The sequence below is a fragment of the Oncorhynchus tshawytscha genome, unplaced genomic scaffold (assembly GCF_018296145.1).
Source record: "Oncorhynchus tshawytscha isolate Ot180627B unplaced genomic scaffold, Otsh_v2.0 Un_contig_993_pilon_pilon, whole genome shotgun sequence".
Classification (NCBI taxonomy): Eukaryota; Metazoa; Chordata; class Actinopteri; order Salmoniformes; family Salmonidae; genus Oncorhynchus; species Oncorhynchus tshawytscha.
Genome location: NW_024609715.1, coordinates 35998 through 98357, shown reverse-complemented (window position 1 = coordinate 98357; position 62360 = coordinate 35998). Strand labels below are relative to the sequence as shown.

The 62360-nt window shown below is 45.2% G+C and overlaps 1 long non-coding RNA gene, 1 other non-coding gene and 1 pseudogene across 2 annotated transcripts; 1 reads left to right on the top strand and 2 right to left on the bottom strand.

Annotated features, from left to right (window-relative positions):
• Positions 1–2064: 2064 nt before the first annotated feature.
• LOC112242481 lies at positions 2065–39842 on the bottom strand (annotated as a pseudogene).
• Positions 39843–51781: 11939 nt separating this feature from the next.
• LOC112240324 lies at positions 51782–55905 on the bottom strand. The gene is made up of 2 exons (XR_002952007.2): positions 55212–55905; positions 51782–54180 (listed from the first exon to the last, which is right to left on the bottom strand). It is a non-coding gene; the product is annotated as an uncharacterized LOC112240324 (long non-coding RNA).
• On the top strand, positions 55790–55861 carry trnat-cgu. Its single transcript has one exon. It is a non-coding gene; the product is annotated as a tRNA-Thr (tRNA).
• Positions 55906–62360: the final 6455 nt, after the last annotated feature.

Here is a 62360-nt window from a genome sequence, read left to right as displayed (position 1 = left end):
CACTGACCGTGCCCAAATTACTCCAACATAGTAAGAGTACGTCCCAAATGGCACCCTATTCCCTATAAGTAGTGCACTACCCTGTGGACCCTGGTCAAAAGTAGTATACTATATAGGGAGCCATTCGGGACACTGCCCAAAAGCAGTGAGTGGATGCGGGTGCTGCACGGTTTCAGCTTGATGATGAATGTGGTCATACAGTGTAACTGAACCTTGACCTAATGACCTGACAACCTCAAAAAGGTTACAGATGACTGCGATCTGTGCTCGCTGAGGGCCTGAATCATCTGTCTAGTAGCACCATTGGATCCGGACTGACTTGAGTGCTAACCAGACCCGAGTTCAAATACTCGATCTGTGCTTGATTGAGCTTGCCTGGCTTAAATGGACCTAAAGACTAGTCCCAAAACTGCAACTCCCCTCCCATCTAGCACTCCAGGCAGGCTAGAGCAAACGTTAAAGACTCCAAATAGTATTTAAACAGAGGTCTGACAGCAATACACATTTAGTTTAGGATGGATGGGGGGGGGCAAAGGGATGTTTCTACCCTGAGCCAGACACCTTCTAGTCCAACAACACTGTTTCCAAGAGCTAGACTTCAGACCAGCGTACCGTCCCTCAAGGTTAGCCTCAAAATGGCCCCCATAGTAATAAACATAACTATCAAATGTTGAAATTCAGAATGCATCATCATTACAACCAACCATTCCCCTTAAATAACAATACAGCAGAGTCTGTCCGTCATCAGGGTTGTATTCATTAGTGCACACTGTAGCAAAAACGTTTAGCAAAAGAAAACGAAAACAAACGTTTATATTGTTCAGGTAGTCCATCCCAAGTGAAGTCTTTTCCTCTATAATCTTTTATATATATATATATATATATATATATATATATATTTTTTTTTTTTAAACGGTTTGTCCCAAATCAAATATCCCAAATGGCACCTTATTTCCTATCTAGTGCACAGACGCCAAGGAAATAAGCTTTAAAATCTGCAACATTTTAGGGGTGTGAACCGTTTGTGTCATGAACAGTGCTTGTGCCCATAGAAATGAATGTTCCCCAATGCTGGAAGAGGGACCTGAGTGAAACAGTTTGGGAACCACTGATCTATACAGGACCCTATGGGCCTCGGACTAGAGTACTAAAGCCTTGTAACAGCCAGAACGGCCCAGAGGGCAGGAGCCCACCTCCTGCTTCTGTAGTGAGGCAGCTTGATGTACAAGTACACCTCCTGGACAGAATGCTAGTCTATAGCAGACAGCTTGATGTACAAGTACACCTCCTGGACAGAATGCTAGTCTATAGCATGATGTGCAAGTACACCTCCTGGACAGAATGCTAGTCTATAGCAGACAGCTTGATGTACAAGTACACCCCTGGACAGAATGCTAGTCTATAGCAGACAGCTTGATGTACAAGTACACCTCCTGGACAGAATGCTAGTCTATAGCAGACAGCTTGATGTACAAGTACACCTCCTGGACAGAATGCTAGTCTATAGCAGACAGCTTGATGTACAAGTACACCCCCTTGTCTATAGTAGACAGCTTGATGTACAAGTACATCTCCTGGACAGAATGCTAATCTATAGCAGACAGCTTGATGTACAAGTACACCTCCTGGACAGAATGCTAGTCTATAGCAGACAGCTTGATGTACAAGTACACCTCCTGGACAGAATGCTAGTCTATAGCAGACAGCTTGATGTACAAGTACACCCCCTTGTCTATAGTAGACAGCTTGATGTACAAGTACACCTCCTGGACAGAATGCTAATCTATAGCAGACAGCTTGATGTACAAGTACATCCCCTAGTCTATAGCAGACAGCTTGATGTACAAGTACATCCCCTAGTCTATAGCAGGGCCTGGTAAAAAGTAGTGCACACTAGTATAAAGGAATATGGTGCCAGTTGGGACTAAGTTATTGCTAAAGTGATGTGTTTACAGACCTCATGGTCACTGTAACATCAGTCTAATGACATCAAAGCAAGACTGAATAACCAGACATGGGGAAAAACTAGACCACGGTTTCCCTGCTATAACCAGTGGGACTCTGTGTGTGTGTGTGTGTGTGTGTGTGTGTGTGTGTGTGTGTGTGTCCGTCCAAATTGACTTAAATGATTCTGGCCCACCACCTCTATACGGTAAACCCAACACCCAGTGCTTGTTTGGAATGATGTCATCATGAGTCTCTCTTATTATTTTCATCCTCCACTCAGCCAATCACCGGGCATCCTTTTAGATACTCATCACTCCTCCAGGAGAGGGCCGGAGTGTACCTCACAACTTATGCCTCTTGCTCGGCCTGGACGTTTCCACAGCAACAGAACTACCAGCTTCATCGCCATCGCCGTTTCCGTTCGTGCGGCCATTACCATGGTTACTCTTACCATCCGCGTGGTCGTCATTACATATGGCATAGTCGGGTTGCAGCTCAGACGGAGACTCCAGCGCTGTCACCCAATACTCTCCTCCATCCCCCTCTCCTCCTTCCTGCCGCTGGGTCTGCTGGATGTGTCGGAGGCGTGTCATGGCCTGGTTGATGGTTGCCGTGGTAACCAGTTTAAAGTCATGCATGCTGACCAGGTGTAACAGGAAGTTCCTACAGAGGTTCTTCCTGGCAATGTACGCTCCGCAACCATCCACAAACGCCAGACAGGCTCCGTTCATCTGGTTATCTGCTATGTAGCTGAGGGGCAGAGAGAGAGGGGGGGGAGGGGGGGGGAGAGAGAGGGGAGGGGGAGGAGAGGAGGATTAGAGTAGGGACGTCAAACGTTCAGCCTGCGCCACAGACACTACGGAGCCTCTAGTCGAGAGCGCCTGGTTCATACGAATTCATTTGGGGGCGGCAGGTAGCCTAGTGGTTAGAGGGGCGGCAGGTAGCCTAGTGGTTAGAGGGGCCAGGTAGCCTAGTGGTTAGAGCAGGTGGTTAGCCTAGTGGTTAGAGGGGCAGGTAGCCTAGTGGTTAGAGCCCAGGTAGCCTAGGGTTAGCCCTAGTGGTTAGAGCAGGTAGCCTAGTGGTTAGAGCAGGTAGCCTAGTGGTTAGAGCAGGTAGCCTAGTGGTTAGAGCAGGTAGCCTAGTGGTTAGAGCAGGCCTAGTGGTTAGAGCAGGGAGCCTAGTGGTTAGAGCAGGTAGCCTAGTGGTTAGAGCAGGTAGCCTAGTGGTTAGAGCAGGTAGCCTAGTGGTTAGAGCAGGAGCCTAGTGGTTAGCAGGTAGCCTAGTGGTGGTAGCCTAGTGGTTAGGGGCGGCAGGTAGCCTAGTGGTTAGAGCAGGTAGCCTAGTGGTTAGAGGGGCGGCAGGTAGCCTAGTGGTTAGAGCAGGGAGCCTAGTGGTTAGAGCAGGTAGCCTAGTGGTTAGAGCTTTATTTAACTCTCTGCAAACTGGAAACGATTTATCCGGAGGCTGCATTCATTGTAGCTGGGGATTTTAACAAGGCTAATCTGAAAACAAGACTCCCTAAATTTTATCAGCATATCGATTGTGCAACCAGGGGTTCCGCGACGCATATAAGGCCCTGCCCCGCCCCCTTTCGGAAAAGCTGACCACGACTCCATTTTGTTGATCCCTGCCTACAGACAGAAACTAAAACAAGAAGCTCCCACGCTGAGGTCTGTCCAACGCTGGTCCGACCAAGCTGACTCCACACTCCAAGACTGCTTCCATCACGTGGACTGGGAGATGTTTCGTATTGCGTCAGACAACAACATTGACGAATACGCTGATACGGTGTGCGAGTTCATTAGAACGTGCGTTGAAGATGTCGTTCCCATAGCAACGATTAAAACATTCCCTAACCAGAAACCGTGGATTGATGGCAGCATTCGTGTGAAACTGAAGGCACGAACCACTGCTTTTAATCAGGGCAAGGTGTCTGGTAACATGGCTGAATACAAACAGTGCAGCTATTCCCTCCGCAAGGCTATCAAACAAGCTAAGCGCCAGTACAGAGACAAAGTAGAATCTCAATTCAACGGCTCAGACACAAGAGGTATGTGGCAGGGTCTACAGTCAATCACGGACTACAGGAAGAAACCCAGCCCAGTCACGGACCAGGATGTCTTGCTCCCAGGCAGACTAAATAACTTTTTTGCCCGCTTTGAGGACAATACAGTGCCACTGACACGGCCTGCAACGGAAACATGCGGTCTCTCCTTCACTGCAGCCGAAGTGAGTAAGACATTTAAACGTGTTAACCCTCGCAAGGCTGCAGGCCCAGACGGCATCCCCAGCCGCGCCTCAGAGCATGCGCAGACCAGCTGGCCGGTGTGTTACGGACATATTCAATCAATCCCTATACCAGTCTGCTGTTCCCACATGCTTCAAGAGGGCCACCATTGTTCCTGTTCCCAAGAAAGCTAAGGTAACTGAGCTAAACGACTACCGCCCGTAGCACTCACATCCGTCATCATGAAGTGCTTTGAGAGACTAGTCAAGGACCATATCACCTCCACCCTACCTGACACCCTTGACACACTCCAATTTGCTTACCGCCCAAACAGGTCCACAGACGATGCAATCTCAACCACACTGCACACTGCCCTAACCCATCTGGACAAGAGGAATACCTATGTGAGAATGCTGTTCATCGACTACAGCTCGGCATTTAACACCATAGTACCCTCCAAGCTCGTCATCAAGCTCGAGACCCTGGGTCTCGACCCCGCCCTGTGCAACTGGGTACTGGACTTCCTGACGGGCCGCCCCCAGGTGGTGAGGGTAGGCAACAACATCTCCTCCCGCTGATCCTCAACACTGGGGCCCCACAATGGTGCGTTCTGAGCCCTCTCCTGTACTCCCTGTTCACCCACGACTGCGTGGCCACGCACGCCTCCAACTCAATCATCAAGTTTGCGGACGACACAACAGTGGTAGGCTTGATTACCAACAACGACGAGACGGCCTACAGGGAGGAGGTGAGGGCCCTCGAGTGTGGTGTCAGGAAAATAACCTCACACTCAACGTCAACAAAACTAAGGAGATGATTGTGGACTTCAGGAAACAGCAGAGGAACACCCCCCATCCACATCGATGGAACAGTAGTGGAGAGGGTAGCAAGTTTTAAGTTCCTCGGCATACACATCACAGACAAACTGAATTGGTCCACTCACACAGACAGCATCGTGAGGAAGGCGCAGCAGCGCCTCTTCAACCTCAGGAGGCTGAAGAAATTCGGCTTGTCACCAAAAGCACTCACAAACTTCTACAGATGCACAATCGAGAGCATCCTGGCGGGCTGTATCACCGCCTGGTATGGCAACTGCACCGCCCTCAACCGTAAGGCTCTCCAGAGGGTAGTGAGGTCTGCACAACGCATCACCGGGGCAAACTACCTGGCCTCCAGGACACCTACACCACCCGATGCTACAGGAAGGCCATAAAGATCATCAAGGACATCAACCACCCGAGCCACTGCCTGTTCACCCCGCTGCCATCCAGAAGGCGAGGTCAGTACAGGTGCATCAAAGCTGGGACCGAGAGACTGAAAAACAGCTTCTATCTCAAGGCCATCAGACTGTTAAACAGCCACCACTAACATTGAGTGGCTACTGCCAACACACTGTCAATGACACTGACTCTACTCCAGCCACTTTAATCATGGGAATCGATGGGAAATGATGTAAATATATCACTAGCCACTTTAAACAATGCTACCTTATATAATGTTACTTACCCTACATTGTTCATCTCATATGCATACGTTGATACTGTACTCTATATCATCGACTGCATCCTTATGTAATACATGTATCACTAGCCACTTTAACTATGCCACTTGGTTTACATACTTATCTCATATGTATATACTGTACTCGATATCATCTACTGTATCTTGCCTATGCTGCTCTGTACCATCACTCATTCATATATCCTTATGTACATATTCTTTATCCCCTTACACTGTGTATGACAGTAGTTTTTTTTGGAATTGTTAGTTAGATTACTTGCTCGTTATTACTGCATTGTCGGAACTAGAAGCACAAGCATTTCGCTACACTCGCATTAACATCTGCTAACCATGTGTATGTGACAAATAAAATTTGATTTGATTTGATTTGAGGTAGCCTAGTGGTTAGAGCAGGGAGCCTAGTGGTTAGAGCAGGTAGCCTAGTGGTTAGAGCAGGTAGCCTAGTGGTTAGAGCAGGTAGCCTAGTGGTTAGAGCAGGTAGCCTAGTGGTTAGAGCAGGTAGCCTAGTGGTTGAGGAGCAGGTAGCCTAGTGGTTAGAGGGGCAGGTAGCCTAGTGGTTAGAGCAGGTAGCCTAGTGGTTAGAGCAGGTAGCCCTAGTGGTTAGAGCAGGTAGCCTAGTGGTTAGAGGTAGCAGGTAGCCTAGTGGTTAGAGCAGGTAGCCTAGTGGTTAGAGCAGGTAGCCTAGTGGTTAGAGCAGGTAGCCTAGTGGTTAGAGCAGGTAGCCTAGTGGTTAGAGCAGGTAGCCTAGTGGTTAGAGCAGGTAGCCTAGTGGTTAGAGCAGGTAGCCTAGTGGTTAGAGCAGGTAGCCTGGTGGTTAGAGCATTGGGACAGTAACCGAAAGGTTGCTAAATCGAATCCCCGAGCTGACAAGGTAAAAACCTGTAGTTCTGCCCCTGAACAAGGCAGTTAACCCACTGTTCCTAGGCCGTCATTGTAAATAAGAATTTGTTCTCAACTGACTTTCGTAATTAAATAAAACATACAAATAATACAGATTCTGTTGTGTTTGAGAGCATTTTTAAACTCTAAATGAGTGAGAAATAGATGTCATTAAGCAGGTTTCCATCCAACCATCATATGGAAGTAAACTTGGAGTCATGCGACGATGTGATTCACAGTTTAAGCTACAGATGTAATAAGTGATGAACAGGGAGGTGAAAGATGAACTTGATGAACTTGCCTACTTGATGCTCCTTCACAATAAATATCCAGGGTCATTTGACCCCCCCCCCCGTCCCCCCCAAAATAAATCTAGCCCTTATCCATAATAATCTCATCATGTAGGCTAACCCCACACTGTATGTGCCAGCTGTTGGCTCAAGTGCACAGGCCAAGACCACAGCAACGTCTTATAGAGAACGACACACAACAACAACGTCTGATGAAGCTCGGCACCGACACACAGCAACGTCTAGAGAACGACACACAGCAACGTCTAGAGAACGGCACACAGCAACGTCTAGAGAACGGCACACAGCAACGTCTAGAGAACGGCACACAGCAACGTCTAGAGAACGACACACAGCAACGTCTAGAGAACGACACACAGCAACGCAACTCTAGAACGACACACAGCAACGTCTAGAGAACGACACACAGCAACGTCTGAGAAGCTCTAGAGAACGACACAGCAACGTCTAGAGAACGACACACAGCAACGTCTAGAGAACGACACACAGCAACGTCTAGAGAACGACACACAGCAACGTCTAGAGAACGACACACAGCAACGTCTAGAGAACGACACACAGCAACGTCTAGAGAACGACACACAGCAACGTCTAGAGAACGACACAGCAACGTCTGAGAGAACGAACACAGCTCTAGAGAACGACACACAACGCAACGTCTAGAGAACGACACACAGCAACGTCTAGAGAACGACACAGCAACGTCTAGAGAACGGCACACAGCAACGTCTAGAGAACGACACACAGCAACGTCTAGAGAACGACACACAGCAACGTCTAGAGAACGGCACACAGCAACGTCTAGAGAACGACACACAGCAACGTCTAGAGAACGACACAGCAACGTCTAGAGAACGACACACAGCAACGTCTAGAGAACGACACACAGCAACGTCTAGAGAACGACACAGCAACGTCTGATGAAGCTCTAGAGGACACACAACAACGTCTAGAGAACGACACACAGCAACGTCTGATGAAGCTCTAGAGAACGACACACAACAACGTCTAGAGAACGACACACAGCAACGTCTGATGAAGCTCTAGAGAACGACACACAACAACGTCTAGAGAACGACACACAGCAACGTCTGATGAAGCTCTGAGAACGAACACAACAACGCCTAGAGAACGACACACAGCAACGCTAGAGAACGAACGACGTCTAGAGAACGACACACAGCAACGTCTGAGAACGAACACAGCAACGTCTAGAGAACGGCACACAGCAACGTCTAGAGAACGTCTAGAGAACGACACACAGCAACGTCTGATGAAGCTCTAGAGAACGGCACGACACACAGCAACGTCTGAGAAGAGACGACACACAGCAACGTCTGATGAAGCTCTAGAGAACGACACACAGCAACGTCTGATGAAGCACTAGAGAACGACACACAGCAACGTCTGATGAAGCTCTAGAGAACGACACACAGCAACGTCTAGAGAACGACACACAACGTCTGCGGCACACAGCAACGTCTGATGAAGCTCTAGAGAACGACACACAACAACGTCTAGAGAACGACACACAGCAACGTCTGATGAAGCTCTAGAGAACGACACACAACAACGTCTAGAGAACGACACACAGCAACGTCTGATGAAGCTCTAGAGAACGACACACAGAGAACAACGTCTAGAGAACGACACACAGAACGGCCTAGGGCTTTAGCAACGTCTGATGAAGCTCTAGAGAACGACACACAACAACGTCTAGAGATCGACACACAGCAACGTCTAGAGAACGGCACCGACACACAGCAACGTCTAGAGAACGACACACAGCAACGTCTAGAGAACGACACACAGCAACGTCTAGAGAACGGCACACAGCAACGTCTAGAGAACGGCACACAGCAACGTCTAGAGAACAACACACAATGTCTGATGAAGCTCTAGAGAACGGCACCGACACACAGCAACATCTGATGAAGCTCTAGAGAACGACACCCAGCAACGTCTTATGAACCTCTAGAGAACGACACACAGCAACGTCTGATGAAGCACTAGAGAACGGCACCGACACCGACACACAGCAACATCTGATGAAGCTCTAGAGATCGACACACAGCAACGTCTAGAGAACGACACAGCAACGTCTAGAGAACGGCACACAGCAACGTCTGATGAAGCTCTAGAGAACGACACAGCAACGTCTAGAGAACGACACAGCAACGCCTGATGAAGCTCTAGAGAACGACACACAGCAACGTGATGCTTTAAACAGAGGCTGTATAACGAGGCCAGGGCTTTAATGCGGGGTAAAGACCCATACTTCATAACGTGAAGGTTCCATAGCTTCATCACCTCCTTCTCTCCATCGTTCACGTCTGTAAACTCCTGGATTTGCTGTAGACAGAACAACAGTCAGAGTGGATCCAGAGTCAAGTTGGAGACTCCAAACCCAATGTCTACCTGCTAAGTGTGTATCTCACCATGTGTGGTAGCTACCTGCTCAGTGTGTGTTTGCGTCTCTCACCATGATGGTCCTCTCTCGGAGCCAGAAGGGGTCTGTCTCATCCTCACTGTCGTGATCTACCTCCTGGGGTGTTTTGGGGGAGAACAGCTGTCTGAGCGGAAGTAGAGGCGGTTGTGACCTGGGATGATTCTCTGCTGGTCTCCCTCTCCTCCATCAGCCTCCAGGAACTCACACAGACTGGGGGAGGAGGAGACGCTTTGGTCTAAGGGGAGGAGAGGGAGGGGTTAGTAAGTGAATGTCAATTGTACCTGAATACATACATGCTTTAGCCTACAGGAAGAGAGGGAGATGGGTAGGGGAGAATGAATATAAATATGAGAGAGAGAGAAGAGAGAAGAGAGAGGAGGGAGGTAAAGATCCTATTGGAAGGAGAACAGAAGAGAGGGAAAGAGAGAGAGGTAAAGATCCTATTGGAAGGAGAACAGAAGAGAGGGAAAGAGAGAGGTAAAGATCCTATTGGAAGGAGAACAGAGGAGAGGGAAAGAGAGAGAGGTAAAGATCCTACTGGAAGGAGAACAGAAGAGAGGGAAAGAGAGAGAGGTAAATATCCTACAGGAAGGAGAACAGAGGAGAGGGAAAGAGAGAGAGGTAAAGATCCTATTGGAAGGAGAACAGAAGAGAGGGAAAGAGAGAGAGGTAAATATCCTACAGGAAGGAGAACAGAAGAGAGGGAAAGAGAGAGGTAAAGATCCTATTGGAAGGAGAACAGAAGAGAGGGAAAGAGAGAGAGGTAAATATCCTACAGGAAGGAGAACAGAGAGGGAAAGAGGAGGTAAAGATCCTATTGGAAGGAGAACAGAGAGGGAAAGAGAGAGAGGTAAATTTCCTACAGGAAGGAGAACAGAGGAGAGGTTTGTCCAAAGAGAGAGGTAAATATCCTACAGGAAGGAGAACAGAGGAGAGGGAAAGAGAGAGAGACAGAAATATCCTACAGGAAGGAGAACAGAGGAGAGGGAAAGAGAGAGAGGTAAATATCCTACAGGAAGGAGAACAGAGGAGAGGGAAATGTCCTCCATCATGTAGGTAAAGATCCTATTGGAAGGAGAACAGAGGAGAGGGAAAGAGAGAGGTAAATATCCTACAGGAAGGAGAACAGAAGAGAATATGATCATGTACAGTAGACTACAGACAGAAAGATCCTATCAGGAAGGAGAACAGAGGAGAGGGAAAGACAGTAGAGGTAAATATCCTACTGGAAGGAGAACAGAGGAGAGGGAAAGAGAGAGAGGTAAATATCCTCCATCAGGAAGGAGAACAGAGGAGAGGGAAAGAGAGAGACTAAAGATCCTATTGGAAGGAGAACAGAGGAGAGGGAAAGAGAGAGACTACAGAAATATCCTCCATCAGGAAGGAGAACAGAGGAGAGGGAAAGACAGTAGACTACAGACAAATATCCTCCATCAGGAAGGAGAACAGAGGAGAGGGAGAGACAGTAGACTAAATATCCTACAGGAAGGAGAACAGAGGTTCCTCCAGAGGGAAAGAGAGAGGTAAAGATCTTCTTGAAGAGGCAGCTGCAATATGTCCCTCCATCAGTACAGTAGACTAAAGCTAGCTATGCTCTTCCTCCATTTCTGAATGAATTTGACAACATTTCTTTTTAGCTGGCAACATAACTGAGCAAGATTTTGTTTGTGTACTGCTACATGTGGATAACATAGACAATAGTTTGTCACTGGTTTGGGCTAGTAAAGACAGACAATATGTTCCTAGATGGCAAACCAGAAGACTATGGAAGAGAGGGAGGAGAGAACTATGTTCCTCCATCATGTACAGACAGTAGACTACAGACAGACAATATGTTCCTCCATGTACAGTAGACTACAGACAGACAATATGTCCCTCCATCATGTTTAGTAGACTACAGACAGACAATATGTCCCTCCATCATGTACAGTAGACTACAGACAATATGTTCCTCCATCATGTACAGTAGACTACAGACAATATGTTCCTCCATCATGTACAGTAGACTACAGACAGACAATATGTTCCTCCATCATGTACAGTAGACTACAGACAGACAATATGTTCCTCCATCATGTACAGTAGACTACAGACAATATGTCCCTCCATGTTTACAGTAGACTACAGACAGACAATATGTTCCTCCATCATGTACAGTAGACTACAGACAATATGTCCCTCCATCATGTACAGTAGACTACAGACAATATGTTCCTCCATCATGTACAGTAGACTACAGACAATATGTTCCTCCATCATGTACAGTAGACTACAGACAATATGTCCCTCCATCATGTACAGTAGACTACAGACAATATGTTCCTCCATCATGTACAGTAGACTACAGACAGACAATATGTCCCTCCATCATGTACAGTAGACTACAGACAATATGTTCCTCCATCATGTACAGTAGACTACAGACAGACAATATGTCCCTCCATCATGTACAGTAGACTACAGACAATATGTTCCTCCATCATGTACAGTAGACTACAGACAGACAATACGTTCCTCCACTGTGTGACTCTCAGAAATGACCATCTTGCGTTCAGGCTTTCCAGCAGTCTTCTTAGATTTGAAAAGCAGGGAGCATATCATTTTACAATTGTAAAGTAACAAACCAGTCAGAACCCATGTATATTAGTTCATATACAGCAGCAACTACATACATGTCTGATAGGTCCCTTTATCTGCTACCTGGACTTCTAGTTGACTTGGCCTTTACGACTATAGGGGTGTGTGTTACCTGCAGATGAAGGTGTGTGTGTGTGTCTGTCTGCGTTACCTGCAGATTAAGGTGTGTGTGTGTGTCTGTCTGCATTACCTGCAGATGAAGGTGTGTGTGTGTGTGTGACCCACACGTGTGTACCCAGTTACCTGCAGATGAAGGTGTGTGTGTGTGTGTGTGTGTGACCCACACGTGTGTACCCAGTTACCTGCAGACGAGGATGTGTGTGACGGGGGATCTCTTGACGGGTCCGTTCCTGCTGAAGGCGAAGCCGGGCTGACTGTGAATATCCCGAGGATTCCCAGCGTGCACCCCGTCATAACGCTCATTAATAGACACGTCTATCCTCGCTCCTTTAGGGTGGGGCTGGTGAGGTCATAGAACATGTCAATCACAACAGACCTGTATAGTTTAATAACCAGCCCTTAATTCAGCCCCCAATATGTACAGCTCCTGACAGTACAACCCCCCCACCCCACACACACACCCCCGGTCTCTCTCACCTCCTAGGCTGTTTACACAGCCAACCCAAATATTGGCAAAATATCAGAATTGGGCTGCCTGTCTAAATGTAGTCATAGTTGAAGAAGTATCTGCTGTGGGCCAGTTTGAGGTGACTGTAGTCCTCTACAGTTCAGAGTGCACCAGACACACACACACTCTGTCTCTGGGTCTCTCTCTCTCGCTTCCCCTCGTTCTCACCACGTAGTTGAAGATGAATCTGCTGTGGGCCAGTTTGAGGTGTTTGAGGAGACTGTAGAGTCTCCTACAGTTCAGAGTGCACCAGGGACAGTGGAGGTCATCTCTAGCCTCGGTCTGCTGCTGTGTGTTGTGGTTATACAGGAACTAGAGACAGAAGGAGAGAGAGAGAGGGAGGGAGAGAGAGAGGGGTGAGGGAGGGAGGGGGGAGAGGAGAGGAGAGGGAGAGAGGGAGAGAGAGAAAGAGGGAGAGGAGAGGGAGAGCGTGAGAAGGATATAGACTATGTAATTCTACACAAAAGGTCAGCCAGTCTGACCATAGAGTATGAGTCAGTAGAAACTATGAAACTCCCCATCATAGACAGCCAAGTCTGAAATACATTGTACCAAATGGGACCCTATGGCCTACATAGTGAACCATGGGCCCTGGTCAAATGAAGGGCACTATATAGGGAACAGGATGCAGACCTGCTATAAAAGGACCAGGTCTCTAATAACCCCCAGTCAGACCTGCTATAAAGGACCAGGTCTCTAATACCATCCACCCCCCAGTCAGACCTGTTATAAAGGACCAGGTCTCTAATACCATCCACCCCCCAGTCAGACCTGTTATAAAGGACCAGGTCTCTAATAACCCCCAGTCAGACCTGTTATAAAGGACCAGGTCTCTAATAGACCCCAGGTCTCTAATAACCCCCAGTCAGACCTGTTATAAAGGACCAGGTCTCTAATAACCCCCAGTCAGACCTGTTATAAAGGACCAGGTCTCTAATAACCCCCAGTCAGACCTGCTATAAAGGACCAGGTCTCTAATAACCCCCAGTCAGACCTGCTATAAAGGACCAGGTCTCTAATAACCCCCAGTCAGACCTGCTATAAAGGACCAGGTCTCTAATAACCCCCAGTCAGACCTGCTATAAAGGACCAGGTCTCTAATAACCCCCAGTCAGACCTGTTATAAAGGACCAGGTCTCTAATAACCCCCAGTCAGACCTGTTATAAAGGACCAGGTCTCTCATACCATCCACCTCCAGTCAGACCTGTTATAAAGGACCAGGTCTCTCATACCATCCACCTCCAGTCAAGACACATAACAAGAGAACAAAAGACAAGCACAACACAACTGTGATTCAGACATGGATTGCACAATGCAATCTGCTCTAAAGTCAAGAATACGAGTGTGTTTCTTCCTCTCACCTGGTAGAATATGCGTAGATTGTCACTTGGTTCCTCAAGTGTGTGTTCTTGTCTCATCTGAAACTCTGTACTGCTGAAGGAGTCTTTCACAGCTACAGAGAGAGGGAAGAAACGTGTTCCACGTTTAAAGGGATTCTTTGGTGAGGTCATAGAACGTGTCCCACATTTAAAGGGATACTTTAACCTGCTCCACGTTTAAAGGGATACCTTTTTAACCTGCTCCACGTTTAAAGGGTTCCATTTAAAGGGATACTTTAACCTGTTCCACGTTTAAAGGGATACTTTAACCTGTTCCATAAAGGGATACTTTAACCTGTTCCACGTTTAAAGGGATACTTTAACCTGTTCCACGTTTAAAGGGATACTTTAACCTGTTCCACGTTTAAAGGGATACTTTAACCTGTTCCACGTTTAAAGGGATACTTTAACCTGTTCCACGTTTAAAGGGATACTTTAACCTGTTCCACGTTTAAAGGGATACTTTAACCTGTTCCACGTTTAAAGGGATACTTTAACCTGTTCCACGTTTAAAGGGATACTTTAACCTGTTCCACGTTTAAAGGGATACTTCAGGATTTTGGTAATGAAGCCCTTTATCGACTTCCCCAGAAATCAGATGAACTCGTGGATACTACTTTTATTTCTCAGTGTCCAGTATGAAGGATGTTGCTAACTATCACTGGCGCAATTGCTAACTAATGTTCGCTAGCAGACACCACAGACTTCCAGTCATTGTGCTAACGCTAGTTAGCATTGGCTCACAAAACTACCTCTTAACTTCCTTTATACCGGACGCAAAGACATAAAAATGATATTAATTTAAACATGGTATATGTTAAAGTATCCCTTTAAATTGACACCATTTAGTGAGCTTCTACAGATTACAACAGTCCGTATGTGTGCGTGTGCGTCGTCTGGCCCGTGTCTCACCTACGGTCTGAGTGGGTCTGAGGGAGCAAGGCTTATGGTCGGAGGTCAGGCTGCTAGCGTCAGCGTTCCGCGTGGCGAGGGTTTGGCCACAGGGGCCGTCGACCTATCACTGGGCTCGCCTGTCCAACGCAGTGTGAACTGGAGAGTAGGACCCTTGGAGAACGTCTCAAACGGAGGGAGGAGCTACAGAAAGTGGGGGAGAGAGAGAGAGACAAAGACATGAGTAAAGGGAAGTGCTGACCTCTTCCTGTCTGTTCAGAGGGGAAGACCAGAGGCCTGGGAGGAGGAATTACATACTAGTGATGCACCGTATACAAAACTTCTGGACTTTTTTTTATCAACGATACAATCATTTTTATTTTCGGTACTTTCTGCCAAATGTATCTCACGGATCAAATTTGTTTATCAACGCAGTCGATGTCCCCAACGGAGTGCACCGTCTGGGAGTCTGTCGCCACTTAGCCTGTACTGGGAGTCTGGTACTGTTAGCTCTCCACTTAGCCTGTACTGGGAGTCTGGACTGCATGTTAGCTCCACACTAGCCTGTACTGGGAGTCTGGACTGTATGTTAGCTCACTTAGCCTGTACTGGGAGTCTGGACTGTATCATGTTAGCTCTCCACTTAGCCTGTACTGGGAGTCTGGACTGTATCATGTTAGCTCTCCACTTAGCCTGTACTGGGAGTCTGCCTGTACTGTCTGGATCATGTTAGCTCTCCACTTAGCCTGTACTGGGAGTCTGGACTGTATCATGTTAGCTCTCCACTTAGCCTGTACTGGGAGTCTGGACTGTATCATGTTAGCTCTCCACTTAGCCTGTACTGGGAGTCTGGACTGTATCATGTTAGCTCTCCACTTAGCCTGTACTGGGAGTCTGGACTGTATCATGTTAGCTCTCCACTTAGCCTGTACTGGGAGTCTGGACTGTATCATGTTAGCTCCCCACTTAGCCTGTACTGGGAGTCTGGACTGTATCATGTTAGCTCCCCTTAGCCTGTACTGGGAGTCTGGACTGTATCATGTTAGCTCCCATGTTAGCTCTCCACTTAGCCTGTACTGGGAGTCTGGACTGTCTGGACTGTATCATGTTAGCTCCCCAGCCTGTACTGGGAGTCTGGACTGTATCATGTTAGCTCCCACTCAGCCTGTACTAGTCTGTATCATGTTAGCTCCCCACTTAGCCTGTACTGGGAGTCTGGTCTACTGTATCATGTTAGCTCCCCTTAGCCTCCTGTACTGTATCATGCTCTGTACTGGGAGTCTGTCTGGACTGTATCATGTTAGCTCCCCACCTGTACAGTCTGGACTGTATCATGTTAGCTCCCCACTCAGTCTACTGTATCATGTTAGCTCCCCACTCCTGTCCTGGGAGTCTGGACTGTATCATGTTAGCTCCCCACTCAGTCTACTGTATCATGTTAGCTCTCCACTTAGCCTCCACTGGGAGTCTGGACTGTATCATGTTAGCTCTCCACTTAGCCTGTACTGGGAGTCTGGACTGTATCATTTCAGCTCCCCACTCAGTCTACTGTATCATGTTAGCTCCCCACTCAGTCTACTGTATCATGTTAGCTCTCCACTTAGCCTGTACTGAGAGTCTGTACTGTATCATGTTAGCTCCCCACTCAGTCTACTGTATCATGTTAGCTCCCCTTACTGTACAGTCTGGACTGTATCATGTTAGCTCCCCACCTCAGTCTGGACTGTATCATGTTAGCTCCCACAGCCTGTACAGTCTGGACTGTATCATGTTAGCTCCCCACCTCAGTCTACTGTATCATGTTAGCTCCCACTCAGTCTGTACTGTATCATGTTAGCTCCCCACTCAGCTACTGTACTGTATCAGTCTGGTCTGGACTGTATCATGTTAGCTCCCCACTCAGTCTACTGTATCATGTTAGCTCTGTCTGGACTGTATCATGTTAGCTCCCCACTCAGTCTACTGTATCATGTTCCACTCCTGTACTGGGAGTCTGGACTGTATCATGTTAGCTCCCCACTCAGCCTGTACTGGGTCTGGACTGTAGCCATGTATCAGCTCCCCACTCAGTCTACTGTATCATGTTAGCTCCCCTCACTGTATCAGTCTACTGTCTACTGTATCATGTTAGCTCCCCACTCAGTCTACTGTATCATGTTAGCTCCCCACTCAGTCTACTGTATCATGTTAGCTCCCCACTCAGTCTACTGTATCATGTTAGCTCCCCACTCAGTCTACTGTATCATGTTAGCTCCCCACTCAGTCTACTGTATCATGTTAGCTCCCCACTCAGTCTACTGTATCATGTTAGCTCCCCACTCAGTCTACTGTATCATGTTAGCTCCCCACTCAGTCTACTGTATCATGTTAGCTCCCCACTCAGTCTACTGTATCATGTTAGCTCCCCACTCAGTCTACTGTATCATGTTAGCTCCCCACTCAGTCTACTGTATCATGTTAGCTCCCCACTCAGTCTACTGTATCATGTTAGCTCCCTCACTCAGTCTACTGTATCATGTTAGCTCCCCACTGTATCAGCCTGTACTGAAGTTAACACACTTGAATAATGCAACATTACGTGGAGAAATGTTGAAACTGATAATTACTAGTCTAAATCATACAGGGTAGAATAACTTTACAATGCATGAAGATACTGTAGCTTCCAACTGTGTAGCTAACTTTCCATGCTAGCGGACAGCTAAATAGTTAGGGTCAGAATAACTCATAGTTAGGCTCCTGATCCAGTCAGATGAACTCAGCTACTACTCTGTTCAATAGTTAGGCTCTCTGTTCATGTTAGGCTCCAGTCAGATGAACTCAGCTACTACTCTGTTCAATAGTTAGGCTCCTGATCCAGTCAGATGAACTCAGCTACTGTATCATGTTAGCTCTGTTCAATAGTTAGGCTCCTGATCCAGTCAGATGAACTCAGCTACTACTCTGTTCAATAGTTAGGCTCCTGATCCAGTCAGATGAACTCAGCTACTACTCTGTTCAATAGTTAGGCTCCTGATCCAGTCAGATGAACTCAGATACTACTCTGTTCAATAGTTAGGCTCTTAGTCAGATGAACTCAGCTACTACTCTGTTCAATAGTTTCCTGAAAATAACTCAGCTACTACTCTGTTCATGTTAGACAAATGTACAGATACACTTGTTCAAACAGCTCATTTAAAACTCACACTCTGTTCAATAGTTAGGCTCCTGATCTCAGAAACATAAAATGATGTGAATTCACATTTTAAATAGTTTCCTGCTCTGACTGGATCAGTTCAATAGTTAGCCTAACTATTGAACAGAGTAGTAGCTGAGTTCATACTGATGTGAAGATCAGGAGGCTCCTGCTCTATTGAACAGAGTAGTAGCTGAGTTCATCTGACTGGAACAGGAGCCTAACTATTGAACAGAGTAGTAGCTGAGTTCATCTGACTGGATCAGGAGCCTAACTATTGAACAGAGTAGTAGCTGAGTTCATCTGACTGGATCAGGAGCCTAACTATTGAACAGAGTAGTAGCTGAGTTCATCTGACTGGATCAGGAGCCATTCTGGGACTTGTTAATATACCTTTTATTTATTTACATTTTTTATTGAACTTTATTTAACGAGGCAAGTCAGTTAAGAACAAATTTATCTTATTTACAATGACGGCCTACCAAAAGGCAAATGGCCTCCTGCGGGGACGAGGGCTGGGATTAAAAATGACATACATACATACCATACATATAAAAAAATATAGTACCAAACACACATCACGACGAGAGACAACACAACAGCACATAAAGAGAGACCTAAAGACAACAACATAGCATGGCAGCAGCACATGACAACACAGGTATTGTTTTGGTATGGAGTAACGTGATACTAAACCTGGTTTCCAAGTCCAAATTGTGGTCTGGTGACAACACACACACGTACCTTTCCATCCAGGTTCGTTTCCCAGGTGGCTCTCTTCTTGTTGACAGGACAGTCCACCATCTGCTGCATAGACACCTCATACTCTCCATCTAACAACTGCAGACGCCTACACACACACACACACACACACACACACAAAAACATTAACAGCAACAGATACAACCCATCTAACAACTGCAGACGCCTGAAAGGAGGAAGGGACATCGGCCGTCTTCCAGAGCTTCAGATCGGTGATGCAGAGTGAGTCGTTTTTTGTAAAGAAAGTTGATTTCTAGACGGCCAACTGCAATGCAGTTGTTGTGGACCAAGCCCCACAGTCCTCCAGAGACGTGGACCAAGCCCCACAGTCCTCCAGAGACGTGGACCAAGCCCCACAGTCCTCCAGAGACGCGGACCAAGCCCCACAGTCCTCCAGAGACGCGGACCAAGCCCCACAGTCCTCCAGAGACGCGGACCAAGCCCCACAGTCCTCCAGAGACGCGGACCAAGCCCCACAGTCCTCCAGAGACCCCACAGTCCTCCAGAGACGTGACCAAGCCCCACAGTCCTCCAGAGACGCGGACCAAGCCCCACAGTCCTCCAGAGACGCGGACCAAGCCCCACAGTCCTCCAGAGACGCGGACCAAGCCCCACAGTCCTCCAGAGACGTGGACCAAGCCCCACAGTCCTCCAGAGACGTGGACCAAGCCCCACAGTCCTCCAGAGACGCGGACCAAGCCCCCAGAGTCCTCCAGAGCCCCACAGTCCTCCAGAGACGCGGACCAAGCCCCACAGTCCTCCAGAGACGCGGACCAAGCCCTCCTCCAGAGACGCGGACCAAGCCCCACAGTCCTCCAGAGACGGACCAAGCCCTCCAGAGACGCGGACCAAGCCCTCCAGAGACGCGGACCAAGCCCCACAGTCCTCCAGAGACGTGGACCAAGCCCCCACAGTCCTCCAGAGACGCGGACCAAGCCCCACAGTCCTCCAGAGACGCGGACCAAGCCCCACAGTCCTCCAGAGACGCGGACCAAGCCCCACAGTCCTCCAGAGACGCGGACCAAGCCCCACAGTCCTCCAGAGACGCGGACCAAGCCCCACAGTCCTCCAGAGACGCGGACCAAGCCCCACAGTCCTCCAGAGACGCGGACAAGCCCCACAGTCCTCCAGAGACGTGGACCAAGCCCCACAGTCCTCCAGAGACACGGAACAAGCCCCACAGTCCTCCAGAGACACGGAACAAGACCCAAGAACGCCGGAGGCAACAAGCCCCACAGTCCTCCAGAGACGTGTGCAGCATATGAGAGTGAGAATGAGAAAGAGACAGAATGTGTGTGAAAGAGGAATAACAAAAGAACACAACCCTGTGTGTGTGTGTGTGTGTGTGTGTACACTGTACTATACTGGTGAGTACCTTAAGTCCAAGAGTAGTAAACCAACTATAATTCAGACAAGTGAGGACATTCAGCCGGTCCTCACTTGTTAAAGTCTATTTTAGGGTTAGGTTTAGGGGTTAAGTTTAAGGGTTCAGGGTTAGGTTTAGGGGTTAAGTTTAAGGGTTCAGGGTTAGGTTTAGGGGTTAAGTTTAAGGGTTCAGGGGTTAGGTTTAGGGGTTAAGTTTAAGGGTTCAGGGTTAGGTTTAGGGGTTAAGTTTAAGGGTTCAGGGTTAGGTTTAGGGGTTAAGTTAAGTTTTTAGGGGTTCAGGGTTAGGTTTAGGGGTTAAGTTTAAGGGTTCAGGGTTAGGTTTAGGGGTTAAGTTTAAGGGTTCAGGGTTAGGTTTAGGGGTTAAGTTTAAGGGTTCAGGGTTAGGTTTAGGGGTTAAGTTTAAGGGTTTTAGGGGTTAAGTTTAGGGGTTAGGCTTTAGTTAAGTTTAGGGTTCAGGGTTAGGTTTAAGGGTTTAGGGGTTAAGTTTAAGGGTTCAGGGTTAGGTTTAGGGGTTAAGTTTAAGGGTTCAGGGTTAGGTTTAGGGGTTAAGTTTAAGGGTTCAGGGTTAGGTTTAGGGGTTAAGGGTTAGGGTTTAGGGGTTAGGTTTAAGGGTTCAGGGTTAGGTTTAGGGGTTAAGTTTAAGGGTTCAGGGTTAGGTTTAGGGGTTAAGTTTAAGGGTTCAGGGTTAGGTTTAGGGGTTAAGTTTAAGGGTTCAGGGTTAGGTTTAGGGGTTAAGTTTAAGGGTTCAGGGTTAGGTTTAGGGGTTAAGTTTAAGGGTTCAGGGTTAGGTTTAGGGGTTAAGTTTAAGGGTTCGGGGTTAGGTTTAGGGGTTAGGTTTAGGGAAAATAAGAACTTGAATGGGAATCCAATTGTTGGTTCCCAAAAAGTCCTCAAGTATAGTAAGACATATCTGTGTGTGTGTGTGTACCTGTTCTTATCAAACACAGTCATCTGAGCTACGAACGTCGTTTCTCCAACTTCTTCTTGTCTGACGGTGGAGCTTCTCTTCTTCCTGTTACACACCTCCTCTGTACCAATACAAGACTGGGGTTAACACACACACACGCACACACATCCTCTGTACCAATACAAGACTGGGGTTAACACACACACACACACACACCTCCTCTGTACCAATACAAGACTGGGGTTAACACACACACACACACACCACAAGACTGGGGTTCTCCTCTGTACCAATACAAGACTGGGGTTAACACACACACACACACACACACACACATGGGGTTCTCTGTACCAATACAAGACTGGGGTTCCAATACAAGACTGGGGTTACACACACACACACACATCCTCTGTACCAATACAAGACTGGGGTTAACACACACACACACACACACATCAAGACTCTGTACCAATACAAGACTGGGGTTAACACACACACACACACATCCTCTGTACCAATACAAGACTGGGGTTAACACACACACACACAATACAAGACTGGGGTTACACACACACACACCCTCTGTACCAATACAAGACTGGGGTTAACACACACACACACACACACCTCTGTACCAATACAAGACTGGGGTTAACACACACACACACACACACACATCCTCTGTACCAATACAAGACTGGGGTTAACACACACACACACCTCTGTACCAATACAAGACTGGGGTTAACACACACACACACACACACACATCCTCTGTACCAATACAAGACTGGGGTTACACACACACACCCCTCTGTACCAATACAAGACTGGGGTTAACACACACACACACCTCCTCTGTACCAATACAAGACTGGGGTTAACACACACACACATCCTCTGTACCAATACAAGACTGGGGTTAACACACACACACACACACATCCTCTGTACCAATACAAGACTGGGGTTAACACACACACACACAAGACACACACACACACACACACACACACACACATCCTGTACCAATACAAGACTGGGGTTAACACACACACACATCCTCTGTACCAATACAAGACTGGGGTTCACACACACACACACACACACATCCTCTGTTCCAATACTAGACTAGGGTTAACACACACACATCCTCTGTTCCAATACAAGACTGGGGTTCTCACACACACCCTGTACCAACACAAGACTGGGGTTCACACACACATCCTCTGTACCAATACAAGACTGGGGTTAACACACACACACCCTGTACCAATACAAGACTGGGGTTCACACACACACACCCTGTACCAATACAAGACTGGGGTTCACACACACATCCTCTGTACCAATACAAGACTGGGGTTCACACACACACACCCTCTGTACCAATACAAGACTGGGGTTCACACACACACACCACAGTACCAATACAAGACTGGGGTTCACACACACACCCCTGTACCAATACAAGACTGGGGTTCACACACACACACACACACACACCAATACTGTACCAATACAAGACTGGGGTTCACACACACACACACATCCTCTGTACCAATACAAGACTGGGGTTAACACACACACACACACACATCCTCTGTACCAATACAAGACTGGGGTTAACACACACACACACACCTCTGTACCAATACAAGACTGGGGTTAACACACACACACACACACCTCTGTACCAATACAAGACTGGGGTTACCACCACTGTACCAATACAAGACTGGGGTTCACACACACACACCCTGTACCAATACAAGACTGGGGTTCACACACACACACACCTGTACCAATACAAGACTGGGGTTCACACACACACACCCTGTACCAATACAAGACTGGGGTTCACATACACACACCCTGTACCAATACAAGACTGGGGTTCACATATACACACCCTGTACCAATACAAGACTGGGGTTCACATATACACACCCTGTACCAATACAAGACTGGGGTTCACACACACACACCCTGTACCAATACAAGACTGGGGTTCACACACACACACACACACACACACACACCTCTGTACCAATACAAGACTGGGGTTCACATATACACACACACACAAGACTGGGGTTCTCTGTACCAACCAATACAAGACTGGGGTTCACACACACACACACACACACACCCTGTACCAATACAAGACTGGGGTTCACAACACCCTGTACCAATACAAGACTGACACACACACATCCTCTGTGGACTGGGGTTCACATACACACACCCTGTACCAATACAAGACTGGGGTTCACACACACACACCCTGTACCAATACAAGACTGGGGTTCACACACACACACACCTGTACCAATACAAGACTGGGGTTCACACACACACACCCTGTACCAATACAAGACTGGGGTTCACACACACACACCAATACAAGACTGGGGTTCACACACATACACAGACTGGGGTTCACATACACACACCCTGTACCAATACAAGACTGGGGTTCACACACACACACCCTGTACCAATACAAGACTGGGGTTCACACACACACACCCTGTACCAATACAAGACTGGGGTTCACACACACACACACACACACACCCTGTACCAATACAAGACTGTTCCAACACAAGACCAATACAAGACTGGGGTTCACACACACATCCTCTGTGCCAATACAAGACTGGGGTTCACATACACACACCCTGTACCAATACAAGACTGGGGTTCACACACACACACCCTGTACCAATACAAGACTGGGGTTCACACACACACACACCCTGTACCAATACAAGACTGGGGTTCACACACACACACCCTGTACCAATACAAGACTGGGGTTCACACACACACACCCTGTGCCAATACAAGACTGGGGTTCACACACACACCTCTGTACCAATACAAGACTGGGGTTCACATACACACACCCTGTACCAATACAAGACTGGGGTTCACACACACACACACACCTGTACCAATACAAGACTGGGGTTCACATACACACACCCTGTACCAATACAAGACTGGGGTTCACACACACACACACCCTGTACCAATACAAGACTGGGGTTCACACACACACACCCTGTACCAATACAAGACTGGGGTTCACACACACACCCCTGTACCAATACAAGACTGGGGTTCACACACACACACCCTGTACCAATACAAGACTGGGGTTCACACACACACACACCCTGTACCAATACAAGACTGGGGTTCACACACACACACACACATACAAGACTGGGGTTCCAATACAAGACTGGGGTTCACATATACACACCCTGTACCAATACAAGACTGGGGTTCACACACACACACACACTGTTCACCAATACAAGACTGACTGGGGTTCACACACACACCTCTGTACCAATACAAGACTGGGGTTCACACACACACACACCTGTACCAATACAAGACTGGGGTTCACACACACACACCAATACAAGACTGTGGTTCCAATACAAGACCAATACAAGACTGGGGGGTTCACACATACACACCCTGTACCAATACAAGACTGGGGTTCACACACACACACACCCTGTACCAATACAAGACTGGGGTTCACACACATACACACACACACAGTGCCAATACAAGACTGGGGTTCACATATACACACCCTGTACCAATACAAGACTGGGGTTCAATGTACCAATACAAGACTGGGGTTCACACACATACACACACACACAGTGCCAATACAAGACTGGGGTTCACATATACACACCCTGTACCAATACAAGACTGGGGTTCACACACACACACACACACACACACACACACACACACACACACCTCTGTGCCAATACAAGACTGGGGTTCACATACACACACACACACACACAGTGCCAATACAAGACTGGGGTTCACACACACACACACACACACACACACACACACACACACTGCACCAATACAAGACTGGGGTTCACACACACACACACACAGTGCCAATACAAGACTGGGGTTCACACACACACAGTGTACCAATACAAGACTGGGGTTCACATACACACACCCTGTACCAATACAAGACTGGGGTTCACATACACACACCCTGTACCAATACAAGACTGGGGTTCACACACACACACACACACACACACACACACACACACACACACACACACCCCTGTACCAATACAAGACTGGAGTTCCCCCCACCCACATGTAGTTTAACTCCAGCACTAAGCCTACCTATATTCTCATTGGTCTGTCCATTGACCAGTCCGTTGTGCTGCGTCCTGCCTGGTCCAGACACTCTGAACAACAGGGAGTAGGACTTAACCGTGTGGCCGTTGCTGGCATCAAACTCACTACTGGACACCACCAGAGAAGGACAGGAGCCCGGCTTGGGCTGACTGCTGGGAGTGCTGCTGTCTGGGTTCAGAGGCACCTGTTTCTTCCCTGTAGGAACCTGCTTCACTGGACAGCTCACATCCTGGGGGAGGAAGAGAACGGGGGAGTGGAAATGTGTATGGGAGAGTGGGGAGAGAAGAGAGGATGAGAGAGAACAGGGGAGGGGAAATGTGTATGGGAGAGTGGGGAGAGAAGAGGATGAGAGAGAACAGGGGAGGGGAAATGTGTATGGGAGAGTGGGGAGAGAAGAGAGAAAAGAGGATGAGAGAGAACAGGGGAGTGGGAATGTGTATGGGAGAGTGGGGAGAGAAGAGAGAAAAGGATGGGAGAGATAGAGGGATAAAATGAGAGATGTGATTGCGCACACACACACACACACACATTTTTTACATTTAGCAGATGCTCTCACACTGTCTCTTACCTTCCTCTTCTTGTGACAGACTTTAACCAGCAGCACCTCTAGAGAAACAGAGTTCTGCTCATTTTCTGAGGCTACTGATGACTTCTCTGTAGAGGGAATGAGAAGACAGTAACCGTCAGGATTAGAGGGGAATAAGAAGACAGTAACCACTAGGATGAGAGGGGAATAAGAAGACAGTAACCGTCAGGATGAGAGGGGAATAAGAAGACAGTAACCGTCAGGATGAGGGGGGAATAAGAAGACAGTAACCGTCAGGATGAGAGGGGAATAAGAAGACAGTAACCGTCAGGATGAGAGGGGAATAAGAAGACAGTAACCGTCAGGATGAGGGGGAATAAGAAGACAGTAACCGTCAGGATTAGAGGGGAATGAGAGGGGAATAAGAAGACAGTAACCGTCAGGATGAGAGGGGAATAAGAAGACAGTAACCGTCAGGATGAGGGGAATAAGAAGACAGTAACCGTCAGGATGAGAGGGGAATAAGACAGTAACCGTCAGGATTAGAGGGGAATAAGAAGACAGTAACCGTCAGGATGAGAGGGGAATGAGAGGGGAATAAGACAGTAACTGTCAAGATGAGAGGGGAATAAGAAGACAGTAACCGTATAACGTGCATTTGATATCTGATTAAATTGATATTTGCCCTGCAAATAAGTTAAACACTTACCGACCATCGTCCCTACAAACATCAAGTTAAACACTTACCGACCATCATCCCTACAAACATCAAGTTAAACACTTACCGACCATCGTCCCTACAAACATCAAGTTAAACACTTACCGACCATCGTCCCTACAAACATCAAGTTAAACACTTACCGACCATCGTCCCTACAAACATCAAGTTAAACACTTACCGACCATCGTCCCTACAAACATCAAGTTAAACACTTACCGACCATCGTCCCTACAAACATCAAGTTAAACACTTACCGACCATCATCCCTACAAACATCAAGTTAAACACTTACCGACCATCATCCCTACAAACATCAAGTTACACTTACCGACCATCGTCCCTACAAACATCAAGTTAAACACTTACCGACCATCGTCCCTACAAACATCAAGTTAAACACTTACCGACCATCGTCCCTACAAACATCAAGTTACACTTACCAACTTTATGAAAGAACCCAGTGAAGGTGAGTTGCAGGTGTGAAGCCAGGCTGGGGACAGAGTTATACAAGAGTTAACAAAAAGACCTTAGATCTTATTCTTTCAGGTGTGAATGGGTGTTTTGGGACTATGGATATCAAGCACTTTGGGAGTTAAAGTAACAATCCACTCAAAAACGATATTCTACTCATTGATACAGTCCCATTTTGTTTTGCAAGTCATTGGTTAAGTACAGGACATTGGCCTGGAGAACTTTCAACAAGGAAAGTGTAGCAGGCCACATCATCACTGTATCAACAGTGGACTAATGGAAAAAGACCAGAGCTGTGTTCAAATACCCATACTAACATACTGTATACTACCTACTTAATGAGTACCCATACTAACATACTGTATACTACCTACTTAATGAGTACCCATACTAACATACTGTATACTACCTACTTAATGAGTACCCATACTAACATACTGTATACTACCTACTTAATGAGTACCCATACTAACATACTGTACATACTACTTAATGAGTACCCATACTAACATACTATACTACCTACCCATACTAACATACTAAATGAGTACCCTAACATACTGTATACTACCTATTTAATGAGTACCCATAACATACCGTATACTACCTACTTAATGAGTACCCATACTAACATACTGTATACTACCTACTTAATGAGTACCCATACTAACATACTGTATACTACCTACTTAATGAGTACCCATACTAACATACTGTATACTACCTACTTAATGAGTACCCATACTAACATACTGTATACTACCTACTTAATGAGTACCCATACTAACATACTGTATACCCATACTAACATACTGTATACCCATACTAACATACTGTATACCCATACTAACATACTGTATACTACCTATTTAATGAGTACCCATACTAACATACTGTATACTACCTACTTAATGAATACCCATACTAACATACTATATCCTACATACTTAATGAATATATACTATGAGTAAAAATGTAAGTAAACTGTAAACAAACAGTATCCTTTCAGTTGAGCGTACTAGCTCTTCTGCAGGAAGTTGATTCTGTTGCTATGCAACCTCTTGCTAGCTTGTTAGCATAACAAATAACTAGCTAGACATTTTACGACTTCGGGTGTGTTCATAAATTCAAATCTGGACTGCCAGAGTTGTGTTGTCAGATTGTCTGTTTGTAAATTCAGAGTGTTTGGCTCTCAAAGTGTTAACCCCCTCGTGGGTTAACTGCCTGTTCAGGGGCAGAACGACAGATTGTCAGCTCTGGGATTTGAACTTGCAACCTTCCGGTTACTAGTCCAACGCTCTAACCACTAGGCTAACCAGCCGCCCCAGTTAGTGTGGTTAGTATTGGAACACAGCTCTGGAAGATGATGGTCTGTTTACCTGTGTGCCTTCTGCTCAGCCCTCTTCTTCTCCACTCTGTACAGCAGGTGATCCACCCTGGAGGACTTCCTGACCCCCCCCAGAGAACCCCCAGGGTTAATAGACAGGACACACTGGGGATTTACACTGCATCTCTGAGGCTGTGTCCTCCTCCTCCACACTTGTGTTGCATACTGCCAGTCAAGGATTTAACCACGCTGGAAAAGTGCCCCACCCACTGCCCCTACAACCATCCAATGATGTTAAATCCATGACAGGAAGTGTGAAAGTGGGAGAATCAGACATCACCACTACATGAAGATATATATATCATCGTAAAGTGAGGATGTATTCAACCCATTGAGCCCTGTACACTCCTTGAAACTGGAGTGAAAAAGGCAGATTTTGGGGTATTTATAAATCTCCTAAACTGTAGCAGTGTCTGTTCAGTAACATGCTATACATGACATCAGAGCTCAGTGTCTGTACGGTAACATGCTATACATGACGTCAGAGCTCAGTGTCTGTTCAGTAACATGCTATACATGACGTCAGAGCTCAGTGTCTGTACAGTAACATGACGTCAGAGCTCAGTGTCTGTTCAGTAACATGCTATACATGACGTCAGAGCTCAGTGTCTGTACGGTAACATGACGTAAGAGCTCAGTGTCTGTACAGTAACATGCTATACATGACGTCAGAGCTCAGTGTCTGTTCAGTAACATGCTATACATGACGTCAGAGCTCAGTGTCTGTTCAGTAACATGCTATACATGACGTCAGAGCTCAGTGTCTGTTCAGTAACATGCTATACATGACGTCAGAGCTCAGTGTCTGTTCAGTAACATGCTATACATGACGTCAGAGCTCAGTGTCTGTACAGTAACATGCTATACATGACGTCAGAGCTCAGTGTCTGTTCAGTAACATGCTATACATGACGTCAGAGCTCAGTGTCTGTTCAGTAACATGCTATACATGACGTCAGAGCTCAGTGTCTGTTCAGTAACATGCTATACATGACGTCAGAGCTCAGTGTCTGTACAGTAACATGCTATACATGACGTCAGAGCTCAGTGTCTGTTCAGTAACATGCTATACATGACGTCAGAGCTCAGTGTCTGTTCAGTAACATGCTATACATGACGTCAGAGCTCAGTGGCTGTTCAGTAACATGCTAGAGCTCAGTGTCTGTTCAGTAACGTGAGCTCAGTGTCTGTTCAGTAACATGCTATACATGACGTCAGAGCTCAGTGGCTGTTCAGTAACATGCTATACATGACGTCAGAGCTCAGCTCAGAGCTCAGTGTCTGTTCAGTAAGTAACATGCTATACATGACGTCAGAGCTCAGTGTCTGTTCAGTAACATGCTATACATGACGTCAGAGCTCAGTGGCTGTTCAGTAACATGCTAACATGACGTAGAGCAGTGGCTGTTCAGCTCATGTGTCTGTTCAGTAACATGCTATACATGACGTCAGAGCTCAGTGTCTGTTCAGTAACATGCTATACATGACGTCAGAGCTCAGTGTCTGTTCAGTAACATGCTATACATGACGTCAGAGCTCAGTGGCTGTTGTAACATGTAACATGCTATGTATACAGAGCTCAGTGTCTGTTCAGTAACATGCTATACATGACGTCAGAGCTCAGTGTCTGTTCAGTAACATGCTATACATGACGTCAGAGCTCAGTGTCTGTTCAGTAACATGCTATACATGACGTCAGAGCTCAGTGTCTGTTCAGTAACATGCTATACATGACGTCAGAGCTCAGTGTCTGTTCAGTAACATGCTATACATGACGTCAGAGCTCAGTGTCTGTTCAGTAACATGCTATACATGACGTCAGAGCTCAGTGTCTGTTCAGTAACATGCTATACATGACGTCAGAGCTCAGTGTCTGTACAGTAACATGCTATACATGACGTCAGAGCTCAGTGTCTGTTCAGTAACATGCTATACATGACGTCAGAGCTCAGTGTCTGTTCAGTAACATGCTATACATGACGTCAGAGCTCAGTGTCTGTTCAGTAACATGCTATACATGACGTCAGAGCTCAGTGTCTGTTCAGTAACATGCTATACATGACGTCAGAGCTCAGTGGCTGTTCAGAGCTCAGTGTGTCTGTTCAGTAACATGCTATACATGACGTCAGAGCTCAGTGTGGCTGTTCAGTAACATGCTATACATGACGTCAGAGCTCAGTGGCTGTTCAGTAACATGCTATACATGACGCTCAGAGCTCAGTGTCTGTTCAGTAACATGCTATACATGACGTCAGAGCTCAGTGGCTGTTCAGTAACATGCTAGAGCTCAGTGTCTGTTCAGTAACATGCTATGACGTCAGAGCTCAGTGTCTGTTCAGTAACATGCTATACATGACGTCAGAGCTCAGTGTCTGTTCAGTAACATGCTATACATGACGTCAGAGCTCAGTGGCTGTTCAGTAACATGCGTAGAGCTCAGTGGCTGTTCAGTAACATGACGTCAGAGCTCAGTGTCTGTTCAGTAACATGCTATACATGCCGTCAGAGCTCAGTGTCTGTACAGTAACATGCTATACATGACGTCAGAGCTCAGTGTCTGTTCAGTAACATGCTATACATGACGTCAGAGCTCAGTGTCTGTTCAGTAACATGCTATACATGACGTCAGAGCTCAGTGTCTGTTCAGTAACATGCTATACATGACGTCAGAGCTCAGTGGCTGTTCAGTAACATGCTACAGTAACATGCTATATGGCTGTTCAGTAACATGCTATACATGACGTCAGAGCTCAGTGTCTGTTCAGTAACATGCTATACATGACGTCAGAGCTCAGTGCTATACATGACGTCTGTTCTGTTCAGTAACATGCTATACATGACGTCAGAGCTCAGTGGCTGTTCAGTAACATGCTATACATGACGTCAGAGCTCAGGCTCTGTGCATCTACAGTCTGTATGGGTTTTGAGTGACAGCCGTATAACATGAACTAGAGCCCAGTGGTGACCAGTGATGTCCCCATCCCTGCCCCTCAGTGTCTGTGGCTTTTCAGTAACATGTTTTGTTGACCCGAGTGAAGCTCAGTGCTGTGAATGAAGAGGACTCAAATGTATTTAAAAGATGAGTAGTTGAGTGACTATAATAAATGACGTCAGAGCTCAGTGTCTGTACAGTAACATGCTATACATGACGCCAGAGCTCAGTGATGTTCAGTAACATGCTATACATGACGTCAGAGCTCAGTGTCTGTTCAGTAACATGATACATGACGTCAGAGCTCAGTGTCTGTTCAGTAACATGCTATACATGACGTCAGAGCTCAGAATGTTCAGTAACATGCTCAGAGCTTCCCACAGGCACCAGAATCAGTGTCTGTAAGTACATGCTTCCCACAGGCGTCAGAGCTCAGTGTCTGTTCAGTAACATGCTATACAGGCACGCCAGAATCAGTGTCTGTTCAGTAACATGCTATACAGGCAGAGCTCAGTGGCTGTGCATGCTAACATGACGTCAGAGCTCAGCTGTTCAGTAACATGCTCCTTCCCACAGCTACAGTAACATGCACCAACATGGCTAATTCAGTAACACTACGTAGAGCTCAGTGTCTGTTCACCAGAATGCACATGACGCGAGCTCAGTGGCTGTCCCAACAGGCACCAGAATGCACTGCTACTCCTTAACCTACATGCGTCAGAGCTCAGTGGCTGTTCAGTAACATGCTTCATGACGTCAGAGCTCAGTGTCAGTAATGCACATGACGTCAGAGCTCAGTGGCTGTTCAGTAACATGCACCAGTAATGCACTGGTGTCTGTTCAGTAACATGCTATACATGCGTCAGAGCTCAGTGGCTGTTCAGTAACATGCTACCAGAATGCATCAGTGTCTGTTCCCACAGCAACAGAATGCACTCAGTGCTGTTCCACGTCAGACTCAGTGCTGTTCAGTAACATGCTATACATCACCAGAGCTCTGTGCTGTTCAGTAACAGCTATGCATGACGCGAGCTCAGTTCTGTTCACTAACATGCTATGACTAGAGCTCCTTGACAGGCACAGCATGCACTCGCCAGAGCTCCTGTCCCACAGGCACCAGCATGCACTGACGCCGTTAGACTCCTTCCCAGTAACCATGCATGCACTTCCTTGACCCACAGTGGCACCAGCATGCACTCAAATGATTTCCTTCCCAGTTGGCACCAGCATGAAATATGCTTTGACAAGCAACTCAATCATTTCCAAAGGCTCCAGCATGCACGTCAGACTCATTCCAAGGCACCATACATGCTTTCAGACATGGGTTCCCACAGGCACAATGCACCAGATGCAGCTCAGCGACTCCTTCCCACAGGCACCAGAATGCACTCGCGACTCCTTCCCACAGGCACCAGAATGCACTCGCGACTCCTTCCCACAGGCACCAGAATGCACTCGCGACTCCTTCCCACAGGCACCAGAATGCACTCCGACTCCTTCCCACAGGCACCAGAATGCACTCGCGACTCCTTCCCACAGGCACCAGAATGCACTCGCGACTCCTTCCCACAGGCACCAGAATGCACTCGCGACTCCTTCCCACAGGCACCAGAATGCACTCGCGACTCCTTCCCACAGGCACCAGAATGCACTCGCGACTCCTTCCCACAGGCACCAGAATGCACTCGCGACTCCTTCCCACAGGCACCAGAATGCACTCGCGACTCCTTCCCACAGGCACCAGAATGCACTCGCGACTCCTTCCCACAGGCACCAGAATGCACTCGCGACTCCTTCCCACAGGCACCAGAATGCACTCGCGACTCCTTCCCACAGGCACCAGAATGCACTCGCGACTCCTTCCCACAGGCACCAGAATGCACTCGCGACTCCTTCCCACAGGCACCAGAATGCACTCGCGACTCCTTCCCACAGGCACCAGCATGCACTCGCGACTCCTTCCCACAGGCACCAGCATGCACTCGCGACTCCTTCCCACAGGCACCAGCATGCACTCGCGACTCCTTCCCACAGGCACCAGCATGCACTCGCGACTCCTTCCCACAGGCACCAGCATGCACTCGCGACTCCTTCCCACAGGCACCAGCATGCACTCGCGACTCCTTCCCACAGGCACCAGCATGCACTCGCGACTCCTTCCCACAGGCACCAGCATGCACTCGCGACTCCTTCCCACAGGCACCAGCATGCACTCGCGACTCCTTCCCACAGGCACCAGCATGCACTCGCGACTCCTTCCCACAGGCACCAGAATGCACTCGCGACTCCTTCCCACAGGCACCAGAATGCACTCGCGACTCCTTCCCACAGGCACCAGAATGCACTCGCGACTCCTTCCCACAGGCACCAGAATGCCCTCACGACTCCTTCCCACAGGCACCAGAATGCCCTCACGACTCCTTCCCACAGGCACCAGAATGCCCTCACGACTCCTTCCCACAGGCACCAGAATGGCCTCACGACTCCTTCCCACAGGCACCAGAATGCCCTCACGACTCCTTCCCACAGGCACCAGAATGCCCTCACGACTCCTTCCCACAGGCACCAGAATGCCCTCACGACTCCTTCCCACAGGCACCAGAATGCCCTCACGACTCCTTCCCACAGGCACCAGAATGCACTCACGACTCCTTCCTACATGCACCAGAATTACCATCAGCTTCCCTGAATTGCCTTGTGAAAGCTTAACATCGTATTAATATCGTATTTTTATAACTTAGCTAGGTCATGTTGGCAATAGAACAACCTTTCAAATGATGCCCATCTGACCCAGATGGCGATTTACAATAGAGCGTTTTGGGATTGTGTAAACAACAACAGTAATAGTATGATGGAGGGGATGCAGGGTTGTGTTCCTAACAAAACAACAAGGGTGCTTTGCTCTAGTTCCTCAACGGCACCGAGAGGAGAGATTTTAAAAAAGCACCTTGTCGTTGAAGACTTCTTTCAGACATAAAAGTGCATTGAAATGACTTAGGAACTGTGAACACTTTGTGTGGACACTTGGGGACACCAGTTAGTTAGCCCCATGTTGAAAAATGTTTGTCTTATGTTGCACCTCCAACACATAGGAATAGCATCATGTTCCTGAATGTATTCAGAGTATTTTCAGATTTCATTATCAACATATGCAGTGAAACGTACAGTAAATGGTCAAATGTACATAACATGTTTGGATTCAGCCTTGTGGGAAAGGAAAAGTCACCTAGTCAGTTGTCCAACTGAATGCCTTCAACTGAAATATGTCTTCCGCATTTAACCCAACCCCTCTGAATCAGGGGGAGGGATGCGGAGGGCTGCTTTAATCGACAGGGTGCGGAGGGCTGCCTTAATTGACAGGGTGCGGAGGGCTGCTTTAAACGACGGGGCGGAGGGCTGCCTTAATCGACAGGGTGCGGAGGGCTGCCTTAATCGACAGGGTGCGGAGGGCTGCCTTAATCAACAGCCACGTTGTCGGCGCCCGGGGAACAGTGGGTTAACTGCCTTGCTCAGGGGCAGAACGACAGATTTAGACCTTGTCAGCTCTGGGATTCGATGGCCCAAAGCTCTAACCACGAGGCTACCTACCTGTCAGGTGAACTGTTGTGTCCTCACCTTTAGTCTAATAATTTCCCCATAATCTCCTAACTGTTCCGTTTTGATAGTTACCATGGTTATACATTTGCATTTCATATTTATTCTGTAAGAAACATTTTCAATTAAGGAGGGTGTTCCAGCATTAAGAAGTAATTTGAGGGAATTTGGCAGGGCTAGGTGGGATGACATCACTTCAGGTTGTATTAGTATTGCTGGAAAACATATGATTCTAGATATCACTATAAATCAAGAAGAACTCAGGGCCCCAAATATCACTATAATCAAATGATATGCAAAACAGCTAATATAATTAAACACACCCTTTCTCATTTACATAGAGAAAGATATAGCCAATAGCCAACCAGCCTACACGTACACCGTCTCATTTCAGCAGACAATGGTCCTGTGTGGTTCAGTTAGGAAGAGTGCAGCGCTAGCAACACGGTTGATTTTCAATTCCCACAGGGATCACTGGTTTTCAAGAGCATCAAATCTGCGATGATGCATCATGGGTAAATTGATCTACAAATAATAAATGAGTAGTTATATGATGCAAGGTGATTTGTAGATCAGTCAATCTGTAGTCACCTGCAACGTTGAACAAGTCCATAGACATACAGATGTATGTATACATTACATCATTCAGTGAAACAGCAGGGGCAGCCCCCTCCTACACTATGCAGCCCCATGGCGGTTGGCCCTCTGTTAAGATAACAGCATACTGAACCACACACACACACTCTCCCCTGCAGTAATCCAACAGGGTTTTGTTTTACAAACTCTTCAGGTTCTGAGGTCGTCGGGTTCATGGTCATTATGTCTGGTGCTCATGTAGGCTATTTAAAAGACTGGAAACTCAAACTAGCTTCATTAGTATGCTGAGAATGCCTAACATGTCAATGTACATGTGAAAACATTTAACAGTTCGAATCAACACCTTCATGCAGGTGTAAGAATACGTAGAAGATAAATACACAACGCAGAGTTTGAGAGGATGAGAGGACGAGAGTACTAAAAACAAAATATAATACTAACGGTCAATAGGGAATTGTCAATGTAAATAGGAGTTGGTTTTCAGTTCAACAGCCGTTTAGAATGTGTGGAATGTTACTCCTGAACTCAGAGCTTCGTTCTGTACAGTCCGGAGCAGGATACTGGTTATTTGGCCATTGGCCCAGTCATACTGCAAGGACTTTTGATTGGTCAATCCTAGGCTATAAAACAGCATCCTGTTCCTTTGTTCGGGGGAGAAAAGCTGAGAGGGGAGACTGAACATCTACCTCCCAGCATAACATCTTGATTTGTCCTTCTCAAATAAACCTATTTTTCCTCCCCTTGATTTGCTGTGGAGTTTGTGTTATTGAAGAATAACCTAAAATGGCTAACGCAGGTTTTTACCGTTTGGCGCTTGTTCTGGAGTTTCTGTGGGACATGTAGGTGAGGGTTCTGTGCAGAAATATGGGCTGAAAATACAACAACAAAAAACAGGAAAAAAACTATTAGAAATCTGCACTTGCATCTTCTGCACTTTGACAGAAATGTTGCAACAGATTGTCCAATGACCAAACAGATTGTCCAATGACCAAACAGATTGTCCAATGACCAAACAGATTGTCCAATGACCAAACAGATCATTAACCAGCCATGTTACAGCTGGTTCAAGGTAAGTCTTTATCTGCTCAACAGAATGCTCTTCTAGGAGGTACATTAAATGGTTACCATCTTCATAACAGACACACCATTAGAGGCCACAGACAGTAAAGAATGACGGGTGCTGAGAAGGTTTCCAACGTACCGCTATCAAGTTCCTTGTTCTGAGAAACCTGTAGATCTGGGTCGGTTCTGGAAACACAATAGACTGGTTGAACATTCACTAAGTTCACAGTAAATTACATTGACAATAACATTATACATTATATTGATAAGACTATTTATCCTAGAAGGGTAATTATTGTTGGCTCTGAAACTGACACTGGGTCAACATTTATTAGCTTACAGTAAATTACTTTACATAAACAACAATCTTATTTGTATACTCGTACAGTAGAGTGCAGTAAAGTATAGTAGAGCAGAGATCAGTACAGTAGAGTATTGTTCAGTTCATTAGAGTTCAGTACAGTATAGTGCAGTACAGTAGAGTATAGTTCAGTACAATAGAGTTCAGTACAGTATAGTTCGGTAGAAGATAGTGCAGTTCAGTAGAGGATAGTTCAGTAGAGTAGAATATAGTGCAGTATTGTACAGTTCAGTACAGTATAGTTCAGTAGAGGATAGTTCAGTTCAGTAGAGGATAGTTCAGTACAGTAGAGTATAGTTCCGTATAGTATAGTTCAGTCTAGTTCCATATAGTATAGTGCAGTAAATTATAGTGTACTCAACTAGTGTGCTCTACGGTATACTGTATGGAACTATACCTTTCTTTACTGTACTCTACTGTTCAAACATGTGAATCCAACTGTGGTTTGTGACTACTATGATTTCCCATTGTAGCCTATTCAATTGCAGAAATTCTGTTACCGATTTTTCTGAAATTCTGTTACCGATTTGATGATGGGATTTGGAGTTGTAATCACTTAATAATTCATAAACAAAATGTACGTCAGTAAAAACACTCTAGCTAATGTGGGTTTTTGATAACGGAATTTCAAGGCACAAGGGGAATGTTTTCTTAAACTTACAGAAGGCAGAAACACATATAAGGGTTGATTTCAGGAGTCTTTACTTCCAACATGGTTGTGTTTTAATGTATGTATAAAACATGTTAATACTTTCTGGTAGATGTTTTCTAAGACCCCTTTTCCATATGTTTGACCAGAAATCAAAGCCTCTGCTTATTCCTCCTTTTTAGGATGGGAAATGGTTTAAAAATGTATGCATATATATATACATATACACATATATAAACACATATATATACACACATATATATATATACACACACACATATACATATATACATATACATATATATACATACATATACACATACATATACACATATACATATACACATATACATATACACATATACATATATACATATACACATATACATATATACATATACATATACACATATATATATATATACATATACATATATATACATATATATACATATACACATATACATACATATATACACATATATACATATACATATATATACATATATACATATACATATATACATATACATATACATATACACATATATACATATACACATATATACATATACACATATATACATATACACATATATACATATACACACACACACCTTTACATTTTTCACAAATATAGACTTCCCATGTTGGTGATCATGGGTCCCTTTAACATGGAAGTGACCCTATACATATTTGTGTGTTGCATTAATCAATCAAATGTATTTATATAGCCCTTCTTACATCAACTGATGTCACAAAGTGCTGTACAGAAACCCAGCCTAAAACCTCAAACAGCAAGCAATGCAGGTGTAGAAGCACGTTAGTTAGTACACAGTTGCTACCATGCTGTGTTGTCATGTGTTGCTGCCATGCTATGTTGTCTTAGGTCTCTCTTTATGGACTGTTGTGTTGTCTCTCGTCGTGATGGATGTGTGTTTGGTCCTATATTTTTATTGTAATCCCAGGCCCCGTCCACGCAGGGGGCCTTTTGCCTTTTGGTAGGCCATCAATGTAAATAAGAATTTGTTCTTAATTAGTTAAAGGTTCAATAAAAAAATATTTCTAAGGCAGCACATGCTCATTTCTTAAAGTAGTTCTGGCACATGTCATCTCTTCAGAGGAGGAAGTAAGCAAACACGTGCTAAAATAAATTAACTCCAGTAGTTAGCTATAAATCTAAAATAGGGTCAGATTTCTTTGTATACTGATGACTGTCAAATCATGTTGTCAGATGCTTTGAACTTGACGTCTTTCTGGTGAAATGTGGTTATAATTTTCTTTTTTGAAAGATGCCTCACAAGAGATGCCTCACAAGGGACACTACTATTTAAACTAGATTAAATAGAGGTTGATTGTAAATGCCAATCTAGCAATAAAAAGATAACTAATCATGCAACAACATTATATGACGACAATGACAGCAACTCACTTTCAAATGCCTGCAAGAACAACTCATGATCGGCTTGAACCAGTTCCATTTTCGGCTTCTTGGCTGCGGGCATCACAACTGCAGTTGTCTGGTGGTGGAAGACACGGCCGTTCGCTCTGCCGCCACCGGTGCCAACGTATCCCACAGCGGGACCCGATACGTTGTTGCCGCCGTCAGAAGAACCGTGCTTCTGGGGAGACATGGCCCAGGAAATACTAAATGTCCCAGGTATATTCCAAATATGAAAGAAAAAAAATGTCAAGTCCTTTGTCAAAACAAAGAGTAACGTTACCAAAAAACGAGCAAGCTGAAGCTAGCCAGGCGGTGTTTAGCCAGCAAAGTTAGCTAGCTATCTTCTTGTCAAATTCATGGAATAAACATTAGTCTTGTTGTAGAAATGCATTGTTTGTTGGCTAAAAAAGTTCGTCAGAGAAACTATTTCGATTAAATCGCAAGGACGCACGAAATTAGAGAAGTTAGCAAGCACCCGGCACGTTCACCTAGCTATCTCTGTGTAGCTGTTTCCTACTGAACGTCAGTTAGCTAGTTATGCTAACCCTGAACTAGCTTGTTAGCTGGACCTGCTTGAATCGCTGTAGATAATCACAACAAATAAGGTGAGTTGGAAAGATGCCATGAAATAATGCTAGCCGCTATGTCGGTTTGGTAAAGCTACAAAACTCTACGCAAATGAACCATTTAGTACAATTTTCCTGAGAGCTTCTACGAAACAGTCAAATTGACCGTTTTTTTTTCCTCCCCACATATCAGGCATAAACTCCCTGAACTCAATCATTCAAATGGTGACTTGAAAGCAACCCGCCCTCACAGATCCTAGTCGAATCAGAGGCGTTGTTTGGAGAAGTGAGAGTTGTGATTGGTGCGAATCATCACGGGTTGGCAGATGACGTTCGGTAGAGAAACGTTTGCCATTCACACGCAGTCATTACTAGTTACGACAGCCACAAAGTCTGAAGGCCCGCCTATCCGACCAATCAGATGAGGGAGTGTGATGACGCATTTTCCGTTTCGCGGGAAACGCCTAATTTTCGAAATGGCGTATCTGGAGTTCACGTTTGAGGGCCAATGGTGCTTTCAAGACAACTGGGAACTGGGAAAAGTGAGGTCAGTGATCTTCGGGTTGGAAAGTCGGAGCTCAAGAAAAGATGCCAGAGTTCCCGACTTGGAATTCCGACTTGGACAACCTTTCAAAGCAAATTTTGTTCCAAGTCAGAGATCGTTTCTTTTCTCAACTTCCCAGTTGGCAACATCACTCAAATGTATAACACTGAGAAAGGCCACAAGTTTTGGGGAAAAAAATGGAAAGTTGTCTAATCTATTTTAGATGGTAGCTAACTTTTGCTAGTCTCATCTAAAATGAGCTAGCTTGCTAGCATAAATATTGATGGGAAACCAAGACTTTTCTGAAGCCTTTGGGGCTTTCACCAAATCATGCTGAAAAAAAAACATGAATTATGCAAATCTTTTAACAATATGCACATTAAGGACATCTGCTGGTCAGCAATGAAAAGCAACATTTGATGTTCATATAGACGTTTTTCTCCCACAATATTCATCAAATCTCGGCGGCGCAGTGGCTAGTCGCGGGGTCTTAGTAGCCTACTATCAGTTACCATACAGGTTTTTGTACCTTCCATCATGCTTCCCTTTTTCGTGGTGAATCCCCTTTTTTTGCTATTAAAAACAGTGATTCTATGGCATTATTTAGGATGCTTAAGGTTGAAGCTTATACTTAACTAAATAGAAATAATAGTTTGAACAACAATGTGCTGAAAGTGTGTTGTCACATTAAAACGATTTTCTAAATAATATGCCTTGGCTGGGATTCGACCCCATTCCCTGAGTTATGGTCCCTGAGACCCCGACTCCACCTGCGGCGCTGCTGTTCAGGTGATGCTACATGGAAAAACTCCTGTCTACATTGTAAGTTGTCCAGTAGAGATTGGTGTTTTTGAGGAGTATTTGTCTCCGCTCACACAGGAGTAATAAAGGCCTAGAGCACAATTTATTTGATATAAATACTTTTTTTAAATGGTGATTTTTCAGGTGGTGCTGCAGCAGCCTCAGCACCCCTACTTCCTGCGTCAATGCCTACAAGCCTTTCATTTTAATAGTAATATATCATACCTTCAACAGATGCACAGCCTTTGGCAGGAAAACAACGCAGTTGAGAGAGCAAAAGTCTCCCATTCAATGGTGTTGCCTTTCAAGAAGGAACAGTGATGCCGAAACATTGGTGGTCTACCCAATACATTACTGGGAGGTGGTCTACCCAATACATTACTGGGAGGTGGTCTACCCAATACATTACTGGGAGGTGGTCTACCCAATACATTACTGGGAGGTGGTCTACCCAATACATTACTGGGAGGTGGTCTACCCAATACATTACTCTGAGGTGGTCTACCCAATACATTACTGGGAGGTGGTCTACCCAATACATTACTGGGAGGTGGTCTACCCAATACATTACTGGGAGGTGGTCTACCCAATACATTACTGGGAGGTGGTCTACCAATGGGAGGTGGTCACCCAATTTACTGGGAGGTGGTCTACCCAATACATTACTCTGGAGGTGGTCTACCCAATACATTACTGGGAGGTGGTCTACCCAGTACATTACTGGGAGAGGTGGTCTACCCAATACATTACTGGGAGGTGGTCTACCCAATACATTACTGGGAGGTGGTCTACCCAATACATTACTGGGAGGTGGTCTACCCAATACATTACTGGGAGGTGGTCTACCCAATACATTACTGGGAGGTGGTCTACCCAATACATTACTGGGAGGTGGTCTACCCAATACATTACTGGGAGGTGGTCTACCCAATACATTACTGGGAGGTGGTCTAATACATTACCAATACATTACATTACTGGGAGGTGGTCTACCCAATACATTACTGGGAGGTGGTCTGCCCAATACATTACTGGGAGGTGGTCTACCAACTGTTCTGCCTTATTAGACCATGCTGGTCATTTACATTACTCTGAGGTGGTCTATAATACATTACTGGGAGGTGGTCACCCCACATAGCCTGGTTCCTCTCTAAGGTTTTGGCATTACTGGGTTTTTCCTAGTGGTCTACCCAATACATTACTGGGAGGTGGTCTACAGCCAATACATTACTGGGAGGTGGTCTACCCAATACATTACTGGGAGGTGGTCTACCCAATACATTACTGGGTCTACCCAATACATTACTGGTGGTCTACCCAATACATTACTGGGAGGTGGTCTACCCTGGGAGGTGGTCTACCCAATACATTACTGGGAGGTGGTCTACCCAATACATTACTGGGAGGTGGTCTACCCAATACATTACTGGGAGGTGGTCTACCCAATACATTACTGGGAGGTGGTCTACCCAATACATTAATACATTATACATTACTGGGAGGTGGTCTACCCAATACATTACTGGGAGGTGGTCTACCCAATACATTACTCTGAGGTGGTCTACCCAATACATTACTGGGAGGTGGTCTACCCAATACATTACTGGGAGGTGGTCTACCCAATACATTACTGGGAGGTGGTCTACCCAATACATTACTGGGAGGTGGTCTACCCAATACATTACTCTGAGGTGGTCTACCCAATACATTACTGGGAGGTGGTCTACCCAATACATTACTGGGAGGTGGTCTACCCAATACATTACTGGGAGGTGGTCTACCCAATACATTACTGGGAGGTGGTCTACCCAATACATTACTGGGAGGTGGTCTACATTACAATACATTACTCTGGGTGGTCTACATTACCAGGTACATTACTTACTGGGAGGTGGTCTACCCAATACATTACTCATTACTGGGAGGTGGTCTACCCAATACATTACTGGGAGGTGGTCTACCCAATACATTACTGGGAGGTGGTCTACCCAATACATTACTGGGAGGTGGTCTACCCAATACATTACTCTGAGGTGGTCTACCCAATACATTACTGGGAGGTGGTCTACCCAATACATTACTGGGAGGTGGTCTACCCAATACATTACTGGGAGGTGGTCTACCCAATACATTACTGGGAGGTGGTCTACCCAATACATTACTCTGAGGTGGTCTACCCAATACATTACTGGGAGGTGGTCTACCCAATACATTACTGGGAGGTGGTCTACCCAATACATTACTGGGAGGTGGTCTACCCAATACATTACTGGGAGGTGGTCTACATTTACTGGGAGGTGGTCTACCCAATACATTACTGGTCTGGGAGGTGGTCTACCCAATACATTACTGGGGTCTACCCAATACATTACTGGGGTGGTCTACCCAATACATTACTCTGGAGGTGGTCTACCCAATACATTACTGGGAGGTGGTCTCCCAATACATTACTCTGAGGTGGTCTACCCAATACATTACTGGGAGGTGGTCTACCCAATACATTACTTACTGGAGGTGGTCTACCCAATACATTACTGGGAGGTGGTCTACCCAATACATTACTGGGAGGTGGTCTACCCAATACATTACTCTGGAGGTGGTCTACCCAATACATTACTGGGAGGTGGTCTACCCAATACATTACTGGGAGGTGGTCTACCCAATACATTACTGGGAGGTGGTCTACCCAATACATTACTGGGAGGTGGTCTACCCAATACATTACTTACTGGGAGGTGGTCTACCCAATACATTACTGGGAGGTGGTCTACCCAATACATTACTGGGAGGTGGTCTACCCAATACATTACTGGGAGGTGGTCTACCCAATACATTACTGGGAGGTGGTCTACAATACATTACCAATACATTACTGGGAGGTGGTCTACCCAATACATTACTGGGAGGTGGTCTACCCAATACATTACTGGGAGGTGGTCTACCCAATACATTACTGGGAGGTGGTCTACCCAATACATTACTGGGAGGTGGTCTACCCAGTACATTACTCTGGGGTGGTCTACCCAGTACATTACTCTGGGGTGGTCTACCCAATACATTACTCTGAGATGGTCTACCCAATACATTACTCTGAGGTGGTCTACCCAATACATTACTCTGAGGTGGTCTACCCAATACATTACTGGGAGGTGGTCTACCCAATACATTACTGGGAGGTGGTCTACCCAATACATTACTGGGAGGTGGTCTACCCAATACATTACTGGGAGGTGGTCTACCCAATACATTACTGGGAGGTGGTCTGGGAGGTGGTCTACCCAATGCATTACTCTGAGGTGGTCTACCCAATACATTACTGGGAGGTGGTCTACCCAATACATTACTCTGAGGTGGTCTACCCAATACATTACTCTGAGGTGGTCTACCCAATACATTACTGGGAGGTGGTCTACCCAATACATTACTGGGAGGTGGTCTACCCAATACATTACTCTGAGTTGGTCTACCCAATACATTACTCTGAGGTGGTCTACCCAATACATTACTCTGAGGTGGTCTACCCAATACATTACTGGGAGGTGGTCTACCCAATACATTACTGGGAGGTGGTCTACCCAATACATTACTCTGAGGTGGTCTACCCAATACATTACTGGGAGGTGGTCTACCCAATACATTACTCTGAGGTGGTCTACCCAATACATTACTGGGAGGTGGTCTACCCAGTACATTACTCTGAGGTGGTCTACCCAGTACATTACTGGGAGTTGAGTTGTGGCAAAATGGCTTAAGGACAACAAAGTCAAGGTATTGGAGTGGCCAACACAAAGCCCTGACCTCAATCCTATAGAAAATTTGTGGGCAGAAAAGTATGTGCGAGCAAGGAGGCCTACAAACCTGACACAGTTACACCAGCTCTGTCAGAAGGAATGGGCCAAAATTCACCCAACTTATTGTGGGAAGCTTGTGGAATGCTACCCAAAACGTTTGACCCAAGTTAAACAATTTAAAGGCAATGCAACCAAATATTAATTGAGTGTATGTAAACTTCTGACCCAACTGGGAAATGTGATGAAAGAAATAAAAGCTGAAATAAATCCTTCTCTCTACTATTATTCTGACATTTCACATTCTTAAAATAAAGTGGGTATCCTAACTGACCTCAGACAGGGAATTTTTACGAGGATTAAATGTCAGGAATTGTGAAAAACAGAGTTTAAATGTATTTGGCTAAGGTGTATGTAAACTTCTGACTTCAACTGTAGGGCATGCAACTCTCTTTATTTATTTTTTTATAGCCTCCCATTTCAAGTTGTGGGCACAAAGACATACAGTACCTTTAGAAAGTATTCAGACCCCTTGACTTAGTCCACATTTTGTTGTGTTACAGCCTGAATTCAACATGGATGAAAAGGAAAACAAATTCTCACCCATTTACAACACACCCCATAATGAAAAAGTTTTTTTAAAACATGTTTTTAGAAATTTTTAGCACATTTTTAGAAAATGAAATACAGAAATATCTAATTTACTCTCAGTATTCACATCCCTGAGTCAATACATGTTAGAATCACCTTTGGCAGCAATTACAGCTATGAGTCTTTCTGGGTAAGTCTCTAAGAACTTTGCACACCTGGATCGTACAATATTTGCCTATTTATTATTTTCAAAAGTCTTGCCATAGATTTTCAAGCCGATTTAAGTCACAACTCGGCGACTCTGGAAAATTCACTGTCTTCTTGGTAAGAAACTCCAGTGTGAATTGGGTGGTGATTATATAGCATTTCGTGCACATGATCCATCCATTTAGACAAGTTTCTGAGTAAGCGTAATCTAATAATTATAAAATGTTTGAGTCTGGACACGTTCTATTGTTACTATGCAAATAACCATGTATTTCTGTATCCTGTGCTTGTGACAAATACACTTTAATTTCATATAGTGTGTGTTTATCAGAGACCATAATGTGAAGAACAGCATTGTATTTTAGTCATTTAAGCAGACACTCTTATCCAGAGCGACTTCATACATTTTTCATACTGGTCTCCTGTGGGAATCGAACCCGCAACTCTGGTGTTGTAAGCACCACTAACTGAGCCACACGGGACCACACCAAAGTCAGACTATAGGATATAGGTCAAGGACTAGATAGTGTATTTTTTTTACTTGGAGTTTTTCCTTATTGTAGGCTACTACTTTCACAACTTTTAGTCTTGAAATCTTTGGTTGTTTACTACATTTCTAACTCTGTTTAGCACATGACCTCACATGTGAATCCTTAAAGAGACGGGTGGGGCTAAGGCTTAAGAGCGTGTGAACAATGCTGAATGGGTGTCGACAAAGAAGGGCTCTTCAGTAGGTGTACCAAAACATTCAAGGGCCATTTTCTCAAAGGTGGGGTTACAAGTTTATCAACTTTCAAAACATAATTACTTTCCCATTGTTCCTCAACTGCAGTGTAGCTCTACTTTTATCTAGTGTTTAAAAACAACATTTCAAATGTTGCTGCATGAGACCGAATCGAGGCGGTCGGTCACATTTTTACTCCTGAACTTAATTAGACATTAATTCTTTAATTAGTCTTTAATTAGTCTTGATAGAATACTTATTGACTCAAGACATTTCAGATTTTAATTTTTAATACATTTCTAAAAACATAATTCCACTTTGACATTATGGGGTATTGTGTGTAGGCCAGTGACCAAAAAAACATCTAAATTCAGGCTGTGACACAAGACAACTAGGAACAAGTCAAGGGGTGTAAATACTTTCTGAAGGCTCTGTATGAATGACACCAGAGGAAAGACAGACAAACAAAACCAAAGAGAAGGACTGGCCACCACGCATAGCCTGGTTCCTCTCTAGGTTTCTTCCTAGGTTTTGGCCTTTCTAGGGAGTTTTTCCTAGCCACCGTGCTTCTACACCTGCATTGCTTGCTGTTTGGGGTTTTAGGCTGGGTTTCTGTACAGCACATTGAGATATCAGCTGATGTACGAAGGGCTTTATAAATACATTTGATTTGATTTGAGAAATATGCTGCTGAAAGAGACAAGAAGGAAGTAAGTTCATAGACGGACCACTGTCCTTTACACCACACACTTGATATAACATTTCATTAGAATCATGTTGAAGTACTAACAGTGGAATGTTCCTCAATAAGATGGGACTTTAAAGGGTTGTCCTAACGCTGTGGTCACTAAAGAGGCCATGGGACTTTAAAGGGTTGTCCTAACTCTGTGGTCACTAAAGAGGCCATGGCACTTATTGCAAGAGTATGTAATGATGAGTACGGCCCTAGTAAAGGCCCTGTAAAGGACTAGTAAAGGCCCTGTAAAGGACTAGTAAAGGCCCTGTAAAGGACTAGTAAAGCCCCGTAAAGGACTAGTAAAGCCCTGTAAAGAACTAGTAAAGGCTCTGTAAAGGACTAGTAAAGGAATAATAGAGGCCCTATAAAGGACTAGTAAAGCCCCGTAAAGGCCCTGTAAAGGACTAGTAAAGGCCCTGTAAAGGACTAATAAAGGCCCTGTAAAGGACTAGTAAAGCCCCGTAAAGGCCCTGTAAAGAACTAGTAAAGGCCCTGTAAAGGACTAATAAAGGCCCTATAAAGGACTAGTAAATGCCCTGCAAAGGACTAGTAAAGGCCCTGTAAAGACTAGTAAAGGCCCTGTAAAGGACTAGTAAAGGCTCTGTAAAGGACTAGTAAAGGCCCTGTAAAGGACTAGTAAAGCCCTGGTAAAGAACTAGTAAAGGCTCTGTAAAGGACTAGTAAAGGCCCTGTAAAGGAATAATAGAGGCCCTATAAAGGACTAGTAAAGCCCCGTAAAGGCCCTGTAAAGGACTAGTAAAGGCCCTGTAAAGGACTAATAAAGGCCCTGTAAAGGACTAGTAAAGCCCCGTAAAGGCCCTGTAAAGAACTAGTAAAGGCCCTGTAAAGGACTAATAAAGGCCCTATAAAGGACTAGTAAAGGCCCTGTAAAGGACTAGTAAAGGCCCTGTAAAGACTAGTAAAGGCCCTGTAAAGGACTAGTAAAGGCCCTGTAAAGGACTAGTAAAGGCCCTGTAAAGGACTAGTAAAGGACTAGTAAAGGCCCTGTAAAGGACTAATAAAGGACTAATAAAGGACTAGTAAAGGCCCTGTAAAGGACTAATAAAGGACTAGTAAAGGCCCTGTAAAGGACTAATAAAGGCCCTGTGCACTACTTTTGTGGATATTTATTTTCTCCCAACATTTGTATTTTTCCATTATTCCCATGGGGGTTGCTGCAGCACCACGACATCCCACGGCTTTATGGATGAGTACCATGTTATGTGTAATGTGCATATCAAACTGTATTCCTATCATGTAATACTTTGTATAAAAGTTCCATGTATCTGAAGTGTATGAATAATGTATAAAGTTACCTTTGTCCTCTGAAGAAGACTGGGATGGATGGGCCAATCAAATCAAATAGAGAGGTTGTAAGTGGGGTTCGTGTGGTGAGAAAAGTGCCATGTAAATCCAATCAATTATTATTTGAATGAAAATGTTTTGACCATATTCCATAGCTTGAAGACCATGCCTTTGGAAACTGGTACAAAATACCAAAAAGATGGATAGCAAAGCTATGTTAAATAAAGTAACAGGGCAGACATTTTCATCTTAAATCAGACAATTTCCAAAATTTAAATGTATGTGAACATTTCTGTGAAACTGAACGTTTTACTCGTGGATTTTGAAAATAAAGATCTAAAATTAAAGATATATCAATTTGTTGGTCTTACATGCCATTTTAAAAATGATGCAGCTGAAGGCAAACATCCTGATAAACTTGCTGAGTTTGAATAAGACATCTGATTACCACTTTGCAGTTAGAACGTTTGGTTTTATTATAGCTAATAAATAAATAATAATCAAATAAATAATTGATGGATCACTGGATGAAAGAAATACCGGTCTCTTTTCTGCCCCTGCGAGCCGGTCGGCAAACAAGTCATCACACTTCCTCACCTGATTGGTCGTTTCCCACGAAGTGTAAGCCGGCATTCACGTCATCACATTCACACATCTGATTGGTCGAGTAGGCGGGCCTTCTTACCTTGTGGCTGTGGTAACTAGTGACGCACACGCGCTACTTCTTTTTCTTTATACGTATTGGGGCAGACTACACTCAAAAAGTGTATTGCTGCCACCTACTGTACGGGATGAAAACAAAACGAGCACAAAAATAGAAACATTGTCGGTGTGAGGGGGCAAAAAAATATCCAAAACATATTATTTCTTCTGTTAAAACCAAACTGCCAAATCCAATCCAAACTCAGGCTCAGGAGCCTGGGAGTGTGGCACATCTTCCATTGAAGTCTCAGATATTTTTCAGCTGCAGCCACAATGATGTTCAACTTCTTAGATTTATTTGATACTTTGTGCCGCACAATTAATAACAATTGTAATAAATGCTATAAAACCCACCTTTTGAACACACTGTTCTCTTGCTTGACCCGTGGGCTGTGTTGCATCTGCGTATCTCACCTTCAACACTGTCACTTGCTTCCTCAACTCTTTTGGTTGCATCCCCATAGGAGATCTGATGGACCGTCCTGACCTTCGCCAGCTCAACTTCCTTCACCCTGTTACAGGGCACTTCAACAACTCTGGATCATGATCTCTACCATAATCACAGCCCTGACCTTCGCCCGTCCTCCCCAATTAAATCTGCCACCAACCTCCTATGGTCCATGCTACTTTTGACCAGGGCCCGTCCTCCCCAATTAAAGCTGCCACCAACCTCCTGTGGTCCATGCTACTTTTGATCAGGGCCCGTCCTCCCCAATTAAAGGTGCCACTAACCTCCTGTGTTAGGGAGGTGTTCTTGGTAAAAAATAAATAAGAACCAATATACTCTTTTCCCTTTCTCCATTCATTGTTCTGGTCAGGTGACAGGAAACTAACCCCACCTGCTCTTCTATTCTCTTTTAGATATCTGACCTCAGCTTCCATCGACATCCCGAAGATGACACCCTGAACCGAGTTCAGAACACCACACTTTGGATGTCACGATTCCTGTGATTCCCACTTCACTGAATCACTGTTCCTGTGATTCCCACTGCACTCTTTCTCTCTGTTCCTGTGATTCAAATCAAATCAAATTTATTTATATAGCCCTTCGTACATCAGCTGATATCTCAAAGTGCTGTACAGAAACCCAGCCTAAAACTCCAAACAGCAAGCAATGCAGGTGTAGATTCCCACTGCATTCTCTCTGTTCCTGTGATTCCCACTGCATTCTCTCTGTTCCTGTGATTCCCACTGCATTCTCTCTGTTCCTGTGATTCCCACTGCATTCTCTGCTCTTTCTGTTCCCACTGCATTCTCTGTTCCTGTGATTCCCACTGCATTCTCTCCCTGTGATTCCCACTGCATGACCCACTGCATTCTCTCTGTTCCTGTGATTCCCACTGTTCCTGTGATTCTCTTCTTCTCTCTGTTCCTGTGATTCCCACTGCATTCTCTCTGTTCCTGTGATTCCCACTGCATTCTCTCTGTTCCTGTGATTCCCACTGCATTCTCTCTGTTCCTGTGATTCCCACTGCATTCTCTCTGTTCCTGTGATTCCCACTGCATTCTCTCTGTTCCTGTGATTCCCACTGCATTCTCTCTGTTCCTGTGATTCCCACTTCCCTCTGTTCCTGGGTGTTTCCACGCACGACAGTGTCTAGGGTTTACAGAGAATGGTGTGACAAATCAACAAGCATCCAGTCAGCACCGGGTCCTGTGGGAGAAAACAGCTTGTTGATGAGAGAGGGTCGAAGAAGAATGGCAAGAATGGTGCAAGCTAAAAGGCAGGCCACAAACAGACAAATAACAGCACAGTGTAACAGTGGTGTGCAGAACTGGTCCTTGTCGCAGATTGGCTATCGCAGCAGACGACCACACCGAATTCACTCCTATCAGCTCAAAACAAGGAAGTGTCTCCAGTGAGCACGCGATCACCAACACTGGACAATTGAGGAGTGGAAAACCATTCCCTGGTCCAATTGAATCCCAGTTCCTGTTGACGGCAGAGTCAGGATTGGGCATAAGCAGCATGAGTCCATGACCACATCCTGCCTGGTGCCAACGGTACAGACTGGTGGCGGTGGTGGTGTAATGGTGTGGGGAATGTTTTCCTGGCGCACGTTAGATCCCATGATCCCAATTGAGCAGCGTTTGAAAGCCACACCTTGTAGAATCCATGCCCTGAATAATTCGGGCTGTTCTGGAGGCAACGGGTGGTCCGACCCGGTTCTTAATGGGTGTACCTAATAAACAGAGTAGATATCAGACATGTGGAAGTGAAGAGTATGGTACTAATAAGAATGGACTGACCCACAAACATAATGAGGACGGGAATAGGCCCGACTGAGCAAATAGCCTGGTATAATGAGAGAGAGAAAGACAGATGTTTTTATTTAGCAACTTGGTCTGATGACATATTTAGGGGGCAGGCACCATGGAAGCAGCAATCCTGGGCAAGTCGACAGTTGCTCTGGAAGGAAGAAGCAGTCTCTTCCTGACATTCTCAATCCCTGATACGAATCAAGAGAAGAAGAATCTTTGACCTTGATGGACCATATTTATCTGTGGACATTCCTGAGTCCATGGCTCCATTACAAATAGCACCCTATTCATTATGTAGTGCACTACTTTTGACCAGGGCCCATAGGGATCTGGTTCTCCAGGAACAAGGTTGTAGTTACAACCTACAGGACCATATCTCAGTGACGTCATGACAACCAGCTGTGACCCCTGGCATGGCACCCAACTTTCAAAGGAATTACAAATCATAGTTTGTACATGATAAAACGAATACTTCACATACATTAAGGAGGAGAGAATAGTGCAGAGTTAATCACATTATTTATTAACCTGACATTAATACCGTTTGTTCACATAGAAACCAACAACCAGGTAGTGATTCAGCAATATACACACAGTAGCACTTGAGTCGACAACAATGGCCGACAGACATGATAATAGTGAACCAGGGAGAAAGGGAACAGATCCAACAATGGCCGACAGACATGATAATAGTGAACCAGGGAGACAGGGAACAGATCCAACAATGGCCGACAGACATGATAATAGTGAACCAGGGAGAAAGGGAACAGATCCAACAATGATAAAAGCATGATTTTAAAAGGAGATGTTATGACATACAAATACAGAGAAAACCGTTGAAAGGTGTCATCGTCATGGAAACGTGTAACAATGTTTAACCTCGACAGTAACTTAAAAAAAAGTGTTTATCTTTCTCTTACATGGAAGATTTCAGACAGTTTAAGTCTAGTCCTGGGCTAAAAAAAATAATAATAACTTAACGGAGATTCTCCATTGACCAGGCTTTTTATTCTAAGGACTAGGCTTAAACTGTCTGAAATCTTCCATGTAAGAGAAAGATAAACACCTTTTTAAGAAAAGCGGTTTATAATGTTTAGTCCCAACAGTGTCATTATTATGTTGGCTTATTCTACAGTGACATGGACAGAAGCCATGTTTCACAAATCCCTTTCAGCAATATAACAGTACCAAAATGAATCAATCACATTCAATGGATGATAGTTTTAAATTAAACAAGGGGCCTGAGTTAGCCTGGTCCTAGATCTGTTTATATGGTCTTGCCCACTCCTACGGTCATTATGGTCATTGTTGGCAAGACAGCACAAACAGATCAGGGACCAGGCTAGACGTCAGTATCCACACAGTAGCAAAATACAGTGTTTTCTAATCACAGCCAGTCATGATAGACTGGTCCCAGATCTGTTGGTGCTATCATGTCAATTCCATGTTTGGCATGGCATGGAGTTGACACAATAGTACAAACAGATCTGGGACCAGGCTACAGTCAACACGGCACTCGAGCTCTCAGATTGAAGAACCCCTCTCCAGCTACCCTCACCTCCCAGACTTCCTCTCAATCCCGTTCCAAGTAACGGCAGAGTAACGAACGAGACCTGGAGGGATGACTCTACTCCAACCAGCTCTGATAGAGCCTTTGCACAAGTAACAGCAGAGTAACGAACGAGACCTGGAGGGATGAATCCACTCCAACAAGCTCTGGTAGAGCCTTTGCACTGTATACCAGGGCTACTTTCTTCCAGGAAGCTTCCACAAGCAACTCCTCGTGGTCTCTTGAGCTCGTCTTCCAATAGTAGTGCTTTGATGAAACAGAATCCTATAATCCTACCCAGTTGTCATACCTATCCAGACCGTTCTTTTGAGGGTCAGGGCCGAGGGGAAGGACTAGGGAGGGGTTGAGGACTGTCTGTTGAGCTCCAGTAGTCGTAGTAATGTGATGATCCAGTGTTACACTGCTTATACCTATCAAGACCCTTCAGATCTGCCAACACCTGAGGGTTAGTGCCAAGGTCCTTATCTTATGCTAGGTGGCGTCACTCCTACACAATGCCCCGTCCCTAAACTGACAGTCATCGCATGATATGACATAAGACAATGGGGGAGGGTTAGGGCGTGATTTGGGACTGGCTGTTAGTTTGGTGAGTAGCCGATGCTATCCATAATGCAGTCCTTAGGTTTGGAGTATCTAGGACCGTCTCATCTCCCATCTCCGCTAGAGTAGGGTGAAGTTGCCCCTAGATGCTGATCTTGGGTCAGTTTAGTATTTTCTCCCACTACTGGTTACAGATAGGGTTGAGGGAGGGGGAAATGATCCAAGATCTGTACCTAGGGGAAAACTTTCCCCCCGGTGCCATCTCACTGACTGAATACAACCATGGTTTCAGTGTTTTCTCCACAGTATGTAGGTCATGAGGAGGACGAGGCCTGCGGACAGAGCTGCTATGACACACTGGTGGATGGTCAGGACGCTCTCCAGGTTGCCGATGCGTTCCTCCATGGCACTGGTGTGGAAGTAGTCATAGACCCCGGCCCCGATGCTCCACACGGCCCACACAGCATCCACGATCAGGGGCATGGTAGGTCGTCAGAGGGGCTGAGGCTGGTGCTGAGGCTGGGGAGGGGACCCAGGGATGTCACAGGGGTGGGACTTCAGGGTCTCGCCAGCTTCAAGGGTTTAACCTAAACCTGGGACATGGAGGCGAGGAAGATCAACGCCGGCTTGGAACAGGGCTGGGGTGTCAGTTCAGGGTCTCTCCAGCCTCTCCCAGGTTATCCAGCCTCTCCCAGGTTATCCAGCCTCTCCCAGGTTATCCAGCCTCTCCCAGGTTATCCAGCCTCTCCCAGGTTCCTCCTGCAGTAGTGCTGATTTCAAGGCTTCCTCACCTGCAAAGGAACGGCTGGGAATGTAGTTTTACCAGGTTATATATATAAATGCAATATTATGAATATAGAATGGAATATGAAATTCAGTTACGGTAAGTAACATAGGTAGGCTCCTCTGTTGTATCTAAATGAAACACGCACACTTATGAACTTATAGAACACATTTCACTGCCCTGATTCAGGGAACCTGAATAATACTGTATGTTCCACGGAACACATGTGGAACTTAGCCTGAGCTTTGAAACGAAGCTAACAACATGGTAATGGTATTGTAGCTAGCTAACAACATGGTAATGGTATTGTAGCTAGCTAACAACATGGTAATGGTATTGTAGCTAGCTAACAACATTGTAATGGTATTGTAGCTAGCTAACAACATGGTAATGGTATTGTAGCTAGCTAACAACATGGTAATGGTATTGTAGCTAGCTAACAACATGGTAATGGTATTGTAGCTAGCTAACAACATGGTAATGGTATTGTAGCTAGCTAACAACATGGTAATGGTATTGTAGCTAGCTAACAACATGGTAATGGTATTGTAGCTAGCTAACAACATGGTAATGGTATTGTAGCTAGCTAACAACATGGTAATGGTATTGTAGCTAGCTAACAACATGGTAATGGTATTGTAGCTAGCTAACAACATTGTAATGGTATTGTAGCTAGCTAACAACATTGTAATGGTATTGTAGCTAGCTAACAACATTGTAATGGTATTGTAGCTAGCTAACAACATTGTAATGGTATTGTAGCTAGCTAACAACATTGTAATGGTATTGTAGCTAGCTAACAACATTGCAACTTGTTACAGTGCGGTGCACATATCAGACAAAGATTATTATTAGGCTCATATGTATTCTAACAAAATTCCATGAATTTGCAACCTTCGGTGACCACTTCTGACAATGACATCGGTACAGAACTGGATGTACTGTAATGATCTCATATGGTTAGCTAGTTAGCGTAAGATATTTGTTTTAGTTAGCCAGCTACATCTTTGCTGAGCTAGGAACATGCCTAGGACTTACCCAAATGACCCAAGCGCACAGGTTAAAAAAGGCCACGCTTGCAATCTGCATCCAAGTTCTCTATCTAGCTATAAATCACATAATCGTCAACATATAACGTTTGATGGTCGAGATACCAAACCGGGCTAGCAACATGATCCTTAGCTTAGTCACCCACTACATCCGGGTGCAGGGCTACATTCAGGAACACGTGGACAGGGCGCGTTCGAAATAGCGTCATTACGTTCGATCACTGCTGATAATAAACACAATACGTATCGGGCATCATCATCATCATCATCATTATTCTATTTTGCTTTCTAGCGGCTAAAGTCACATATTGAAAACGACCCGTGTAGCTAACTTCCAGTGGCTAGATATATACCAACGTCAGTTTTAGCTAAGCTTTAGCTAAGTGGTCAACTGGAAGATGACACGGTGTGTCTTGGTTTGGAGATGTATGTTTGAGATTGCTCGTCATAAAAACGTGCTACTATCAATAAATATATTTGTATCATCCATAACATTTTCCAAACGGATTCAGTCAATTGGCAGGAAAAAGGTTTGAAAACTCATATTTTTCCTTCGCACTATTACCAGGCGCGGTGGCCAAGTGGTAAGGCGTCGGTCTCGTAAACCGAAGATCGCGGGCTCGATCCCCGTCCGTGCCTCGGAAACGAAGTCCACGGTGGACACATTTTTAAAACGGATAGTTCCAACGTACTGATATTTGATACATATTTCAAACTCAATATTAAGTCAATATTAAGTTAATGCGTTGATAAAACGTTTAAATCTCAACAATGTACAATGTAAAAGTTATATGCTAAGACTTCTCATACATAAGTGGTGTTCATCAAGACAATAAATTGGAGACATCAAGGTAAAAACAAGTTTAGAGCTAAAACAAATCTAGTAGAAATCAAAGTTAAACAGTTTAACAGCTAAAAATCTTAAACTTTTGTTTCAGACGTTTATTTGGCACGCCCCTCCTAATGACCACCAGTCGGCGCTCCAACTACAATAGTGTGTATCGACCAGCCCACTGAGATTTTATATAGAGATGAGATGAGAGATCAGCCATCATAGAATGACACATGGATGAAAAAAAACTAAAACTAGACTAAGACTGAGTTATTGTCTATCTTTGTAAATACACATGTTTATAAATATAGATCTTGTTTTCAATCCAATGCTGTAATAGTACAGCCTGATAATATAGGCCTAAATATGTTATGCAAATCAACGTTATAACTTTATATTTTACTCAGAAACTTGATAAATCCTTATGGTATACGAAAACCTCGTTTTTCTGATTATTGTTTGGGAAGAGGAAGGTACAATAGTAATTTACTCCCCACACTTCTACATACGAGAGTGCAGAGCCAAACCTTTCCATTTGGTGGCAATGGTTACTGCAAGATCTCAACTGTCTCCAGGACTGTGTTATTCTGGAGTGGCGCACGCATGGAGCTCGACACACCTACTGCCTAGTCACCACCACCTAGAATTCCATTTTAGGGAGGACCTGAAAAGGAGGCTCGCACTACGCGGCCCACACAGCACAGCCAGAGCCACTGGGTTTGGGCTACTGTCTCTAGGTTCTGTACGGGACGATCGGTCAGTACACACGCAGAGAGAGGGAGAGAGATCAGGTGGGTTTATTTTTCCCCGGGCAACGTTACCGGTCTGGGACACACCGTAGCCTACTGCTTTTTGTTCAGGAATAACTTTAGGATAATATTCAACTGTCTTTGGAGAGATGGGCCTATGTTCCATGCCGATAGAGGCCATTCTGAAATCTGTTTCGTGTCTGACTGGACAATTAAACCTGCTTTTTGGAGGATAGCATATACATTTTTCCTAAAGGATTTTACTCATAACATGAAAGTTGTTTGGGGATTGCGGAAAGGGAACCCTGGTCGTGGGCTCTAGAACTCAACAAGTATCCCCTCGTGTTCCAACTGTGCGCTTTGGAGAGTGTGCCCAACCTGTGCAAGGATGACGCGCACGTTGTGTGGCCGACTGTAGCTATGATCGATAGGTTTACATGATGGGTGCATCTGTGAGGACGTTTTTTTTTACTGTAGTTAACTCTTTCCCTTACCCTAAATACTTTTGAACTACAAAGAAACCAGGCCAATTTCTCTCTCAACTGAACGCTGAAGTATGAGAGCAAAACGGTTCACTTGAGGACAACAAGGTCATTTCAGTGGATAGATTAGCATAATGCAGATTGATCATTGTCTTTGCTTCACAACAATAGTTTTACGTTCAAAGCAACTTTACAGTTTTTTTTTTACCCATTTGGAATGAATAAATACAATCTTAGTAGTACATTAAAGTAGGAAAATACATTGTCTTGGGGCTCCCGAGTGGCGAAGCTCTCTAAACCACTGCATCTCTGTGCTAGAGATGTCACTACAGACTCTGGTTTGATTCCTGGCTGTGATTGGGAGGCCCATATGAGTGGCACACAATTGGCCCAGTGTCATTGGGGTAGGCCTTCATTGTAAATAAAATTTGTTTTTAACTGACTTGCCAAGTTAAATATAGGTAAAATATTAAAAATAAGGGAGGACCAAGGCACTCTTCATATAATTAATTAAAATGCCTTTATTTGTATAGCATGTTCAATGGAAACAAAGATTAAAAACTTTGTTTAACCTTAGTTTTTAATCAGAGTTTTTCATCTTTGCATTGAATATGCTATACAAATAAAGGCATTTTAATTAATTATATGAAGAGTGACAAAATGTATCCCTTTTACCAAAGAGCACCTTCTGTCTACCAAAACCTACTATTGTTTACCTTAGCTTCCCTTCCTTCTCTTTTCAACATTATCTATATCATTTAATTCAGTAAATAGATCATTAGTGTGTTTCACAACTAGCCATGTTTTAGCCAATGTTCCATTGGTCCTGGTGTGTTAGAGGAAGGGTCTTTGTTGTTCCATTGGTCCTGGTGTGTTAGAGGGTGGGTCTTTGTTGTTCCATTGGTCCTGGTGTTGTTAGAGGAAGGGTCTTTGTTGTTCCATTGGTCCTGGTGTGTTAGAGGAAGGGTCTTTGTTGTTCCATTGGTCCTGGTGTGTTAGGTCCTGGTGTGTTAGGGTGGGTCTTTGTTGTTCCATTGGTCCTGGTGTGTTAGAGGAAGGGTCTTTGTTGTTCCATTGGTCCTGGTGTGTTAGAGGGTGGGTCTTTGTTGTTCCATTGGTCCTGGTGTGTTAGAGGGTGGGTCTTTGTTGTTCCATTGGTCCTGGTGTTGTTAGAGGAAGGGTCTTTGTTGTTCGATTGGTCCTGGTGTGTTAGAGGGTGGGTCTTTGTTGTTCCATTGGTCCTGGTGTGTTAGAGGGTGGGTCTTTGTTGTTCCATTGGTCCTGGTGTGTTAGAGGGTGGGTCTTTGTTTTGTTCCATTGGTCCTGGTGTGTTAGAGGGTGGGTCTTTGTTGTTCCATTGGTCCTGGTGTGTTAGAGGAAGGGTCTTTGTTGTTCCATTGGTCCTGGTGTGTTAGAGGAAGGGTCTTTGTTGTTCCATTGGTCCTGGTGTGTTAGAGGAAGGGTCTTTGTTGTTCCATTGGTCCTGGTGTGTTAGAGGAAGGGTCTTTGTTGTTCCATTGGTCCTGGTTAGTGTTTGTTGTTCCAGAGGAAGGGTCTTTGTTGTTCCATTGGTCCTGGTGTGTTAGAGGAAGGGTCTTTGTTGTTCCATTGGTCCTGGTGTGTTATAGGGTGGGTCTTTGTTGTTCCATTGGTCCTGGTGTGTTAGAAGAAGGGTCTTTGTTGTTCCATTAGTCCTGGTGTGTTAGAGGGTGGGTCTTTGTTGTTCCATTGGTCCTGGTGTGTTACAGGGTGGATCTTTGTTGTTCCATTGGTCCTGGTGTGTTAGAGGGTGGGTCTTTGTTGTTCCATTGGTCCTGAGGTGTTAGAGGGTGGGTCTTTGTTGTTCCATTGGTCCTGGTGTGTTAGAGGGTGGGTCTTTGTTGTTCCATTGGTCCTGAGGTGTTAGAGGGTGGGTCTTTGTTGTTCCATTGGTCCTGGTGTGTTAGAGGGTGGGTCTTTGTTATTCCATTGGTCCTGGTGTGTTAGAGGGTGGGTCTTTGTTGTTCCATTGGTCCTGGTGTGTTAGAGGGTGGGTCTTTGTTGTTCCATTGGTCCTGGTGTGTTAGAGGGTGGGTCTTTGTTGTTCCATTGGTCCTGGTGTGTTAGAGGGTGGGTCTTTGTTTGCAAGGTGAGTAGTGTTCTCTCCTCTCAACTGGCTCTCAACTGGCCTACAGACCGGCGCCGACAGATGGCGTCACTCACCACTAGGTCTAGGTTTCTTTACCAGCCGAGAATACTGAATATAAGATCCGTCAACTCAGCAGACTGCCTTACATCCCAGTTTCTGGCCCACAAGATCACCCAGTTCATCTGAACCTGTATAGCCACAATGTGACACCCCTGGAGTAGTTTAGGGGTCAAGTGCCTTGCTCGAGGGTACAACGGCAGGAGATGGTGTAGTAGGATACCTAGAATCCCACCAAATGTTTTTCCTGTCTGACATGGGATTCAGACCAGAATCCCTGTGTGTGCGCGAGCAAGTAGGAGTGTGTGTGTGTGTGTATATGACTGTGTGTGTGTGTATATGACTGTGTGTGTGTGTGTGTGTATGACTGTGTGTGTGTGTGTGTGTGTGTATGACTGTGTGTGTGTGTATATATGACTGTGTGTGTGTGTGACTGTGTGTGTGTGTGTGTATGACTGTGTGTGACTGTGTGTGTGTATGACTGTATGTGACTGTGTGTGTGTGTGTGTGTATGACTGTGTGTGTGTGTGACTGTGTGTGTGTGTGTGTATGACTGTGTGTGTGTGTGTGTGTATGACTGCTTTGAGACTAGTCAAGGACCCTATCTGGACCCACCTTTGCTTACCCACAGACCCTCAACCAGGCCCCAACTCCATCTGGTGAGGAATACCTATGTGAGAATGCTGTTCATCGACTACAGCTCACCATAGTACCCCGTGTGTGTGTGTATATATGACTGTGTGTGTGTGTGTGTATGACTGTGTGTGTGTGTATGACTGTGTGTGTGTGTGTGACTGTGTGTGTGTATGACTGTGTGTGACTGTGTGACTGTGTGTGTGTGTGTGTGTGTGTGACTGTGTGTGCACCCGCGTCGTGCTTCTGCTCCAGGCCCTGAATGTTTAGCTGAAAACGTCAGTGACTATATCTGTGTGTGATCCTCACCAACAGCTTCATAGTTCTCACACCTAGTCTAGAAATGCTTGATTAGTTTGTAACAAAACCCTCCACACACACACACACACACACACACACACACACACACACACACACACACACACACACACACACACACACACACACACACACACACACACACACGTCCCCGTACGCAGGGTGCTAAACCCCTCCGGATGTTTTCTCACTGACATAAATCATGTTATAAAATAGATCACCACAGGCAGGCTGAGGGAATGTGTGATTTATGACAGACTATGTTATCTCCACTATTAGCATGTCGCTCATACAGTCGACATATACTGAGGATATGACTACGTTGTTGATTTGATGACATATGCTACGTCCCAAAATCACACCCTATTCCCTAGTGTGCTACTTTTGACCAGGAACCTATACGTCCCAAAATCGCACCCTATTCCCTAGTGTGCTATTTTTGACCAGGAACCTAAACGTCCCAAAATCGCACCCTATTCCCTAGTGTGCTATTTTTGACCAGGAACCTAAACGTCCCAAAATCGCACCCTATTCCCTAGTGTGCTATTTTTGACCAGGAACCTAAACGTCCCAAAATCGCACCCTATTCCCTATGCACCTTCAAACGTAGTTTACTATAGAGAATAGGTTGCCGTTCCAGACACAGATATATAGTATACACTGGGTCGAAGTTGTCACAAGGTAGTTGTTGAGTTGAGTACGGTGCAGTAGGTTATTTAAAGGGCCAGTGCGGTTCTCTGACCAGGGATCACAATAATGAACCACACATGGTTTTGGTTTGGAATGTTAGTGCAGTAAACAGAAAAAAAACCCGGGAATAACTTTGACCTGTTGGAAACATTTTTATGAAAGGCGTATTCTTCGTCTGACTTCGTCAAGTGGAAAAGAGATGTTCCCGAAAGAAGGATTTAATAATAAACATTCACATTTTACAATTACATCCTATAATAGAATGTTCCTTTATCAGATTTATACTAATTAAATAAACATATTTCCCTTGAGAATGGGAAGTTTTTTTTCTTTCTGAAGAATGTTAATTTTGTTATTCTGAATAATGACTATTTAGTTATTTTCATCATTGTATGTAACCACTATGGACCTGCACCAAGTCCACTCATACCAAAAGACTAAGAAATATGGGACACAGTGTCTCTATGCTTTTGGCACTGAACATTAACAACCTCTTAAGGATTGGACCCTTTTCCCATAAAATGACCCAAATCTAACTGCCTGTAGCTCAGGACCTGAAGCAAGGATATGCATATTGTTGATACCATTTGAAAGGAAACACTTTGAAGTTTGTGGAAATGTGAAATGAATGTCGGAGAATATGACACATTAGATCTGGTAACAGATCATACAAAGATAAAACACGGCTATTTTTTTTACCATCTTTGAAATGCAAGAGAAAGGTCACAATGTATTATTCCAGTTTAGGCGCAATTTAGATTTTGGCCACCAGATGGCAGCAGTGTACGCGCAACGTTTTAGACTGATTCAATGAAGCATTGCATTTCTGTTCAAAATGTCGTATCAAGTCTTGCGAAATGTGTCTAATTTGGTTTATTGATACATTTTCAAGTACATAACTGTGCACTCTCCTCAAACAATAGCATGGTATTATTTCACTGTAATAGCTACTGTAAATTGGACAGTGCAGTTAGATTAACAATAATTTAAGCTTTCTGCCAATATCAGATACCAGATGTCCTGGGAAATGTTCTTGTTACTTACAACCTCATGCTAATCACATTAGCGCACGTTAGCTCAACTGTCCCTTGGGGGGGGGGTGCACCGATCCCATAGAGGTTCAGATTGGGGATAATGCTCTTTAATAGACTAGCGTCCCGTCCAGGCTGTGCACATCAAGCTGACTCACGCTTACTTGTCCAAAGCTTAATACGTTGCTTTAGGACCTGTACAATGAGTTCTGTGCAGC